This window comes from Letharia lupina (assembly GCF_014066315.1).
Source record: "Letharia lupina isolate WasteWater1 chromosome Unknown contig_18, whole genome shotgun sequence".
NCBI lineage: Eukaryota > Fungi > Ascomycota > Lecanoromycetes > Lecanorales > Parmeliaceae > Letharia > Letharia lupina.
In genome coordinates, this window is record NW_023502987.1 from 720,842 (window position 1) to 787,984 (window position 67,143).

The window sequence follows — 67,143 nt, forward strand, 5'->3', positions numbered from 1 at the left end:
AACTTTACTAATCTTAAGTTATTTAATATTAGTATTTAATAATAATATATATATATTTTTTTTTATCTTTATATATCTATTAAATTCTAAATATAATCTTATAAGATTACTTAATTTCTTTATTATCTTTTACTTTTATTTTTATTATTTAATTTTTTATAATATAATTCTAGTATAGATTTTAATTCGCGAAGATTTAAGATTAATATTAATATCGCTAAGATCTAATAATACTTTATATTTCTATTATTCTAGCGATTTAAGTATTTAAAAGATTTATATAATAAGAAAAAATATTAATATCTTTACTTATTTTTTTAATAGAAATAATCTTATTTTAATAATAGTCTTTATTTTTAAATAGATTTTTTATTTAATATAAAATTAGTTTAGATCTTAAGATAAAAGATATTCTTAAATAATAATATACGAAATTAAGAAAGTTATTTAAATTTTAATAGTAAAGACTTAATAGATATATTAAAAAGCCTCGCTATAAATAAAGATAATAAGAATTCTAATTAAATATATTTATTTAAGAATTTTTAAATTTATAAAAGTAATCTAGATAAACTTAAAAAAAAATTAAGAATATATTATAGTAGAGTATTATAATTTTATTATTTCGAGAGTAAATCTTCTTTTACTTCGAGTTAAATATAATTAATTATTTTATTAAGATTTATAATATTTAGTTAAAAGAATTTAAATTATTTAAATACGCGTTTAATTTAGTCTTAAAGAATTAACTTTAAAATCTTAAGATTTACTATTTCTATTTTTTTAAATCTCGAATAAAATTATTAGCGCTTTACTTTTTTAGTAATAATTTTTAAATTATTAAAATTATAAAAAATCTTTTTTTAAAAAATAGAGTTATATTTAATTATAAAGTATTAAAAGAAAATATAGTAAAATAAAGAAAAAGAAATAAAAGGCTAATTAAGTTACTTTACTTTATAATTATAAATTATAAAATCTTTCGAAATTCTTAAAATTTTTAAGATTTTTAAAATTTTTAAACTTGAGCTTCTATATAATAATATATTAAAAAATATAAATTAATAAAATATTTATATTTATAATCTAGTAGCTTTATAAGTCTAAGAATTATACTTTATTTAATATCTAATTTAATAGTATATTAATAGCGTAAAAAATAATTTTCATATTGCGGACTTATATAGATATTCTAAATTTTTCTTTTTTAATACTCTCTTTATAAGCGTTTTCTATACTTTAAAATATAATTATAAATTAAATTCTTTATATTCTTTAAATTCTTTACTTTATATTATATGTTATAAATCTTTTCTTAATCTTTCTATTTTATTAAATACTTTATAATATTTTTTTTATCTTTATTTTCTTAATCTAAAGACTAATTAATATATTAATTTATTAATTTTTAAATTTTATAATAATTTTTAATTACTAGCTTTCTCTAATTAAATATAAAAATTTATTCTTTTTTATAAAATTAATAATAATTTTTTTTTTTAAATATAGATTTCAATATTATAATTAAGATAATAGAATAAATCTTTTAAATTACTAGAAGATCAAGTTTATAAATTAAATTTTTAACTTGTTTAAGAATAATAAAAGATTTAATTCTCTAATTCGAAAGTTTTATATTTTTAAATTTAAAAAGATAATATTCTTTATAGAGCTTAATAAAAGCTTTATCTTCTTTCTTTATAATTAAAACTTTATAGTTTAAATTATATCTAAATTTCATATTAATTATTACGAAAATTTAAATTTTTAACTTTTTTTATTAATATCGAGTATAACTATTTATAATATCTATCTAATTTTTTATTAAGATATTTATAATATTAGACTTATTATAAAATTTTATACTATAAATTATCTTATTAAATATCTTTTTTATAAAAGTATTTATAAAATTATTAAGATTATCTCTTAAATAGATAAAGAATTTATTCTAGAGATTATTAGAAAAGTAAAAAATATAAAATTTTAAGATAATTTTTATTATCTAATTAGTATATTTAGATTAATAATTAATCTATAAATAATAGATAATTAAGATAAGAAGATTTATTTCTAATATTTTAAAAATAGCTTTTTAAAGATTAAAAAGAATTTAGAATCTCTATTCGAAATAATTATCTTAGAAATTCTTTAATTAACTAAAGTAAGAAGTAAAGCTTCTATTTATTTAATAATATTTTATATATCTTTTCTCGATATAGATATATTTCTTTTAAAAAACTTATTAATAATAATAATTATTATATTAAATTTATTTTTTAAAAATAATAGTATTAGAATAAAATTAATAATAATTATATAAAAAATTAAGATAAAAGTTATAATAAATTTAAGATTTTTATATAAAGTATATTTTATAATCTAATTTAGCTAATACTTTAAATAATAAATAATATAGCGCTTTAAATATTAAATTAAATATCTTATATAGTAAATCTCTATAATTCTCTTATATAATTTATAAAAATTAATATAATTATAATTATTATAAGTAAGCTTAAAAAAAATTTATTTTATCTTTTTAAGAATATAAAGATATTTTTATTTATTAAATTTATTTTAATAATAAATAATTTTATTTTAAAATAGAAATTATATATTTAGAAGTTTAATATATTTTATAAATTTTTATTTATTAAAAAGTCATATCTTTTAAATAATAAGAGTATCGAGAATTTTTAATTATTTCTTATTTTTTTAATAATTAAGTATAAGTTTAATACGATTTTTTTTAGATATTTTTATAAGTATTAAGTTATATATAAGAATTTTATTAAAAATTCCTAGATCTTAAATATTAAATTTCTTTTTTTATTTATAAAGTAATCTAAATAAAGTAATCTAAATTATATTTTATTTACTAAATCTTTATCGTATATTTAAATTTAATTAAAAGATATATTATAAAATATATATAAGTTATAAATTTATTTAATTAGAGAATAAAGAAGAAAGTATAATTTAATAAATAATATCGATAATAGTAGAGTAATTAATAAAAATAATAATTTTCTTTTTTATTCTTTAACTTAATATATAGAGAATTTTCTTTAAAATTTAAATTAAAGTAGTTATTTTTAATTTTATTAATTAATAATATAACTCTATAGCGTTTAGAAACTTAAATAAAAATATAATAAATTAAATATTTATTTTAGAAAAAGAATTTTTTTAAGAATTATCTATTACGTAATATATTATAACTTTAAAATTATATTTCTTAAATCTATCGAGATTAATATAAAGTTAATAATTAATATTATAATAGTATAAATAAGTTTTTATAATTAATACTTATTATAAAATATAAAAAACTATTATAATATTAGCCCCTTCGGCTATCGCATATATATCGCGTATTATTAGAGCTAGTAATTATCAGCTACTATTAGCCATCTATTTTATATATATAAATATTTATATATTTTATAAATTAATAATTAGTCTTTTAGTTATAATTATTCTATTTCTAATATATTTAATATTCTATTTTTAATAGATTATAAGTTCGAAAGCGAGTAAGATAGTATTAAATATTCTTATACTTTCTAATATAAATATTAAACTAAGTCTTCGATAATTGTTTATAAATAAATATACCTTATAGCGACAGCCCATTTTTTTTAACTTATATTTATCGACGAGAGAGCTGTCGCTATTTAATTCCTATATAAAAAATATCGAACTAAAATTCTCATTTTATTCGAGGTCCCGAAATAATATAGGTAAAAAACTCTTATATTATACGAGGACCCGAATCAATTAAAAACTCTTATATTATTTCGAGGTCTCGAAATAATATAGACAAAACGTCAAAACTCTTATTTCATTCGAGGTCCCGAAGCAATACGGGTAAAATAATTATTTCGAGATCTCGAAATAATACAGATAAAATGTCAAAACCCTTATTTCATTTAAGGTCCTAAAACGAGTATCTAAAGCCCCGGCACTCTTCCTATTTTTCCTATCAAGGTTTTTTATAGATTTAATAAGATCGAGTAAATAATTAATCTCGAATTTTAAGCGTGAATATAAAAACTAATATAAAATATAATATACTGAGATCTAGAGAATTAGCTTCTAAGGCTATCGAAGAGTATTATAATATCAGCCCCTTTAACTATCGCATATATATCGCGTATTATTAGAGCTAGTAATTATCAGCTACTATTAGTTATCTATTTTATATATATAAATATTCGTATATTTTATAAATTAATAATTAGTCTTTTAATTAATCTAATATATCTAATATTCTACTTTTAATAGGTTATAAGCCCGAAAGCGGGTAAAATAGTATTAAAATATTCTTATACTTTCTAAAAGATATTAAACTAAGTCTTCGATAATTGTTTATAAATAAATACACCTTATAGCGATAGTCTATTTTTTTAATTTATACTTATTAACGAGAGAGCTATCGCTATTTAATTTCTATATAAAAAATATTAAATTAAAATCCTTATTTTATCCGAGGTCTTAAAACGAGTAAACTATTAAAACTTTTAGATTATTTTAAGATCTCGAAATAATATAAATAAATTATTAAAATCTTTAGATTATTTCGAGATCTCGAAATAATATAGATAAAATATTAAAACTCTTAGATTATTTCGAGGTTCTAAAATAATATAGATAAAATATTAAAAATTCTTATATTATTTCGAGGTTTTAAAACGAGTATTTAAAAGCCCCGACACTCTTTCTATTTTCTCTATCGAGGTTTTTTATAGATTTAATAAAATTAAATAAATAATTAATCTCGAATATAAAGTGTAAATTTAGAAACTAATATATATAAGATATAATATATTAAGATTTAGAAAATCTAGCTTTTAAGATTATCGAGGAGTATTATAATATTAGCTTCTTCGATTATTATATATATATCGCATATTACTAAGACTAGTAATTATTAGCTATTATTAATTATCTATTTTATATATATAAATATTCGTATATTCTATAAATTAATAATTAGTCCTTTAGTTATAATTATTCTATTTCTAATATATCTAATATTCTACTTTTAATAAAAACTTCTACTTTTTTTCCCGATAGAGATAATCTTTATAGTTTTTGAGAAATTTTTATAAAGACGATTATTCGAGGCTAAAGATCGCTTTAAGAGTTTTATTTTTAATCGTTATAGTAATTTAGAAATCTATATAAAGTATCTAATATTTCTTTATAGCTAGTTCGCTATTTTTATATAAATTTTAAAAGTTTTTAAAATAATAGAAAATTATATTTTTTTAATTATTATAATTCTTTTCTTAATAATAATAAGATTAAATTTATTTATCTTTTATTCTAGAAGTATAATTAATAGATATCTAAAATAGAATTTCTTAAGTTTAAAAGTAATTTTAAATTTCGCGAAGAGATAAAAGATCGTTCTTAAGTGTTTAAAATAATTTTTTATATTTTAAAAAAAGATAATAATATTATTTATATAGTATCTAATAAAATAATAATATAAATAAAGAAAATTATTTATTTTCCTTCAAATATAAAATATTAAGTTCTTAAAATCTATTATTATTACGTTAAAATACTTTAATTCTTAATAAGATATTATAGTAAATTATTATTAATAATCTTTTTTTATTAAGAAAAGATAAAATTATTTATTATAATTAATTATATTAATAAAAATATATTCTTAAATTATTATAATTATATTATTCTATAAAAAAAAGAGAATAATTATTAAAAATTATAATCTTATTAAGATCTCTAATATTAATAATAACTCTTCTCTTTTATTTAGATATTTTTTTAGATTTAATATAAATTATTTTATAAATTATAAAAATAGAGAAAGTAAAAAAAGTTAATTTTTTAGATTAGTATATATAAAAGAATAAGGTAGAGCTAAGCTTGAAAACCTTGAATTTGTATATGCATCCAATTATTAATTTAGGGTTACTACGCTCTTTAGTTAGACCGGCTAAGTTATCGCGGGTAAATAAATTAGCATTCGCAACTATCAAAATCTCGCCCTCTCGCGTTTTCTTATCAAAAATTTGTATATAGAAGTCTTATACTTTGAGGTACTCAGCTTGCGATAGATATAGTTACTTCATAATTTCTTAAATTATAAAGCTCGCTTTACGCTTTCTAACGCTGTAAAAATAATAAAGTTTAATCTACTATTAATGAATTAAATTAATATTTAAATATTATAGTTATATCAAACGCGTTCGAGATCGAATAATAATCCTTCCATCTATTTATGTAATTATTATTCTTTTACTACTCTATTAATCTACTAATTTCACTAATATAAACATAATTATTCTCGATACCCCTCGCGGAAACGTTACTAAACGCTTTAGGTATATATATTTCTTTTACCCGCCTCTTAGAGCCTCTACTAACGCCTCTAGACCACCCCTTAGCGAATTCGCTACTATTGATAATCGAGGCCGTAAGCGAGCTTAATAGCTATCTACTACTACTTATAAACGCGCTAAAAGGCCCTTTAAAAGAGCTTAAACGGATACGTCTTTCTCTATATACTCCTTCTAAGTTAGCGATAGTATCTTCTAATCTAGCGATATTACCTTCTAAAACGCGTCTTTCTTTCAAAATGCGTTTTCCTCCTCTATCTATTCTTTATCACCCTATTTTAAAGCCTCTTAATAGAGCTCGAATGAATTTATAGCTATCGTTCTCTTCTATATACTTCTCTTAAGCTAGCGATACTCGAGTAGCCGCTTAATTAATACTATCTATTCTATTAGCTTAGTAATTTACTTAATTAGCTATTTAGCTAGCCACTTAGTCTAATACTCTATAAAAGAAGAAGTAAGAGAAGGAATTATAATAGGTAAATGCGGAGAACACTGCGGAGAATACTACGGAGAACACTACGGAGAATATTACGGAGAAATCAAGCGGCAACAAGGCCACCATCGTCAAGAACACGGCTCAGCTCTCCAAGATCCCACGTCATATGCTCTCCACGATTCTATATCAAATTATCACTTAGTAAGCGAAGAACACCACTATAACTTAGTCTATTATCCCTACTATATTAAGGAATAAGAGAAGAAATTATAATAGATAAATGCGGAGAATACTGCGGAGAACACTACGGAGAATACTGCGGAGAAACCAAGCGGTAATAAAGTCACCCTCGTCAAGAACACGGCTTAGCTCTTCAAGATCCCACGTTATATGCTCTCCACGATTCTATATCAAATTATTACTCAGTAAGCGAAGAACACTACTACAACTTAGCCTATTATCCCCACTGCATTAAGGAATAAGAGGAGAATCTATTACGACGATCACAGCTAATTAGGCCTCTACAGAAGGAACATCAAACGATATATATTTGGATGAATTGAAATCGTTCGATGTCTACAGCTATTTCATTATTCGAAAAATTTCACTGCGATAGGAGATATTGTGGGATTCACACCACTAATTGACACGTTGTCTCTATTTCTTTCCAATATTTCGATACTTCTTGCCATAAGGACATGGCCTTTCTCTATTTTTTGTGGGCAATTATTACGGATTAATCCTCTACACTTAATACACCTTTCTAATTAGGCCTTAGCGCGCCTCTCTCCGCATATATGTGCCTATATACCATATAGATTAAATTAATTTTATAGTGGTAGAAGTAGGTCAAAAACGCACAGCAAGCGATCAGAGTTCGATTTGACTTAGGGCTAGGGCTAAAATTCCATTTCACTTAGAAAAATCCAACTCCATGAATTTAATTCATGGGCCTTTACTTGTTAGCTTATCTTATCTTATATATATATCTTATTAAACTTTTTATTAATAAATTTATAACCTTTTAAAATTAGAGAATAAATTTTATTAAAATTCGAATTATATAACTTTTAGTGTCTTAGCGATTATATAATTACGTTATGTAATATATCTTAACGCGTTTATATTAAGTCGCTCTTTTCTTTTATAGAACTCTATAATTAATATAATTAAATATTCTATTATTATATTTTAATAGATTATAAATTTAAATTATATTTAATAACTATTTTAATAATAATATAATTTATTACTATAATTACGATTATCTTTAGATATTTATATTTATTATAATAAAAGTAATTATAATTATAAAAGACTTTATTAACCTTCTTAATATAAAAATTTTCTATTTTAAAATAATTATTCTAGATTTAAATAATTATAATTTATTTATAATTTAAAGATTAAGAGTTATTACTTAAGCGCTTTTATTTTCTATTTAAAATAATATAAAGCGAGTTAAAATATATTATATTTAGTTAAAATTATCGAAGTCGCTATATAATTAATTAAATTATATTATTATTAAGATCTTTAAAATATTATTAATTTTTTTATATAAGATACGCTAAATAAAGAGATAATACGCCTTTATTTATATATTATAAATATTAAAAAATTAGATAGCGAGTATTTAGACTTCGTATTTATTTAATTATAAAATATTTATAATAAAGACTAGAAATTAATTATTTTAGTTATTATTAAAAAAAGTTAAAAAGAAATAACTTTAATCTTAATATTAATTATATAATTTTTAATTATTATTAATAAAGATATATTAATTAAAAGAGTAAAAACTTTAGTCTTAAAAGTAAAAGAGAAAAAAAATCTTTATTATTATAAAGAAGTCTTAGCGCGAGTACTTGTTTAGAGATAAAATATTTTAATAATAAATAAATAATCTTATAATTAATCTTAATCTTAATTTTAAACTTTAATTAAATTAATTTTAGAGAAAATAATTAAAGTTTTTAGTTATTAAGATAATTAATATAATCTTAATAATATAATATTATATCTATATATAAGAGATAAATCTTTATTATTATAATATTTTTAAATTTTTTAATATTTTTAAAATTTATTAATTATTTAACTTCTCGATAGAATATTATTCGCTATTTTAAATATTAATAAATTATAAAACTTTATAAATAAAGATTTAAATTATATTAAGTTAATTTTAAAGTTTAATAAAATTTCTCTTATACGTTTAAATCTTTAATATATTATAAAAATATTTTAATAGCGAGAGTAAGTATATATTAAGCTCTTTTATCGATTTTAATTTAATATTAAAATAATTAATTTCTAAGTCTCTATTAGAATTAATCTCTAATAAAGATCTTTTTAATCTTTAAATACGCTTAATTTTATTAATTTTATTTATTCTAATTACTTCTTTAAATCTTATTAATATATAAATTTTATTTTTAAACTTAAATTTAAGAGTAAGTTTATTTAGTTTATTCTTTAATAAAGAGAGCTTATTAAGTCTTTAAGTACTATATCTTTTAAAAAATCTAAAATTTTAATCTTTTTAAACTATTTTAATAATATTAATAAATTTAAAAATATTTTTAATTATTAAATTTAGAAGTAATAATTTAAGAATAAATTAAAGTTATTTAGATTATAGCGCTATATTAAAAAAGACTATATAAAATTAACTATTAATATTATTATTATTAAAATTTAGATTAATAGCTAGCTATAAATATAAAATTAAATTTATATTATATTAAAATCGCGTTATAAAAAAAATTTATATTTTAAAATTAAGAATAAGAATAATATTAAAAAAGTTTAAAAGATTTTAAATAAATTTAAATTCTAAAAATTAAATATTCTTGATTTTATATTTAGAAAAATAAATAATATTACTCTTATAAAATATAATAATAATTTTTAATCTTATATTAATAAATTTATAGAGATTCTAAATAAATTTAATAATTTATTTTTAAAGTTAAAGTTTAATAAGAATTAAAAAATTTATTACTTTTATTTAAATTTAAATTTTCTATATAATTTATATTATAAATAATATAATTAAAATTATAATATTTTTAAAAATAATAATATTATAAAATTTAATCTAAATTATATAATTATTTAATTTATTAATATTATAATTAATCTTATTAATTTAATTAATATTAAAATTTATATATTAATTATATTAATTAATAAATTCTTTATATATAATCTATAAAGTATTATTATATTAATTATTATCGATAAAGCTATTAAATATAGAATTTAATAAAAAATCTATATTAATAACTTTTATATTTATATTTAAATTTATAAATATTATAATTATTATAAAAAGAATTAATATAATAATATCGAATATATTACTTTATATCTTAAATTTAAAAAATAAAATAATAATAATAATAGAGAAGATTATAATAATTATAATAATAAAGATAGCGATAAAAATAATAATAATAATAATTTCTTTAATTTAAATAATAAAGATAAAAATAAAAATATTTAAAATAATAAGTTTATTATCGATTATTAATTTAATAATATTAAGATTATTATAGCGTATATTTAGCTAATAATAGCGTATAATTTTATAATATATATTAATTTTAATTTAAAAAATACTATATATCTTATTAATAATTCTTAATTTTTATAAAATCGAGTTTATTATTTCTTTATTAAAAAGAGCTTAAAGATTATAACTTAAATTTCTTCGATATTTATAATTATTATATTATTATATCTATAATTTATTAATAATATTTATATTTAATATATTATTTATAACTTCTTAATCTTTTAAATCTTTATTTTATTTAAATTATATTATTTTATTAATAAAGTTAATAACTTAATTATAGTTATAAATTTTAAATATATTAAATTTAAATATAAAAGTTTTAAAAGTAAATAAACTTTATATATAAAAGATATTTAATATATCTTTAATAATAATTTTAATCTAATTTCTTAAACGTAATTTAAAAATTAATTTTTTTTTTAATTTATATTTAAGAATATTAAAGTAAAAGAGTATAATATTATTTTTAGACGCTAGCGTAATTATCTTTATATATTAAATATATAAATAAAAATCTTTATATACTTAGTAATTATTAATAAAGATATCTCTATTTATAATAAATTTATTATATCTATATCTATATCTAAATCTAAATCTAAATTCTTATTTTTATTTATTAATATTTTAAATTTTTAAATTAAAAAAAAAAATTTATATATATAATACGCTTATTATAATTATTTAAAGTTTTAAAATCTTAAAAAATTAGCTAAAATATATATCGAAATAAATTTATTTATTTTACTTTTTAAGAATATATATAAATTATATAATATTATTAATATAAAAATTAAATTATATAAATATTATATAATATTAAATCGCTAGAAAAATAATCTAATTTATAATAATCTCTAAAAATCTTTCTCTATTTTTTATAATAATTATAAATAAATAATAACTTTTTTAAATAATAAAACGCTTTATTTCGCTATATTCTTATTTTTTAATAAAAATAATTCTATAATTCTTATAACGTTTAAATCTTTTTTAAATTAAATTAAATATAAAAATTATATTTATATTAGATTTTATAATAATTATAATTTTAAATATAATAATTATAATATATATACTTTTCGATTTATTAAAGAAATTATTTAAAAAGATATTATATCTAATAATTTTTAAATAAATAATAAATCTAAATATTTTAATTAAATAATATAATATAAAATTAGCGCTATACTTAAAAAGAGTAGATTACTATAAAAATATTAATCGAAATTTATATAAGTTTCTAGTTATCTACGTAATTTATTAATAATATTAAAAAGAGATATTATCTCTTATAAGACCTTTATAAACTATTTATCTAATATTTTATATTTTTAAATTATTAAATAAATTAATTTCTATTAAATATATCTATTAAATATTAATTAAATTAAATATAAGAATTATATTTATAAGAGACGCTTAATTAATTATAAAGCTAATTAATTTTATTATATATTAATGTTAAATAATAAAATTTAGATTTATTTAAATATAATTTAAATTAATAATTTTTTTTTTAAATCTATTTTATTTAAGCTTAATCTCGCTAAAAAAAAGATTAATAATTAAAATCTATCTAAGAATAGAAATAAGCGTTATATAAATATATTATAAAAAATTATATATAAACTATTAATCGCCTCTTTAATATTAATTTTAAAAAAGAGAATCTTAAAAAAAATAAAATAAAAAATATTTATCGAAGTAATAATTATCTTAGCTAAAGTTATTAAAAGAGAATTTATTATTATTATATAAATTTTTATTAAAGAAATATCTTTATAGATATCTCTGCTATAGATATTATTATAAATATTACTATAGATATATTTAAAAGAAATAAAGTTAAAATTACTTAAAACTCTAAGCGAAAATATATTTATAAAATATATTTTAATAATATTAATATCTCTAATATAAACCTTAATAAAGTTTATAATTAGATTTAAAATTAATTAATAATTTTTTTTTAAAATAATTTAGATAATATAAAGTCTTTAAAACTTATTATAATCTTTTATTAAATTTACTTACTCTTTTAATTAAAGTTAATATTTTTAAACTATTTAAACTCTAAATCTATTAAAAAATAATAATAAATAAATATTAAAAATCAAAATAAAAATTTATTATATAAAAAGAAATTAACTTTTTTATAGCTAATAGTATTTAAATTATAATAAATTTACTTTTAAATATATATACTTTAAATAATAAATAAATTTATAAATTTAAATAAGATCTTATAGAGAAGATTATATAATATAAAGTTTAATAAATAATTTATAATTTTAAATAGCGCGAAGATATAAATTTTAATAAAACTTTTATATTTATAATTAAGTTTATAAATTATAAAGCGATTTTTATTTTAATAATAATTTTTAATTAAAAATTAAAGTAAATAGATATTAAAATTACTTTTCTCTATAATAATATAAAGAAAATTATCTATATAATATAATTTATAAATTTTAAAATTAATAATAAATATAAAATATATAAATTAAAGAAGATATTATATAATTTAAAATAATTTTTAAAAATCTAATATAATATACTCTTTATATATCTAAAAAAAATAAATTTTAAACTTATTATAATTAATTTCTTAATCTTTATTAATAATATTATAATTATTATAATCTATATAAATAATATTCTCTTAATTAATTTTAATAAAATAAAAATTGAAAATATTAAAGATAAATTTAATAATTATTTTAAAATAATTAATTTAAAGTTATATATCTATTATCTAGATATAACTATTATTAAAAATTATATTAATTATATTATTTAATTTAATTAAATAAAATATATTAAAAAGTTTCTTACTAAATATAATATATAGAAATTTAAAAATATATCTATTTTTATAGATATTAAAAGATATTAGATATTTAAAAAAAAAATTTAAATCTTTAAAGTCTCTTATATTAAGTATTAATTAATAATAGAATTATTAATATATATAATACTTAATATAAAATTAGATATTATATTTATAATCTTAATAATATTTTAATATAATTTAGATTTTAATAAAGTCTATTAAAAAGTAATTAAATAAATTTTTTATTATTTTAGATAAATTATTAATTATTAATTTATCTTTAAGAAGATTTAAAATCTTTAAGTAATTATATTAATATTAATTAGATTAATAATTAAAATACTTATTATTTTATTTCTAAATATATATTTAATATTAATAATAAAACTATTAATTAATTATTAAAATAATAATCTATTATAATACTCTTAATTTATAAAATTAAATATATTAATGAAATATAAATTATTAAAAAAATAATTTAATTACGCGATCTATTAAATTCGCTTAATTTTAATAATAAATAAATATAAATAATAATTATTTTTTATAATAATTAAGATATTATAATATTAGCTAAAAACTTCTAATTTTATATTTATATTAAATATATTAATATTTAATATTGTTATATATAAGAATAAGTTATTATTAAAAATATCGCTTTAAATTATATCTTTATTAATTAATAAATAATTAATAATCTTATTAAGGTCCTCTATAAAAATAAATTTAAAAATTTTTATTAATTTATTAGATTAGAATATTACTTATAATTATAATTTAATAATCTTAATATAAGAGAGTCGCTTACTCTAAAGAAATTATTTTATTAATTCTTATATTATAGATAATTATCTTAAATTATTTATCGAGTTATTATATTAGATTTAATATTTAGCGAACTTATTATTTTATATTAAAATAACTATTTTTTTAATATTATTATTATTATTATTATTAAAACTTCTAAAACTCTTTTAAAAAACTTATATCTATTTATTATTAATATTTTAGATATTATATCTTTAAATCGTCACTATTATAATTACTATTATTAAAAATTAATTATTTAAAATAATTTTTATAGAGATTTTATAGTCGGCGATATATAGCTAGAAGAATTTCTTTTAATTATTTTATTTAGCTATTTCTATATATATTCTTCAATCTTAAATTAATTAACTTTTAGTATATATTAGATAATCTAAAAATAAAATTTCTAAAAAACCGCTTTTTAATAAAAAGTAAAATTTAAGTTATATTTAAATAAGAGCTATAATTTAATATAATCGTTTTTAAATTTCAATTTTTTACTTTACCTACTCTATTTTAAATATTATAAACTTTAAATCTCGCGTTTTTAAATTTCGTTTATATAAAAAAGTAGAAATATAGAAAGTATAATTTTATATTAGTTATCTAACGCTAACTCGCTTTAACTATCTAATATTAATTTTACTTTTACTACTTAACGCTAATTACTTTATCTTATCTATTTAATTTTAATACTATTAATATTAAACTTTATAGTTATTAGATTTTATTTATAAAAGAATATATATAAAGAGAAGTATTAAAATTTAGATTATATAATTTTTAGCGTTTTAGCGATTATATAACTACGTTATATAATACGCCTTAACGCGTCTATATTAAGTCGCTCTTTCCTTTTATAGAACTCTATAATCAATATAACTAAGTGTCTTATCATTATATTTTAATAAATTTTATTCTCTAAATTTATTATAAAAGATTATTAATTTATAGTAATTAATATTTATAATTATTTCGCTTTAGAAAGATTAATAATATTATTAAAATCTTTTTAAATATAGAGATTTTCTTCTAAGATACTTTATATTATATTAATATATTTCTATTTTTTATAGATAATAATTTTATTAGATAATTATATTTTTAAAATAAAATCTATAATTATTTTTTTAATAACTAACTTTAATATAATAAAATTCTTAAAATTCTTAAATATAGATCTCTTATTTTTAAATATCTTAATTATTAAAAAATAATTCTTTATTTAAATCGAGTAATTTTCTTTAGCTTTATACTTAATTATAAAGTTAATTTTATAATAATAAAATATTATAAATAAAGTAATATTATTATTTCGAATAAAAATAAAAATAAAAATTATATCTATAAGATATATATAAATTTTATTTATCTTCAATTCGAGAAGAAAATCTCGATTAAAAAATAAGTTCTTATCTTATAAAGATATAATAATAAATTTAATAGATTTTAAAGAAATAACTTAATATTATTTCGATTTTATAATTTATCGAATTCTTATATTATTTCTAATAATAGCTTATATTAATATAGCGATATTTTTATATTTAATAAAAATTACTTTCTTTTATAAAAGATTAATTATTACTTCTTCTAAATTAAGTATATTTATTTTTATTAAAAGATTTATTTTAAGATTATTTATTATATATATATCTCGAATAAATTTAATTATAATAAACTTTTCTTTTAAAATCTTATCTTTTATAAAAAAAGAAAGAGTAATTTATTTATTAATAGAATATTAATTTAAATTAATTCTATATAAGATAATTGAAGTTATATATTTCTTAATAGAGAAAGAAAGTATTAATCTCTTTAAGAAAACTTAATTCTCTATATTTATTAGATATTCGATATTTAAATATTTTAATTTCGATAAAGCTTCTAAAGAAAGATTAAATAGTTTAATAAGATAATATTATAATTAGAAAATTATTTTATTATTTAAATTCGCGAATATTACGAATTTAATTAACTCGAGTTTTTTAGAAATAGATATCTTTTCTAATAATATTTTTTTAGAGATTTATATTAATTTCTCTAATAATAAATTAAATATAGAATTCTTCTTTTTAGAAATATTTCTAGTATTTTTTAAAGAGGCTATTTAATAATAAAATTTCTTTTTAAAATAAATATATAGCTAATTATTAAATGAAAACTTCTTTTAATATTTTTAATAAATTAATATAATAAATCTTTTATTTTATTTATAATAATATAATAAATAATTAAAATAAATTTAATATTAACTTTATTATTCTTATAATTAAATTTCTTATCTTTTAAAATATTATTTTTATATATATTATAAAAATAATTATTATTACTTATATAATATATTAAAGAATTTTATAAATATATAAAATTATAATTTTTATAATAGCTTTTAGAAATAAAGCTCTTATTCTTAAAATTATAAAAGTATATCTTCTATAAGAGTTAAGATATAGATATTCTTATAAATTCTTAATTATTATATTCTTAATTATCGCTATATTAATTAATTAAATAAAATAAATATTTATTATAATTCTAATAGTTTATTTAATTTAAATATTATAATTAATTTAGCTAAGCGTTTTTAATTATAATTATAAATAACTACTTAAAAGCTAGTAAAGCGTTTCTTAAAGCTTAATTTTTTAAAATTATAATTAAAGCTTAAGTCTAAATTAAAAGCGAAGTTTATAAAAATTATTATTTAAGCGATTATATATAAGAAGATATTTAATTATTTTAATTCTACTAGTAAGGCGTATAAGTTTAAAAAATATAAGAGAAATATATAAGAAAATTCGATTATTATTAATATTTATAATCTAAATATAATAATCTTAATTAATAAGAATAAATATTATATATTTATAAATCTATTATAAAAGGGCGAGAAGAAAGAAATAATTGCTTTTAAGCTTTTTAAGATTTATCTTATTATTCTCTAAATAAAGATCTATCTTTATTAAATCGTTATTTATAATCTTAATCTTAATCTCTCTTTTATTCTTAATCTTAAATTTTCTTTTATATATTTTTATATTATAATTTTTTTTATTAATTAAAATAATATTATAGCTTCTTTTTATTATTAAGCTTTTTTATAAATTTATAAAGTATAATTTAAAAAGTTAAAAAAGATATAATAATTTATAATTTAATTTTTAAATAATTTTATATTTAGATAATTTAAATATACTTTTTAAAGATTTCTATTTATATAATATATTTAAAAATATTTTATATATAGTTTATAAGATTATATTTATTATTAATATTATTAAAAGTATAAATTTATTTTATAAATTAATTTAGAGTTAAGAATATAAATATTTTAAAATAATCTTATAATTAAATAAATATTTTTTTTAATTTTATTTAAAATTATATTATTATATCTTTTTTATTTTAGAATAAAGTATTTAATTATTAAAATAAGATAGCTTTTTAAAAATAAATTAAGAGATTTATATATATAATACTCTCTTCTTTAATTATAATATAATTTTCTATATATTAATAAAAAAAAAATTTTTTTTAATATATAATTTCTTTATTATTAAAAATAATAATAATAATATTATATAATTTTTTAAGATTTAAATAAAAGAATCTTAGATTAAAAGTATAAAAATTATTATTAAATTCTCTTAAAGTAGCTTATCTAGAAAGTTTTAAAAGACTTTATAAATCTATTAAATTTATAATATTAAATATAAATTATAAATTTTTTAAAATTACTTATATAGTTTATAGTATAATTTATTATATTATTAAATTTAGTTTTATAAATAAAAGCGATATTTATTAAAAGCTTTCTTAATTTTATAAAAATTAATTTTTATTAAAATTAGATTTTAAAATAATATTTTTTAAATTAAAAGCTTCTAGCTAATTAAAAACTAATTTATTAAATCTATTATTAAAAAATTCTATATTTATAAAATTTTAATATTCTTTATTAATATTTCTTAATATTTTATTAAATATAACTTAATTTAATAAAAAGATAATTCTATTTATTAAATTTATCGCTATATAAAAATTTTAAAAATTTAATATATTTAATTTTTTTAGAGCTAGATTTACTTTTAATATAAAATTTAAAAATAATAAAAAAAAAGATAGAGATTAAGATCGATAAAGAGATTAAGTTTTTTATATAAATATTATAAATAATAATAAAAAAAGATTAATAAATCTTTTTTCTTTATCTTTATCGAGCTTAGAAAAAGAAATTTTATTATTAAAATAAGAAAATTAAGTTATTTTAAAAAAAGAAGAAAATAATAACTCTAGAAAGATATCTATATAATCTCTTAAATTAAGATTTAAATTTTTAGAAATAAAGATATTTTTAAATTTAAAATAAGTTATTTTAGATTATTAGATAAAAAAATAATTATTATTTATATAATAATAAACTTTTTATATAAAGATAATAACTACTTTTATTAAAATATTTATAAATTTAAAATTATAATTTTAGAAAAGAGAATAAATAAGAGGTTTCTCTAATTAAATAATCTTCGAAAAAGAGATTAAATTAATATTCTAAGATTAATTTTATTAAATATATAAATCTTAATTATATAGAACGTTAATAGATAAATTATAAATTTATATAATTAATCTAATAATCTAATAATAATTCTTATTAAGAATCTATTTATAAAGTTTAGGATTTTTTATTAAGAAAGCTTAAAATTAAAAAGTAAATAAAATCGTTAAATCTAATAGAATAGATTTTCTAACTTCGTTAATTATAAATAATTATATTTTATTATAAAAAAGATATAGAAAGAAAATAAAAAGAAAGCTTTATTAAGAAGAAAAAAAGATATTAAGAATAAGAGATAAGTTTTCTTTAAGATAAGAAAAGTTATTTAAAAAGATAAGAAGAATTAAATAGCTTTTATAGCGATCCTTTCTTCTAAAAAAAGATTCTTTCTTTAAAAAAGTAATAAATTTTATCAAAATATGAAGGTAGGATACTTAGTTATATTTTAACTATAGAGTTCTATAGAAGAAAAGAGCGACTTAATATGGGCGCGCTAAGGCGTATTATGTAACTATATTACATAATTATCAAGACGCTAAAAGTCATATAGTTCGAATTTCAACACTCTTCTTTATATATATTCTTTTATAAATAAAATCTAGTAAATATAAAGTTTAATATTAACGATATTAAAATTAAGTAGATAAAGTGAAATAACTTAATCGATTTTTATTAAGTTATTAAAGTAAGTTTAATATTAGATAGTTAAAGTAAGTTTAGCGTTAAATAGTAAATGTGAAATTAATATCGAATAGTTAAGATAAGTTAATATCGAATAACTAGCGTAAAAATATATCTTTCTTACCCCTTTATATTCTTACTCTCTATACGAATAAAATTAAAATATATAAGATTTAAAATTCGCGATATTTAAAATAGAATAGATAAAGTGAAAAGTCGAAATTTAAAGATAACTATATTAAATTATAGCCTCTATTTAAATATAATTTAAATTTCACTTTTTATTAAAAAGCGATTTTTTAGAAATTTTATTTTCAAATTATTTAATATATATTAAAAATCGATTAATTTAAAATCGAAGAATATATATAAAAATAATTAAATAAAATAATTAAAAGAAATTCTTTTAGCTATATATCGCCGACTATAAAATCTCTATAAAGATTATTTTAAATAATTAATTTTTAATAATAATAGCTATAATAGTAATAATTTAAAGATATAATACTCGAGATATTAATAATAAATAGATATAAATTTCTTAAAAGAGTTTTAAAAGTTTTAATAATAATAGCGATAATAGCGTTAAAGAAATAACTATTTTAATATAAAATAGCGAGTTTATACAATATTAAATCTAATATAGCGATTTAATAGATAATTTAAAATAATTATTTATAATACGAAAATTAATAAAATAACTTTTTTAAAATAAGTAATTTCTTTATATTAAGATTATTAAATTATAATTATAAATAATATTTTAATTTAATAAATTAATAAAAACTTTTAAATTTATTTTTATAGAGGATTTTAATAAGATTATTAGCTATTTATTAATTAATAAAAATATAATTTAAAATAATATTCTTAGCGATAATTTATTTTTATATATAATAATATTAAATATTAATATATTTAATATAAATATAAAATTAAGAGTTTTTAGCTAATATTATAATATCTTAATTATTATAAAAAATAATATTTATTTATATTTATTTATTATTAAAATTAAACTAATCTAATAAACCGCGTAATTAAATTACTTTTTTAATAATTTATATTTAATTAATATATTTAATTTTATAAATCGAGAGTATTATAATAAATTATCGCTTCGATAATTAATTAATAATCTTATTATTAATATTAAATATATATTTAAAAATAAAGTAATAAATATCTTAATTATTAATTTAATTAATATTAATATAATTACTTAAAGATTTTAAATCTCTTTTAAAAATAAATTAATAATTAATAATTTATTTAAAATAGTAAAAGATTCGCTTAATCGCTTTCTAATAAGCTTTATTAAAATTAAAATTATATTAAAATATTATTAAGATTATAAATATAATATCTAATTTTGTATTAAATATATTATATATTAATAATTTTATTATTAATTAATACTCGATATAAGAAACTTTAAAGATTTAATATCTTTTAATATCTATAAAAATAAATATACTTTTAAATTCTTATATATTATATTTAATAAGAAACTTTTTAATATATTTTATTTAATTAAATTAAATAATATAATTAATATAATCTGTAATAATAATTATATCTAGATAATAGATATATAATTCTTAATTAATTATTTTAAAATAATTATTAAATTTATCTTTAATACTCTAAATTTCTATTTTATTAAAATTAATTAAAAGAATATTATTTATATAGATTATAATAATTATAATATTATTAATAAAAATTAAAAAATTAATTATAATAAATTTAAAGTTTAATTTCTTTAAATATATAAAGAGAGTATTATATTAAATTTTTAAAAATTATTTTAAATTATATAGCGTTTTCTTTAACTTATATATTTTATATTTATTATTAATTTTAAAGTTTATAAATTATATTATATAGATAATTTTCTTTATATTATTATAAAGAAAAATAATTTTAATATTTATTTACTTTAATTTTTAATTAAAAATTATTATTAAAATAAAAATTATTTTATAGTTTATAAATTTAATTATAAAAGCGAAAGTCTTATTAAAATTTATATCTTCGCGTTATTTAAAATTATAAATTATTTATTAAGCTTTATATTATATAATCTTCTCTATAAAATCTCGCTTAAATTTATAAATCTATTTATTATTTAAAATATATATATTTAAAAGTAGATTTATTAAAATTTAAATATTATTAATTATAAAAAAACTAACTTCTTTTTATATAATAAATTTTTATTCTATTTTTTAATATTTATTCGCTATTATCTTTTAATAGATTTAAAATTTAAATAATTTAAAAGTAATAGCTTTAATTAAAAGAGTAAGTAAATCTAATAAAAGATTATAATAAATTTTAAGAATTTTATATTATCTAAATTACTCTAAAAAAGATTATTAATTAATTTTAAATCTAATTATAAATCTTATTAAGACTTATATTAAAGATATTAATATTATTAAAATAAATTCCGCAAATATATTTTTACTTAAAATTTTAAATAATTTTAACTTTATTTTCTTTAAATATATTTATAGCGATATCTATAGTAATATCTATAACGGAGATATCTATAAAAATACTTCTCTAATAGAAATTTATATAATAATAATAAATTCTCTTCTAACGACTTTAATTAAAATAATTACTACTTTAATAAATATTTTTTATTTTATTCTTTTTAAGATTTTCTTTTTTAAAATTAATATTAGAAAGATAATTAATAGTTTATATATAATTTTTTATAATATATTTATATAACGCTTATTTCTATTCTTAGATAGATTTTAATTATTAATCTCTTTTTTTCTAATAAAATTAAGCTTAAATAGAATAAACTTAAAAAAAAATTATTAATCTAAATTATATTTAAATAAATCTAAATTTTATTATTTAATATTAATATATAATAAAATCGATTAGCTTTATAATTAATTAAACGCTTTTTATAAATATAATTTTTATATTTAATTTAATTTAAAAAAAATTTAAATATTATAAAAATTATAAAATTATTTTTATTAGAAAATAAAAATATAGCGAAATAAAGCGTTTTATTATTTAGAAAAATTATTATTTATTTATAATTATTATAAGAAATAAAAAAAACTTTTAAAGATTATTATAAATTAGATAATTTTCTTAATAATTTAATATTATATAATACTTATATAATTTAATTTTTATATTAATAATATTATATAATTTATATATATCTCTAAAAAGTAAAATAAATTAATTAATTTTAATATATATTTTAATTAATTTTCTAAAATTTTAAAATTTTATATAGTTATAACGAGCGTATTATATATATAAGATTTTTTTATTAATTTAAGAATCTAGAGTATTAGCGAATAAAAATAAGAATTTAAATTTAGATTTAGATATAGATATAGATATAATAAACTTATTATAGATAAAGATATTTTTATTAATAATTATTAAATATATAAGAGTCTTTATTTATATATTTAATATATAAAAATAATTATATTAATATCTAAAAATAATACTATACTTCTTTATTTTAATACTTTTAAATATAAATTAAAAAGAATAATTTTAATCTTTAAATTATCTTTAAGAAATTAGATTAAAATTATTATTAGAGATATATTAGATATCTTTTATATATAGAGTTTATTTATTTTTAAGATCTTTATACTTAAGCTTAATATGTTTAAAATCTATAATTATAATTAAACTATTAACTTTATTAATTAAATAATATAATAATTATAAATATTAAAAAAGTTTAAATTATAATCTTTAAATTCTTTTTAATAAAAAAATAATAAACTTAATTTTATAAAAATTAAGAATTAATAATAAGATATATAATATTTTTTAAATTAAGATTAATATATATTATAAAATTATATATTATTATTAATTAAATATATATTATAATAATTTTAATATTATTAAATTAGTAATTAATAATAAATTTATTATTTTAAATATTTTTATCTTTATCTTTATCTTTATTATCTAAATTAAAAAAATTATTATTATTATTATTTTTAACGCTATTTTTATTATTATAATTATTATAATCTTTTCTATTATTATTATTATTTTATATTTTAAATTTTAAATATAGAATAATATATTTAATATTATTATATTAATTCTTTTTATAATAATTATAATATTTATAAATTTAAATTTAAATATAAAAGTTATTAATATAAGTTTTTTATTAAATTTTATATTTAATAATTTTATTAATAATAATTAATATAATAACGTTTTATAAATTATATATAAAAAATTTATTAATTAATATAATTAATATATAGATTTTAATATTAATTAAATTAATAAAATTAATTATAATATTAATAAATTAAGTAATTATATAATTTAAATTAAATTTTATAATATCGTTATTTTTAAAAATATTATAATTTTAATTATATTATTTATAATATAAATTATATAAAAAATTTAAATCTAAATAAAAATAATAAATTTCTTAATTCTTATTAAACTTTAATTTTAAAAATAAATTATTAAATTTATTTAGAATCTTTATAAATTTATTAATATAGAATTAAAGATTATTATTATACTCTATAAGAGTAATATTATTTATTTTTCTAAATATAAAATTAAAAATATTTAAATTCTAAAATTTAAATTTATTTAAAGTCTTTTAAATTTTTTTAATATTAAACTTTTTTTTAATTTTAGAATATAAATTTTTTTTATAATATAATTTTAATATAATATAGATTTAATTTTATATTTATAATTAATTATTAATTTAAATTTTAATAATAATAATATTAATAATTAATTTTATATAATCTTTTTTAATATAGCGCTATAATCTAAATAATTTTAATTTATTTTTAAATTATTACTTTTAAATTTAATAATTAAAAATATTTTTAAATTTATTAATATTATTAAAATAATTTAGAGAGATTAAAATTTAAAATTTTTTAAAAAATTTAATTTTTAAAAATTTAATAAACTCTCTTTATTAGAGAATAAATTAAATAAATTTACTTTTAAATTTAAATTTAAAAATAAAATTTATATATTAATAAAATTTAAAAAAGTAATTAAAATAGATAATATTAGCGAAATTAAACGCGCTTAAAAATTAAAAAAATCTTTATTAAAAATTAATTTTAATAAAAATTTAGAGAATAATTATTTTAATATTAAATTAAAATCGATAAGAGAGTTTAATATATACTTACTCTCGCTATTAAAATATTTTTTATGATATATTAAAAATCTAAATATATAAGAGAAATCTTATTAAGCTTTAAAATTAACTCGATATAATTTAAATCTTTATTTATAAAAATCTATTATTTATTAATATTCAAAATAATAAATAATATTTTATTAAAAAATTAAATAATTAATAAATATTAAAAATATTAAAATAATTTAAAAATGTTATAATAATAAAGATTTTTTTTTATATAAATATAATATTAAATTATTAAAATTATTTTAATTATTTTAATAATTAAAAGCTTTAATTATCTTCTTTAAAATTAATTTAATTAAAATTTAAAATCGAGATTAATTATAAGATTATTTATTTATTATTAGAGTATTTTATTTCTAAAGCGAGTACTCGCGCTAAGATTTCTTTATAATAATAAAAATTTCTTTTCTCTTTTAATTTTAAAATTAAAATTCTTATTTTTTTAATTAATATATCTCTATTAATAATAATTAAAAACTATATAATTAATATCGAAGCTAAGATTTTTTTTTAAATTATATTTCTTCTAATAATAATTAAAATAATTAATAATTAATTTTTATTATATATATTTTATAATTAAATAAATATAAAATCTAAATATTTATTATCTAATTCTTTAATATTTATAATATATAAATAATAATATATTATTTTTTAATTTAATATATTTTATATAGAGAAGTTAATAATATTTTAGAGATCTTAATAATAATATAATTTAATTAATTATATAATAATTTTAATAATTTTAATTAGATATAATATATCTTAATTTATTTTATATTATTTTAAATAGAAAATAAAAGCGTTTAAATAGTAATTCTTAGCTTTTAAATTATAAATAAATTATAATTATTTAAATTTAAAAAAATTATTTTAGAATAAAAAAATTTTATATTAAAAAGATTAATAAAGCTTTTTATAATTATAATTATCTTTATTATAATAAATATAAATATCTAAAAATAATTATAGCTATAGCGATAAGTTATATTATTATTAAAATAATTATTAAGTATAGCTTAAGCTTATAATCTATTAAAATATAAAAATAAAATACTTAATTATATTTTAATTATAGAGTTCTATAAAAGAAAAGAGCGACTTAATATAAACGCGTTAAGGTATATTATATAATTATATTATATGATTATTAAGACGCTAAGAGTTATATGATCCGAATTTCAATAAATTTAAATTAATTTTAAAAGTAAATAAGCTGGCTTAGGCCCTTATGCCGCCGCCGCAGTGCAGCCATCTCCACCTCCGAAATTTGTCTGCAGGGACTGCGTGTATCTTGCCTTCCCTAACTGGCCGTCCGGTGCGCCAAATAACGCTGTCGCACGTAAGAAAAGAAGCTGAAGGACCCATGCAGTGGACCGCCAGACCTCTTATTATAATTAAACAAGAATATAGTAAGAATAAAATTAAGTATTAAGATATAGAGTAGGGACTGCGTATATCTTACCTTTTCTAACTGGTCGTTCGGTGCGCCAAATAACGTCAATAGTATTAAAAATCTAATACTTTATATAAAACTTAAGAAAGATTCTAGAATATAAGAGCTTTAGATTTAAAGTCTTTATATACTTTTATAAAAAAAAGAAAAATAAATAATTTTAAAGAAATAAGTTTTATAAAGAAAGAAGTTTCTTCGAGTAAGAAGTAGATAAATAATAAGTTATTATAAATATATAATAATAACTTTTCTATAACGAAGAAATAGATTTTCTCTAAAAAAGTAAATTCTTTAATTTAAAAAAAAGACGTCTTTTAATATAGAAAGTATTATTCTAATAAAAGAAAACTTTTTAATATAAAAATAGTCTCTAGTATAAAATAATAAGAATAGTAAATAAATATAGAAAAGTCTATATTGCTATTAATTATTAAGATTACAGATATATAATATATATATATACTTCGAAAAAGAAGTTTTACGAAGAAGAAAGGTATTTCTTAATATAATTTTAATTGATTAATTGATAAGAAGCTATAAAGAAACGAAGAAAGTAGTTACACGCTAAGTTACGCTAGGCTAAGCTACGTTAAGTTATAGAAACGTAATAGTTATAATATAATAGTAACGAAAGTTCTAAAAGCAAAGCTACTTTTCTAATAACCACTTTCTTAGAAAGCAAAGTTAGTTTTCCAGCAACCACTTTCTCAGAAATTAGTAAGGAAATTACCGCAAGTCATTATTTAGGCTAAAGAATCGACTAAATCTCGTTCTAGTGCTATCGTCCAGGCTAAAGAATCGATCGGATCTCGTTCCAATGCTGTCGCCGGACTTACTTCGAGGATTCGAGATTCAGGTTTTAAAGAATCAACAGGATCTCATTTCAGTGCTATCGCCGGACCTCGCCAACTCGCGATCATATCACTATCCGCTACGGTAGCACCGAGGAGGAGCGAAAGGATCGCCGGATTATGAGAAACGTTTTTCTGCGAAAGACCGTGTGGGGAGGAAAGTTCTTGAAGGAAGGGAAGTCCGTGCTTTGCTTGAAAGGCCTTTCCGGCTGCAGCGAGGGCGCTGCCTTTCTTTTTTTCCTGGCATCTGATATGGAATTCAGCCTTGCAAGGCTTGGCAGGCGGGTGCTTCTATACCTCAGTCAATGCTAAATAAAATACCGTTAGCATAGTTTCAGAGTGGCTACGCTATATTTATATAGGCGCTATATCAAAATAAGGCGCGATATCGCTAAGACATCGTTATCGTCGTTAGCGATCTCGTTATTACTTGCAATAAAGCGAGGAAGGCTTTTAGACTAGCCATCGCAATCCGCCTATATTACTATCTATTAAGACGGAATTTATATAGAGGATTACGCGGGTAGCAAAAAACCCCGTATACTCTAACCCGCAACTGGCTAGGAGAAGCGAGGCCCTCCCGTATACTTTTCACACACAAATTTATTATTCTTCTCTCATTATTAAGTATAATGTCGTCGCCCGAAAGACTTTAGACTATAATAGACGGTAATGATCAAATAAGTAGCTATTAGATAGAGAATCATTTAATAATATAGATAATTTTACTAAGAAGAAGATAATAGTCTTTATTTACTTAGTTTTATAAGAAAACGTATAATATTAGAAAATGCGGAATTTTTAAATTCGATAAATTCGATATAGCTAACTATTACTATTATAGCTATTATTATTACTTATTTAAATAGCTATTATATCTTCTACGTTAGACTTACTAAGATTACTATTATTCGCTTTATTAAAGACTTCGTCGTAGTCTTTATTTACTATAGTATCTTCGCAGTAATATATCTAGTAAGATAAAAGAAATACGATTTTACGCGTTAATAGATCGATAAGATCTAAAAAATTTAAATTTAAATTTCTCGATATAGAAGCCTTAATAGTAAGAAAGAACTAGAGTTATTAATTCTTATTATACGAAGTTATTATAGAATTTTAATAAGAAGTAGATATTTAAGTATTAAATCGAACTTATTAAATTTAAGATTTCGCATTTTCTAGTATTATACGTTTTCTTATAAAACTAAGTAGTTAGAGTGTGTGAGCTTTTTTACTACTCGCGTGAGAATATAGCGAAGTTAGCGATCTACTATAAAGATATTACGTTTCCAGCATAGCGTGAGAAACCTAACTAGCGTGACTTGGCGTGTCGCTTTCTTTCTTCGATTTCGTTCATAGCTTTAGCTTAATTAATCAATCATAATTAAAATTAAGAAACACCTTTCGCTTCTTCGTAAAACTCCTTTTTAGAAATATATATATACTTTTTATATAATAACCCTAATAATTAATAGCAATATAGACTTTCCTATATTCTTTAATTATTATCCTTACTATTTTTATATTAAAGACACTATTCTTATATTAAGAAGTTTTTTCTTCTATTACTTTTTTAAAGAAAAAATCTTTTTCTAAAAGAAAGAATCGCTATAAGAGCTACTTAATTCCTCTTATCTTTTTAAATAACTTTTCTTCTCTTAAAGAAAACTTATCTCTTATCTTTAATACTTTTCTTTCTTCTTAATAAATCTTTCTTTTTATTTTCTCTCTATATCTTTTTATAATAGAGTATAATTATTTATAATTAATAAAGTTAGAAAATCTATTCTATTAAATTTAATAATTTTATTTACTTTTTAATTTTAAGCTTTCTTAATAAAAAATTCTAAGTTTTATAAATAAGTTCTTAATAAGAATTATTATTAAATTATTAAATCGATTATATAGACTTATAATCTATCTATCGATATTCTATATAATTAAAATTTATATATTTAATAAGATTAATCTTAGAGTATTAACTCGATTTCTTCTTTAAAAATTACTTAATTAAAGAAATCTCTTATCTACTCTCTTTTCTAGAATTATAATTTTAAATTTATAAGTATTTTAATAAGAGTAGTTATTATCTTTATATAAGAAGTTTATTATTATATAAATAATAATTATTTTCTTATTTAATAAGTTAGAATAATTCGTTTTAAATCTAAAAATATCTTTATTCTCGAGAATTTAAATCTTAATTCGAGAGATTATATAGACGCTTTTTTAGAGTCGTTATCTTCTTCTTTTCTTAAGATAATTTAATTTTTTTATCTTAATAATAGAATTTCTCTTTTTAAGCTCGATAAAGATAAAAAAAGAAGATTTATTAATCTTTTTTTATTATTATTTATAATACTTATATAAAGAATTTAATCTCTTTATTAATCTTAATTTCTATCTTTTTTATTATTATTTTTAAATTCTATATTAAAAGTAAATCTAGCTTTAAGAAAATTAAGTATATTAAATTTTTAGAATTTTTATATAATTATAAATTTAATAAATAAAATCCTCTTTTTATTAGATTAAGCTATATTTAATAAAATATTAAATAATAATAATAAAAAATATCGAAATTTTATAAATATAGAATTTTTTAATAATAAATTTAATAGATTAATTTTTAATTAATTAGAAGCTTTTAATTTAGAAAATATTATTTTAAAATTTAATTTTAATAGAAATTAGCTTTTATAAAATTAAGAGAGTCTTTAATAAATATCGCTTTTATTTATAAAAGTAGATTTAATAATATAATAGATTATATTATAAGCTATATAAATAATTATAAAAAATTTATAATCTATATTTAGTATTATAGATTTAATAGATTTATAAAGTTTTTTAAAATCTTCTAAATAAGCTATTTCGAGGGAATTTAATAATAATTTCTATATTTTCGATCTAGAATTCTTTTATTTAGATTTTAAAGAATTATATAATATTAATAATATTATTTTTAATAATAAAGAAATTATATATTAAGAAGTATATTTTTTTTATTAATATATAAAAGATTACGCTATAATTAAAGAAGAGAATATTATATATATAAATCTCTTAATTTATTTTTAAAAAGCTATCTTATTCTAATAATTAAATACTTTATTTTAAAATAAAAAAAATATAATAATATAACTTTAAATAGAATTAAGAAGAATAATTATTTAACTATAGAATTATTTTAAAATATTTATATTCTTAATTTTAAATTAATTTATAAGATAAATTTATACTCTTAATAATATTAATAATAGATATAATCTTATAAACTATATATAAAATATCTCTAAATATATTATATAAATAAAAATCTTTAAGAAATATATTTAAATTATTTAAATATAAAATTATTTAAAAGTTAAGTTATAAACTATTATATCTTCTTTAACTTTTTAAATTACGCTTTATAAATTTATAAAAAAACTTAATAATAAAAAAAAGTTATAATATTATTTTAATTAGTAAAAAAAATTATAATATAAAAATATATAAAAGAAAGTTTAAAATTAAGATTAAGAGAGAGATTAAGATTAAGATTATAAATAATAATTTAATAAAGATAAATTTTTATCTAGAGAATAATAAGATAAATTTTAAAAAGCTTAAAAGTAATTATTTTTTTCTTCTCGCCCTTTTATAATAGATTTATAAATATATAATACTTATTCTTATTAGCTAAAATCGTTATATCTAAATTATAAATATTAATAATAATCGAATTTTTCTATATATCCCTCTTATACTTCTTAAGCTTATATATCTTATTAATAAAATTAAGATAATTAAGTATTTTCTTATATATAGTTACTCAAATAGTAATTTCTATAGACTTTATCTTAGACTTAGATTTAGACTTAGACTTCGACTATAGCTTTAAAAAATTAAGCTTTAAAAAACGCTTTATTAATTTTTAAATAATTATTTATAATTATAATTAAAAACGTCTAATTAAATTAATTATAATATTTAAATTAAATAAATTATTAGAATTATAATAGATATTTATTTTATTTAGCTAGATAATATAGCGATAATTAGAGATATAATAATTAAAGATTTATGGAAATATTTATATCTTAATTTCTATAGAAAATATATTTTTATAATTTTAGAAATAAGAGTTTTATTTTTAAAAGCTATTATAAAGATTATAATTTTATATATTTATAGAATTCTTCGATATATTATATAAGTAATAATAATTATTTTTATAATATATATAAGAATAAGATTTTAGAAGATAAGAAATTTAATTATAAGAATAAGAAAGTCGATATTAAATTTATCTTAATTATTTACTATATTATTATAAATAAAATAAAAAATTTACTAATTTATTAAAAATATTAAAAAAAGTTTTTATCTAATAATTAATTATATATTTATTTTAAAAAGAAATCTTATTATTAAATAATCTCTTTAAAGAATATTAAGAAGATTTTTAGAGAGAAGAATTTTATATTTAATTTATTATTAGAGAAATTAATATAAATCTCTAAGAAAATACTATTAGAAAAAATATTTATTTTTTAAAAAACTCGAGTTAATTGAGTTTATAATACTCGTAAATCTAAATAATAAAATAATCTTTTAATTATAATATTATTTTATTAGACTATTTAATTTTTCTTTAAAAGCTTTATTAAAATTAGAATATCTAGATATCAAATATTTAATAAATATAGAAAATCGAGTTTTCTTAAAAAGATTAATACTTTTTTTCTCTATTAAGAAGTATATAGCTTTAATTATCTTATATAAAATTAACTTAAATCGATATTTTATTAATAAATAAATTACTCTTTCTTTCTTTATAAAAAATAAAAATTTAAAAAAAAAAGTTTATTATAATTAAGTTTATTTAAGATATATATATTATAAATAATTTTAAAATAAATTTTCTAATAGAGATAAATATACTTAATCTAAAAGGAGTAATAATTAATCTTTTATAAAAGAAAGTAATTCTTATTAAGTATAGAAATATCGCTATATTAATATAAGCTATTATTAAAGATAATATAAGAATTCAATAAATTATAAAATTAAAATAATATTAAGTTATTCTTTTAAAATCTATTAAATCTATTACTATATCTTTATAAGATAAAAATTTACTTTCTAATTAGAACTTTCTTTTTAAATTAAAAATAAATAAAATTTATATATATCTTATAAATATAAATTTTAATTTTATTTCTATTCGAAATAATAGCGTTATTTTATTTATAATATTTTATTATTATAAAATTAACTTCGTAATTAAATATAAAGCTAAAGAAGATTACTTAATTTAAATAAAGAATTATTTTTTAATAGTTAAAATATTTAAAGATAAAGAATCTATATTTAAAGAATTTATTAATTTTATTATATTAAAATTAGTTATTAAAAAGATAATTATAAATCTTATTTTAAAAATATAATTATCTAATAAAATTACTATTTATAAAGAATAGAAATATATTAATATAATATAAAATATTTTAAAAAAAACTTTTATATTTAAAAAGATTTTAATAATATTATTAATCTTTTTAAAATAAAATAATTATAAATACTAATTATTATAAACTAATAATCTTTTTTAATAAAATTAAAAAATAAAATTTATTCTCTAACTTTAAAAGATTATAAGTTTATTAATAAAAAATTTAATAAGATATATATATAAGATAAGATAAGCTAATCTAAGAAATTAACTTCTTTTATTTTCTCTATTTTTATAATCTATAAGATAATCTATATTAGATCTAAAAAAATATCTAAATAAAAAAAAAGAATTATTATTAATATTAGAGATCTTAATAAAATTATAATTTTTAATAATTATTCTCTTTCTTTATAAAATAATATAGTTATAATAATTTAAAAATATACTTTTATTAATATAATTAATTATAATAAATAATTTTATCTTTTTTTAATAAAAAAAGATTATTAATAACGATTTACTATAATATTTTATTAAGAATTAAAATATTTTAATATAATAATAATAGATTTTAAGAATTTAATACTTTATATTTAGAGGAAAATAAATAATTTTCTTTATTTATATTATTATTTTATTAGATACTATATAAATAATATTATTATCTTTTTTTAAAATATAAAAGATTATTTTAAATATTTAAAAACGATCTTTTATCTCTTCGCGAAATTTAAAATTACTTTTAAATCTAAAAAATTCTATTTTAGATATTTATTAGTTATACTTCTAGAATAGAAGATAAATAAATTTAATTTTATTATTATTAAGAAAAGAATTATAATAATTAAAGAAATATAATTTTCTATTATTTTAAAAATATTTAAAATTTATATAGAAATAGCGAACTAATTATAAAGAAATATTAGATATTTTATATAGATTTCTAAATTATTATAACGCTTAAAGATAAAACTTTTAAAGCGATTTTTAGTCTTAGATAATTATCTTTATAGAAATTTCTCAAAGATTATAAAGATTATCTCTATTAAAGAAGAACTAAAGACTTTTTATATTCTATAATAAATATTAATTATAGAAATTTACTTATACTATTATAATGCTAATTATTAACTTTATATTAATCTCAATAGATTTAAAAAATATAATTTCGAAGTTATAATATATTACATAATAGATAATTCTTAAAAAAATTCTTTTTTTAAAATAAATATTTAATTTATTATATTTTTATTTAAGCTTTTAAACGTTATAGAATTATATTATTAATTAATAAAATTAAAAGTAATTATCTTAATTTAGATTTTAAAGAAGATTTTTTATATATTAAGTTAAAGAATAGAAAAGAAGATTATTATTTTTATTAATTACTTTACTATTATCGATATTACTTATTAGATTATACTTTCTTCTTTATTCTCTAATTAAATAAATTTATAATTTATATATATTTTATAATATATCTTTTAATTTAATTTAAATATTTAATAAAGATTTAATAAGTAAAATATAATTTTTAATATTTTATTTAGATTACTTTATAAGTAAAAAAAAAAATTTAATATTTAAAATTTAGAAATTCTTAATAAGATTTTTATATATAACTTAATATTTATAGAAATATCTAAAAAATTTTATATAAAACTTATATTTAATTATTAAGAAGATAAGAAATAATTAAAAAAATTTAATACTCTTATTACTTAAAAGATATAGCTTCTTAAGAAATAAGAATCTATAAAATATATTAAACTCTTAAATATATAATTTCTATTTTAAAATAAAATTATCTACTATTAAGATAAATTTAATAAATAAAAATAATTTTATATTCTAAAGAAGGCGGAGTAAAAGATTTTTAAATTTATTTATAATAATTATAATTATATTAATTTTTATAAATTATATAAAAGAATTATAGAGATTTACTATATAAGATATTTAACTTAACGCTTAAAGCGCTATATTATTTATTATTTAAAATATTAATTAAATTAGATTATAAGATATATCTTATATAAAAATCTTAAATCTATTATAATTTCTTTTTTAATTTTCTATATAATTATTATTAATTTTATTTTAATATTATTATTTTTAAAAAATAAATTTAATATAATAATAATTATTATTAATAAGTTTTTTAAAAGAAATATATTTATATTAAGAAAAGATATATAAAATACTATTAAATAGATAGAAGCTTTACTTCTTACTCTTATTAATTAAAAAATTTTTAAAATTATTATTTTAGATAAAGATTTAAAATTCTTTTTAAATCTCTAAAAAGTTATTTTTAGAACTTTAGAAATAGAGCTTCTTATTTTTATTATTTATTATTTATAAATTAATAATTAATCTAAATAAATTAATTAGATAATAGAGATTACTTTAAAATTTTATATTTTTTATATTTCTAATAATTTTTAAAATAAATTCTTTATATATTTAAGAGATAGTTTTAATAATTTTATAAATATATTAATAAAAAAAACTTTTAATAAGATTATCTATAGTATAAAATTTAATAATAAATTTAATATAATAAATATTTTAATAAAGAATTAGATAGATATTATAAATAATTATATTTAATATTAATAAAAAGCTTTAAATACTTTAGCTTTCGCGATAATTAATATAAAATTTAAATATAATTTAAAGTATAAAGTTTTAATTATAAAGAAAGAGAATAAAGCTTTTATTAAGTTTTATAAAAAATATTATTTTTTTAAATTTAAAAATATAAAACTTTTAAATTAAAGGATTAAATCTTTTATTATTTTTAAATAAATCGAAAACTTAATTTATAAACTTAATCTTTTAATTATTTAAAAGATTTATTTTATTATTTTAATTATAATATTTAAATCTATATTTAAAAAAGAAGATTTTTATTATCGATTTTATAAGAAAAAATAAATTTTTATATTTAATTAAAAGAAGCTAGTAATTAAAAATCGCTATAAAATTTAAAGATTAATAAATTAATATATTAGTTAGTTTTTAGATTAAAAAAGTAAAAATAAAAAAGATATTATAAAATATCTAGTAAAATAAAAAGATTAAAAAAAGATTTATAATATATAATATAAGATAAAAAAATTTAAAGAATATAAAGGATTTAATCTATAATTATAATTTAAAATATAAAAAACGCTTATAAAAAGAGTATTAAAAGAGAAAATCTTAAAACTCTATATAAGTTTATAGTGTAAAAATTATTTTTTATATTATTAATATACTATTAAGCTAAATATTAAATAAAATATAATTTTTAGACTTTATTAAACTATTAGATTATAAATATAATTTACTTTATTAACTTATATTTTTTAATATATTATTATATAGAAACTTAAATTCGAAAATTTCGAGAATCTCGAAAATTTCGAGAATTTTAAAAGACTTTATAATTTATAATCGCGAAGTAAAATAACTTAATTAGCTTCTTATTTCTTTTCTTTATCTTATTATATTTTTTTTTAATACTTTATAATCGAATATAACTTTATTTCTTAAAAAAAGATTTTTTATAATTTTAATAATTTAAAAGTTATCGCTAAAAAAGTAAAGCGTTAATAATTTTATTTAAGATTTAAAAAAATAGAAATAGCGAATTTTAAGATCTTAAAGTTAATTCTCTAAGATTAAATTAAATATATATTTAAATAATTTAAATTCTTTTAATCGAGTATTATAGATCTCGATAAAATAATTAATTATATTCGACTTAAAGTAAAAGAAGATTTACTCTTAAAATAGTAGAATTATAATATTCTACTATAATATATTTTTAATTATTCTTTCTAAATTTATCTAGATTACTTTTATAAACTTAAAAATTCTTAAATAAATATATTTAATTAAAATTCTTATTATTTTTATATATAGCGAAGTCTTTTAATATATCTATTAAGTCTTTATTATTAAAATTTAAATAACTTTCTTAATTTTATATATCGTTATTTAAGAATATCTTCTATTTTAAGATTTAAATTAATCTTATATTAGATAAAGAATTTTTTTAAAAATAAAGATTATTATTAAAATAAAGCTATTTTTATTAAGAAAGTAAATAAAAATATTAATTCTTCTTTTTATTATATAGATCTTTTAAATATTTAAATCGTTAAAATAATAGAAATATAAAGTTTTATTAAAATCTAGCGATATTAATATTAGTCTTAAATCTTTATAAATAAATATCTATATTAGAATTATATTATAAAAGATTAATTAGCGAAGATAAATATAAAAGATAATAATAAAATTAAGTAATATTATAAGATTATATTTAAGATTTAATAATTATATAAAGATAAAGAGAAAGAATATAATTACTCTCGAGATATTAGCGTTTATATTAACGTTATAAAATATAATAATTATAATCTCTATTAAGAATATTTCTACTTTATTTAAAATTTTAAATATAATTTTAAAAAGATAAAGAAAGTCGCTATAAAGAAGATAGATTTTTTAAAAAAGACTAAGAATACTTTAATAGAGATTAAGAAATAAATAATATCGTCGTTAAACGCTAATATAAAATAACTTAAGAAGAATAGAGTTTTAATTTATAAGATAAGATCTAGAATAGAGAATATTATAATCGAAGCTAAATTCTTAAGAAAGACTATTAAGAAGTTAAAAGTTAAGAATTTAAGTAATAAGATAATAATTAAGAAGAAATCGATTTATTAATTATTTATCTTTAAGAATTTAAATTTAAAGTTAGAAGTTAAGAAAGTAGATATTTATAATAATTATATATATATAAAGAAGAAGATTAATTTATTAAAGAATACTCTTTTAAGAATATAAGAAAAGCTAATAACACTTTTAACGATAATAAAAAGAATTTATAAAATAATTACTTTATTCTTAGCTTAGTATAAAAGCGTAATAAAATTTATTAAAGATATTAGAAATTTTTATCTTTTTTAAATTAAGATAATAAATAAATTAAAGATAGAAAGATCGATATTAAGAGTATTAAAAAATATTAAAATATTAGTAAACTATTATTAGGTAGAATTCTTAATATCTTAAATAATATATAAGAAATCTTCGCTAAGAAATATCTAGATCTAATAATTTTTATATTCGTTTATAATAACGATAGAAAGTCTTTTATAGAATTTAAAGAGTAAAAGAAAGAATTTTTCGTTTTTAAGGCTATAACTAAGAAGAGCGTTTAAATATAAAATCTAATAATCCGATTAAATCTTATCGCGATATTTTTATATCTCTTAAAAAAAGTATATATCTTTCTTTCTCTATCTTAGATCTAATTAAATCTTATCAAAATATTTTCTTCTCTTTTTAATTCGATTTCTTTTATATTTAAATCTTTATATCTACTCTTTTCTCTTATTTTATAAAGAGTAAAATCTATATATCTTCTTTTCTATACTTTTATATCTAAATCTTTATAAGATATCTTAATTTCGTCTAGAAAGAAATACCTTCTTTTCTATCTTATATATCTTTATATTTAAATTTTTATAATATAAGAAAAAGCTTAAAAATAATATAACTTTTTATAAGAAAGAGTAATTATTATATTTCTAATATAGCGTGAAAAATCTAACTAGCGTAACTTAGCGTATTACTTTCTTTCTTCGATTTCATTTATAGTTTTAGCTTAATTAATTAATCATAATTAGAACTAAGAAATATCTTTCGCTTCTTCGTGAAACTTCTTTTTAGGAGTATATGTATGCTTCTTACACAGTAACTCTAATAAAAGATTTTAAAAGATATCGCTATTGTATCTTATAAGATAAAGAAGACTTCTAGATAACTATCGAGGCTCGTAAGCCTTACTACCGCTTAAGACGAAATTTATATAAAGAATATAGCGGAATTAACAGTCTACTATAAGGGATTTAGAGAGATATCGCTATCGCTATAGAGAGGTTTTATTAAAAGTTTTATTAGAGAACTATCTATCTCGTATTCTCTATATAATATTATTTCAAAGATATCTCTAGATCTTATTAATAATTTTCTCTTTATATAAATAATACTATTAATAGAATATCTAAGTATCTTTATAATCGCGTTATTAAACTTATTATATATTTAGAAATTATCTATTAAAGATTAATATATATTGAATTTTTTAGCTATCTAGTAAATAGATAAGTCTAATAAGAAAGTAGCTTAATATATCTTTAGAGTATAAGAGAATAGCTTTAATATTATTAATATTAGCTTCGAGAATATTACTAAAGTAAGCTTACTACGCTTATTATCCTTTTAGAAATATTTTTTCTATTTATTTAAAGAGATAGACGCCTTATATTTATAAGAGAAGAGAGAAATAGAGAGCTTCGAAGGGGGTAATAATAATCTAAACGCGTTAAAATAGATTTTTCTTAGGTGGTAAAATTTCGTCTAAGTACTCTACTTTCGGAGTGCGATCTCGATTAATATTCTCGAAGTTACTATCATATTAATCGAGCTTCTTCTAGATATTTTTAAAGCCCTTATATTATAGAGGCTAGCGCACGAGGTAAAGATATAATATTAAGATTATTAGAAATAGTATACGCGAAGATTTAACGATAGCGAGATATGAGAGAGGTGAGAGGGTAGAGGGTGGCGATAGCGAGGTATAAGGAAGACGATAAGATCAGCCAGGACGTGTTTTCTATTTACTACTGCAATCTCTTACTAATTAGGGGAATGTGGCTGGGTCGGCCTAATGGCTCTCCGGTACTGTACACTAGCGTTGGCTAAGGTTTAGAAGCACTCTAACAGGCGAGTATATTAGCAAGCAGATCCCCTTAGCTAGATAATCAATTAATCCACCTATACACACAGCTTTCATAGTATACTTTCATATCAATAAACCTCTTAGAAATATAATAAATAAAATATATTCTATTATTATCGAAAGCGAAGATGCTAAAAGAATCTTTATATATTAATAAATAATAACGATAAAATATTTTAAGATAGTAAAGATTAAGAGGATAGCGATTAATTATAGATTAAATATAGGCTAAAAGTTATAGTATTAAGTATTTTTTCTTAGATTAAATAAGTTATCTCTAATTTAAATAATTAATATAAAGAATTAGAATAGATTATTATAGTAATATCTAAATTTATAAATAAATCGCTTTATTTATTATATATCTATATAGCTATATATTAGTATAAAAATCGAGGAGTAGTATTGAAAGTCGATATTTATGTAGGGTTCATACCATATTAGGCTTAGTGCCCGAGGGTGTGACTTACTACCTCACGAGGTGATACGGCATTCTCGATACCACGTTCTATCAGCTCGGATAATTAGGTACCACCTCTACAAATCAATCATCTGAAGACGAAATCCAAGTACATTCTTCCCCTCCTAGCCTTCGCTATCGCGCCGACTCTTTCCCAATCTCACAATGCCGCAATCGGCAACACGCTCGCACCGACCTTAATTTCCAGAGCCGACGCCGTCCCTTTCGCCTGCACCAAAGCAGACACGATCATCCAATCCCAGCTCGCCGAGATATCTCGCAGTCGAGCCATCTCCCCGTTCCCCCTGACGTGGCCGGCCGCTTCTACTCTGTGGTATACGGGCGCAAGCTGCTCGAACGCCCCTCGACGCCCCTCTCAGCGCGCATTCGAAACGTAGTGGGGTCCTTGACGATCACCCTGAAGTACGCGGAGGCCCTTGCAAAACGTTACGCGTACTGTACGAAGAAGTCATCGATCCGATTCACGTTTTAAAGAATATCAATCTCCCAGTCCCGGCATATCTGGCGGGTCTTTGGTTATCGGTCGTGGATGGAGAGAAGTCGTTGAGTTGTTGCTTTTCATTTTCTACCATGATCGATGGCAATGCCACGGCGTCGTCGGTGGGGTCAGACTAGGTTTCGACTTCTCGGCGGACTGAGGACGTGGGCAGCAATGTTTGCTTTGATGCCGTGAACTGTAGGAGAGGGGCTTGGTAGTGTGAATCGATGTTTTATGTAGAGTAGGAGCTGAGGCAACCTAATAGCCGGCAAATTGATGTTGACGGTTTTCCTAGACAGCGAATAATGACAAGATTTCGGCGCTGCCTCATCTCTTCGAAAGTGACGTTCTTGAACGAGAAGAACATGCAAGACGTTGTGAGTCAGTGACATTACCAGCAAGGGTTTGGGGCCTGAAAGAGGCTGTTCTAAGCAGCCGCATTGCATAAGGCATCTTTTCCAATAAAGACAGCATAAAGATAGCATTGAGATGAACTGGCTTAAATTCCACATTGTGGTCTTTTACACGCAAAACGACCTGTGCATTACTGACTCGGACTGACATAACCACAAAGGAAGAACCGTTGGAGAAAGACTATACGGCATCCGATCGCTGGATTTCGCGAACAAAGCACACATGATTCCACGCTCAGTGTGACATACCTTCCAAAGTCCTTTGTCAATGAAGATTCGCGCCTGCATAGCCCCTTCATGTTTTCTAGAGTAGAGAGCTGTCAGGATCACCCAAAAAGGTACCGTGAAATCTGAATACATCACGCAGCCGGTGCAGCCGTATCCTTGCATTAGTACTCGTACCAGAACATATTCCAGTGCCATCAGAGTATCCCACTCATCAATGAGTAAGGTTCTGTGGCAAAGATTGCAAATTCCAGTGGGTCGTGCTGCAATGCTTAGTTGGGCATTATCGTATACACCCAGATGATGAACCAGCAGGTAGATAAGTGGGCATTGTCCTACTTGGATGGCCGTCGGAATTAAAAAATAACACTGTATGTACTGATCGTTCTTTGCTTTAATTCTTATTTTCCCGCGGTAGCTTCGCTGGTACCTTTCTCCGCGCGTGCACGCTCATCTCATAAAGTGCGTCCTTGAAGGCAAACAAAAATGCAGCCGTGATAACACTCTGGGTGACTTTCGGTACAATGCCCTTGTAAAGTCCACTCCAACCCTCTTGTCTCACAACTCGCGTGAGACTCTGAATCACGCCGTCCCGAGGAGTCTCGCCACTTGCCACATGCATCCTGCTCTTCACCGTGATATATGGGTAAGTGATGCTAGTCGCCAGTAGCTTGCCAATGGCCCCGAGAAAGAAAGCGTCGCGTGAAGTAACTCTCCTCCGCTTCTCGAGGACATCTTTCAGCTGTTCAAAGATCGTGTATTGCAATATCGGATTTACCACCAAAACAAGCGCAGGCAATACCCCTGCGAAAAGAGCAGTGGGACCCTCTCTTCTAATCAATCTCATCACAGTTGCAAAGCTCGATGGTTTTCGTGCCGGCCTGTCGGACGTTGTGGAAGATGTGGGAAGGTTCGAACAAGAGGATTCGGATAGGGGGGCTGTCATTCTCGTATTGATAACCCATATTGGATTTGTGATGAGGACAGTGGCGCTACCGGCGATAGCTCCGGCGATCATAGACTCGATAGTTGTGAGCTTCTTAGATGCGCGCGAGCTGCGGATTGCTGCACGTTCGAAGAAGGCACGGGTCCACTCGTACCCTGGGCAAAGACATTGTTAGCTGGCGATGCTGAGGCCGAGTGAGCCGGCCCGTGGCCCGTATAGATAGAGACAAATAACTACAGTAGTAATAGACAAAATTGGTAACGCTTATGCCAAAAAGGGCGCTATCCAGGCCCGAGTAAAGACCTGTCACGCCCTCTCGGTGGACGATGCGACGAATGGCATCATAGGTTGACGATTGAGCGCGCTTGGATTCAACTTGTGCACGGGTGGAAAGCGTGATGAGTGGGTATCTGTGAGGTCGCTTAGCATTGCAACACTGGTGGGGCTGGAGAAGGAATGGCTTGCGTCAAGGTCATAGAGAGGAGACCCCCACCAGCACCTGCGAGGGCATGGGCAATGTTATCGCCATGCTGGGCAGCTGATGTAGCTGGAGCCATTGCTTCTTTGTGGGGAGTAGATATTTTAGACATAGTGTGTTTCATGCGTTTGAATTGAACTGGTGGTAAGAAGTTCAGCAAGACCGGAAGTTGATTGTCGTAGATCCTCTACACTAGCGTGCCGAGGTCTGCGGAATGTGGGGAAGGCTTAGCCAAATAAAGTGCAGACTGCATAATAAGCGCAGTCCCCAGCACTTATTCTGCTTCTGCTTATCAAGTAACTGCCATCTAATAATACCTCCTTTCATCATCAACCTCTGTTGCTTGTTACAGAATTTGGACAGTTTGGGTGGGTCTTCTAAACCAACGCCGGCCTATTTAGCTACTGTTCAAAGATTGGATAAATTATCTAGACGATTATGACTGCACTGTCAAATCTTCCTAGGATTAAAGAATCGAAACCCGTGAAGTACCTTTAATGTAAGCCGTGGAAGTATTGAGCCCCGCCATTATCCTTAAAACGCTAGCCATTGATGTCTTCATTCTACATCCTTTGTTGAAATTGCACCCCTGCACGCTGCTCCACCATCACGTTGTGATCTCCTAGTTGAACCTTCGAGATTTTTGCACATCTGGTTTGTTTAAATTTCACAATTTCAAGGCAGCCTGACGGCATGCTCCAACGCTGGACTCAAACATAACATCAACTGCCTAATCGTTTGACAAGAGGACATTCTTTTTCACTCTTATGTGTAATGTCTTTATTGATGACACTCACTCATGAAAATATTATTCATTCAAAAAGGGTCTGAACGCCATCGAGATACTGAAGGCGTGAGCCTACGCCCGGCGTCTTCCCGAGGCGTGACAGCTCACCGTCGCATTACGCACATTTCCCAACAATACACATGGAGCGGGCGACTCCATATGTAGCGCGGCAGATAGAAGACTGGGAGCATCAAGGAATGGACAGCGGATTGAAGATTACTTGGGAGAGATCGGCTACAGAAACCTTTCTAGAAGAGCTTTCGGAACGAGAGCAGAGCCTCCCTCAGCTTGACAAGGACTCAACGCCAATGCTCCCAATTGTCCGACTAGTCCGTCCACAGGCCTACTAGTCCCAAATAAAGCTATTTACGCAGTCCACAGTCCGTCCAAATGCTTGATGTTATGTCACAAGCATAAGCACAAGGTTTTGATAATAAAAGTCATAATCATTCTTCTAAGGAAAGCTACTACTAAGATATCGAGTGTTAAGCTATACTAAGCGCTAAACTATATTAAGCCGTACTAAGCTATAATATCTTTTTCTCTTAAGAGAAAGCTTATTTTAAGCGTTAAAGTAAATAAAAAGTATTAATAAATTTAAGATAGATACTTAATAATAGTGCTAAGAATTTTATTAATTTAAATATAATCTTTTAAATTTATCTATTCGTCGAGTGTTAGAGAGATTTTAAAATTTTAATTCTTATATTAAGTAATTAGAGATTTTATATTTAAAAACTTCACCGCGAGAGTCTTAATAGCGTTATCACTTTTTTATAAAACGATATTAATATTTTATTCGATCTATTCTTTATCTATTATAATCGTTATTACTTTAAATATTAAAAATTTATTCGCTAAAATTACTATCGCGTTATTCTAATATAAGTCGAAGATAATTAAAGTTTAAATCTTTTAATTAGTAAAAGCGATAATAATAAATAGCTTAACAACTTATTTAAATAATTTAATCTCTATACTTCTTAACTTTATTAATATCTTATTCTTTAAATATCTAATTTTTAAAAAGTTTATTATTAATAATATCGAAATAGAGCTTAAAAGTAAAACTAGCTATATAATTAAAAATAAGATATTAATTAATAAAGTTTTTAATAGAGCTTATCTAAAAGAGCTTAATATTAAAATTATAATTAATATTTAATTAAGATATAAAGTTAAAAAAGATTATAACTTTTTAAGTCTCTATTATTTATTTAATAAAAGACTCTCTAAAATATTTTAATCTTTTAAGATTCTATAATTATTCGAATAAATATTTTCTAGATAATAATATTATATTATTTTTTCTTTAATATTTTTTATTAATTTATTAGAGTATATTTTATTTTTTATATTCTTTTAAGCGCTAGTAGAGAGCTTATATATAAGTTCTATACACTCTTTAAGATTCTTATATAATTAATATATATTTTATATAATAAAGCGTTTAATATTATCCTTATCTTTTTATATAACTAATATACTATAAGATATAAAGTTTTAAATTAACTATTCTTTTAAATTAAAGTTAAGCTTTTAAAACTTAAATCTATTTTTAATATATAATCTTATTATATAAAATTTTTAAAAATTAAGTAAGATTATAAAAGTTCTATAATAGAGAAGAAATTTCTTTTTAATAATATTATTAATAATATTAATAATAATATAAATAGAAAATCTATTAATAATAAGCTACTTCGATTTCTCGATATAGCTAGCTTAAAATTATAATATAATATTCTTAAACTTTTCTTCGCTATTTAAATTACTAAAAATCTAGCGATTTATTAATCTATCTAAATCTTAATAAATAATAAAAATATTCTCTTTCTTTACGTCGATAATTAAAATTTTAAATTTTTTTAAAATAATAAATATTATATTAAATAAGTAATTTAGATTTTTTAACGCTTAAAGTATTAATATAGTTAACTCTAGAATTAGTAAGAAATATAGTAAAAAATTACTCTAATTTTAACTTTAGTCTATATTTAATAACTTTTCTAAATTATTATAAATATATTAAAAAGCTTTATTCGTATTCTCGAAAATAGTTTATTAAAAATTCTAAAGATTAATATAATTAAAAGCGATTCTCGAAATAATATTAATAACTTCTTTAGAGTAATTTAAAATCTAATCTATTCTTAAAACTACGACTAATAATACTTTATAGCGAATTTATAAATAATTATTAAGATTAAAAAATAAGAAATCTTTATTCTTATCTTATAGTCTAATATCTCTCTAGCGATCTTATAAATAATAAATATAAAAAGCTTCTAAGATTTTTAATTATTTTAATATCTTTATATAGATCTTAGTTTAAATCGATTAAAAAGTATTAAATAGAGAGTAATTATCGTAATTAAAAGTATAAAAAAATAAAAAAATAAAAGAATAACGACTAATATCTTTCTTTATCTAATAAAGATTTTTATTAAAATTTAAAAGTTTAGCGATATTATTAATAACTAATTAGAGAACTTCGTTTATAATATAATAAAGTACTTTTTAAATTAATAGTTATAGAGTATTCTAGATTAAGAAGTAGAGATATTAATTATTTAGAATTATAAGAGTTATATTATAAAGCTTAAAAAGATTCTCGAATTTAAATTTAACGAGATAATAAAGAAGTATAATATTATTATATTATAAAATCGATATTAAATAATCTCTAAAGTTATTTATATAAGAAATACGAGTTATAATATTTTTTTAGATCTTTAAAAGTATAAAAATATTAGAAAAATATTTTTAGATTTTTTTCTAAATAAGCCTTAAATAGTAAGAGCTTATACTCGAAAAACGCTAGATATAATTATTATTTACTTTAATTCGCAACTAATTAATTAGATAAGAATTAATCTTCTTTTTAAAAATATTCTTATATCTATACTCGAGCTTTCGATAAATTATATTAGCGAAAAAACGCGAAAGTATTACTACTTTCGCGATAATATCTATATATATAATATTTATATATTAATAAATATAAAATATAGCTAAAGTAGAATACTATTAAACTAAAATAAAATATAAATATATTTATATAAATAAAGATAGAAGTATAATAATAAAAAGATTTAAATTTATTTTAATCTATTTTTACTTTATAAGTATAGAGAAAAAAGCGAGAATCTATAATCTTATTTTCGTATTCTTAACTTCTCGAATTTCTTAACTATTTCTAATATATCCTCTCAAAATATACTAATAGATTTCTAAATAGTTTTAAAATACCCTTTTCAGCATACACGATATTTATTCTTCTTCCCTTATTTCTCTTAATATATAATCTTCTCTATTATATACTTCTCTTATTTCTTAATAACTATAAATATAAATAGAGATATTTCTTTATTAAAAGAGTTTAACTTAGTTTACTTTAAATAAATAATTAAAATAATCAAATAAATCTTAAATATATTAGATAAAAGTTTTAACTTATAAATTAAAGTATTAATCTTTTTAAGAATTCTATATAAATCAACTTTTTTAATAAATAACGAGAAATCTTTAAGAATATAGTAATCTATATCTTTAGTTTTAGTTAATTTAAAATATATATTTCTAATTAAATTAGAGATTCTATATTTAATATTATATTTAATAATTATCTTAATCTATACTAGCTTAATTATATTAGAAATATTATTATAAATTATCTCTTAAGCTTTAATAAAGTCTATAAATATTAAATCTTTATCTAAGATTATACTTATTAGAAAATCTCTAGATTTAACTTTATAAAGTACTTTAAAAGAAATAATAAAAGTTAAGATATTCTCTATAATATTTAGAGAATACTTAATTTTCGCTAATAGAATATTCTAATTCTCTTTATATTTATTAATAAATAGATATTATAGAGCTATCTCTATTATTTAATTTATATATTCTATTTATCTATTCGCTAAAAAGTAATAAACTACTATTATTTTTAATATTATCTTATATTTTAAAAATAGCGTTCTTTAAAATATATTAATAAATTTAAGATCTCAATCGAAGATTAATTTATAGAGAATTCTCTAAAATCTATAGATCTAATCGAAATATCTTACCGCCTAAACCTCTATTATATCTTTCTTATTCCTTAATATTAATTAAATAAATTTAAAGAATTTATCGATAATTATTAAGATATAATTATATCTATTAAAAATTAAGAATAATTTAATTATAAAGTCTATAAATAGTTCTTTTAACGATTATTAGAAACTTCTTACTAATTAAAGTTATTCATATAATAATCGTTAAAAAAGTTTTAATAATTAATATATTAAATAATTATCGATATACTTCTAAATTATCTTTTATATTTTTAAAAAATATATCGAGCTATAAAGTCGATTATATATTCGATATATATCTCTATAAGTATAATAATTATAATTATACTTTAAGACTCTATAGATTAATTTTTCGAGAATATATAAGCGATTTAATTTCTTATTTAGTATATAAAATAATTCCGAGTTAATATTATTGAAATTCGAATCACGTGACTCTTGACGTCTTAACGATCACATGATATAATTACGTGATACGCCTTAGTGTATTTATATCTAATCGCTCTTTTCTTTTATAGAACTCTCTAGTTAATATAACTAAATATTCTACCTTATATTTTAATAGATTATAAACCTAAACTCTATTCGATAACTATTTTAATTATTTTATAATTTATCTATTATCTATTATAATTATAACTACTTTTAATATATTTATTATATTAATATTTATTAAATAGTAGCAATTATAACCGCGGAGAATCTCTTTTATTAATCTTTATAATATAGATATTTTTTATTTTAAAATAATTATTCTAGCTAAATAATATATATCGAATATACTTTTAATAAAAAAGATAAGGGTTATAAGTAAAGGGGGCTATATCGAAATTATTAATATACTAATATATTATATTAATAATTTATTATATAAACTTTTATATCGCTTTTAATATAAGATAATTTCGAGCGAGTTAAATAATATTATATTTAATCGTATAATATTAAAGCTATTATACGTTATAATAAGATATTATATATCTATACCTTTTCGTTATATAATCGCTATAATCGCTAAAATATATTAATTTCTCTATATTAAATAAAATACGCTAAAGATAAAAGATAATATATTCTTATTCTTATATTTCGCTATATTAAAAATTAATAATAAGCGATTAGACTCTAATATCTTATTATATAATTTTTATAATAAGAATTAAAATCTAATTTAAAATAACGGCGTAACGCTAAAAGAGAAAATAATTTATATCTCATATATCCAGTATATTAATATATATAAAGAAATTACTCTCTATTATAGCGATTAAAGAATAATTACTCTTTATACTTATAAAAATAAAGCAATCTCGCGAAGAAGCTTTAGTTAAATTTAATAAGCGAGCGAAGCGAAATTATAAGTAATTTTATACTCGATCTTAATTAATTTCTTTAATAAAAGAGTTAATTAATAGATAATATTATATTATAAATATAATAGAGAGCGATTAAGATAATCGCGATAATAGTATAAAGAATAAAATTTAATTAAACTCTCTCTTAAGTATAAAGAAAGATAATATTTTATTAAATTATTATATACTTATATTATATTTTCCTCTAATATCTATAAATTAAAGTTTATTTTTTTAAGATATTATTAACTACGTTATAGATCGTAATATAAGATTTCTTTTTAAATAACGCTTTAAATTATATCGAGCTAATTTTAAAACTTAATAAGACTTTCTCTATACGCTTTAAATAATTATAAATATTTTAAATATAAATAATATTAATAGCGAGTATACTTTAATTTCTTACGCTAATTCTATTATTATATCAAATTAATTTATCTCTAAATTACTATTAGAGTTAATTTTAAATAAAAAACTCTTCGAGTTTAAAGTAAAGCTAATTTTATTAGCGCTATTTATTTTATCTATTTTATTAAACTCTATTATATTATAAATCTTATTCTTAAATTTAAACTCTTATTAAAGCTTTATTTTATTAAATTCTAAAAATTAAATTTATTTTTTATAAATAGTATTATATCTAAATATATCGATATTAAGCTTTTAATTAATTTAAATTAATTTTATTAAATTTTTATATTTAAGAGTACTTCTAATTATTATAAATAAAAGCGAAATATATAAGATTTCTTTATTCTATTAAACCTTTAATACTATATTAAAATCGATATAATTTAATTAATCTCTTATTTAATAGTTATTATAAAAATCGTAATCGAATAATAATTTAAAAGAAATATCTTTAAGATTATTATTAATATAAATATTATAATATAAATTAAAGTATATTATAAACTCTATATTATAATAAAGACTCGCTATAAAAATAACTTATATAATCTTATTAAGAGTTATACTAATATTATAATTATTTAAAAGAATTTAAAAAAATATAAATCTCGCGAATTAGATATTTTTAGCTTTATTATTTAGAGACTAAAATCTCTTATCTTTATTATTTATAAAAATAAGTTATAAATCTATATTAATTAATTTATTAATCTATTATATAAAATTAATAACTTATTTAAAAAATTTCCCTTTATTATTAATAAGAATTAAAAGATTTATTATTTTTATAAGAGCTTAGATAATTAGTATATTTAGTATTATAAGATCTATAATTAAAATTATAACTCTTATAATAAAAATAAATCTTTTAAATTTATACTAATTTACGCTAGAATATAATAACTTAATATTATCTCTAATTCTACTATTTTTATTAAGTTCTTTAATACTTATATAATAACTATCTATATCGAAATAGATATTTATATTCTTATTTCTATAGCGCTTATATTAATTAAATATTATATTTAAAATAATATTAATTCTATTAACTCTTATATCTAAATATAAATTTATAAATTCTATATTCTTTATAATAAGAACTTTTATTTTATTAAAAAATATCTCGAATAACTAAAGCGTAAACGCGCTTATAAAGAATTTTAAATCTTTAAAAATAGAGATCGCGAAGGTTATAGCGATTAAGATAAAAAAGATAATTAAAAAAATAATAATATTAATACTAAATTTAAATTTAAAAAGTCTAAAAAAAAGAAGAATTAATCTTTTAATATTAAAGTAGCTATTATAATTATCTAATTTATAATAATACGCTACTTTATTACTTATATCGCTATTATATTTATTATTAACTTCTAAATCTTAAATAATAAAATCTATAAATCTTTTAAAATTAAATTTTTAAATAGAGTTTTTACTATTATACTTTCTATTATAGTAATAATAATATCTCTTTAACTTTATAATTATATTTATACTTAATATATTATTTATAATTTCTTAATTTTTAAAAATTTCTTTAGATTTTAAAAATTTTATTTTATTAATAAACTCGTCGACGATAGCTATATAACTATCGACTTTAATAATATTAATTTTAAATATAAAATAAAAAGTATTAAGCGTATTTAAACTCTTAATAATATTTAATATATATTTAAATATAATTTTAATTTAATTTTTAAAAGATAATTAAAGAAGTAATAATACTCGCTTTCTTTTATTTCTAACGATCTTTCTATAAAAAAATAGTAATTTTTCTTTAAACGTATTTAGAGTCGCCTTTATACGCTTAATACTTAAAAAAATATCTTTTTAATCTTAATTATTATTAATAAAGAAATTTTCGCTTATAATAAATCTCTTATTAAATCTATAAAGCCCTCTAATAAATAAAAATCTTAAATTAATAAAAATATTCTATATATATAATATACTTATATAAATTATTTAAACACTTAGAACGTTAAGAAGATAACTAAAATATATATCGAAATAAATCTTTTTAAATCTTCTCTTAACGATATTTATAAGCTATATTTTATAATTAATCTTAAAATAAAGCTTTATAAATACTATAATATTCTTAAAAGATAGAAAAATAACTTATTTTATATTAATCTCTAAAAATTATTTAATATTTCTTATAACGACTATATATTTATAATTATCTTTCTAAATAATTTTACTTTACACTTCGATATTTATCTTCTATTAAATAAATTTAACGAGTTTATTTTTATTATATTTAAGCTCTTTCTTAATAATATAGAATATAATAATTATTATTATACTCGCCTTCGCTTTAATTATAATATAAAATATTAGAATTATAAAATAAAAGTTTTTTATTTATTTAAAGAAATTATCTAAAAAGATATTATATTAAAAAACTTTTAAATAAATAATAAATTTAAATAATTAAATATTATTATTTAGTATAAAACTAGTATAATATTTAAAAAAAGCGATTTACTATAGAAGTATTAAATCGAGTTTATTTATATTAAAAATTATTTATATAATTATTAACTTATAATTAGATAAGATATTACTTCTTTTAAAATTTATATTAATTTCTCTTCTAATATTTCTTATCTATATATTATTAAATAAATAAATTTCTATTAAATTATATTTAAAGCTATTAATTAGAAAAAATATTAAGATTATATAATTAAAGAATAATTTATAAACTATTAAAATTATTTTTATTATATACTTTTAAATAGCGAAGAAATCGCTATTATCTTAAATATTAAGTAATTTAATAATATCTCTTTTAAGCTTATATTCTTTATTTTAGAGAAGAATATATATAATAATATTAAAATAATAGTTTATCGTAATAATCGACGATTTACTAAAATTATTAATTATCTTAAAAATTATCTTTTCTCTTTATTTATAATTTTAGAGAAAAATCGCTAAAAGAGATAAATAATTTTCGTTAAAGATAAAGCTAATAATTTATTTAATTTTATTTAAATTTTTAAAAGAGCTTAACTAGTAGTCTTAATTAATTTAAAGCCTTTAGAAGAGTAATTACTTAATATATTTAATAATAAAACTCTCTCTATAGCCTCTATAACGGCGTTTTTTAAATTTATTATTTATTTTATAAATAATTATAATCTAATCTTAGCGATAAATTATTTATTTAATATCTTAAGAGTATATAAGAAATTCTTTTTAAATCCTCTAGCGCTATTAATAAAAGCCTTTTCTTCTAAATTTTATAAATCTCGAATTTATAAAAAAGCTATATCGAACTCTTATCGTAAGATATATTAAAAAATTATTATAAAAAAAGAAGTTAACTCGCTTATTACTAATAAAACTTAAACTCTAATAAATCTCTTATTAAATATATATATTTTAAGAGATTAATAAATTTATAAATTTAAGCGTAATCTTATAGAGGAGATTATATAATATAAAGCTCGCTAAATTATTTATAACTTTAAATAATAAAAAGAGATTAACTTTAACGAAATCTTCGTCTTTATTATTAAGTTTATAAATTATAAAATAATCTTTATATTAATAATTACTTTAAATTAAAAGCTTAAATAAATAAATATTAAAATTATCTTTCTATATAATAATATTAAGAAGATAATTTATATTACTTAACTTATTAGCTTTAAAATTAAAAATTAAAAAAATAAGATATATAAGCTTATTAAGATATTTTATAATTTAAAATAATTCTCTAAAATTTAATATAATACTCTTATAATCTATTTAAAAAAATTAGATTTTAAATTTATTATTATTAATCTCTCTATATTTATTAATAATATTATTATTATCGCTATTTACGTAGATAATATTCTACTTATAAATTTTAATAAAATCGAAATATAAGATATTAAGAATAAGCTTAATAAGAAATTTAAGATAATTAATTTAAGACTTTATATCTATTATCTTAATATAATAATTATTAAAAATTATATTAATCGAATTTTATATCTTAACTAAAAAGATTATATTAAGAAATTTCTAAAGAAATATAATATATTAAGCTCTATACTATCGCTTACTTCTATTAATAGCGATAAATTTTATATCGCTAAAAATAATTTTATCTCTATTAATTAATCTCGCTATATCTATTAATTAATTATAGAATTACTTATATATATAATATTAAATATTTAATTTAATTTTATATTCGCCGTCTTAGTAATCTCTAGATATATTTTAAATTCTAATAAATCTTATTAAAAGACTATTAAGCGTATTTTTCGATATCTAAATAATACTAAAAATTAATAATTAATATTTAAAGAAGATTTAAAATTACTTATTAATTATATAAATATAAATTAGATAAGTAATTAAAATACTTAATATTTTATCTCTAATTACGTTTTTAATATAAATAGTATTATTATTAATTAATTATTAAAATAATAATCTATTATAGCGCTATTCTCTTATAAAATTAAATATATTCATTAAATATAGATTATTAAGAAAATAATTTAATTATATAAACTTTTTAATTAATTTAATTTTAGCGTTAAATATATATAGACTATTATTATCTACTACGATAATTAGAATACTATAGCTTTTATTAAAAATTCTTAATTTCATATATATACTAAATATATTAATATTTAATATTATTATATATAAAAATAAATTATTACTAATATTATTATTTTTAAATATATTTCTATTAAATAATAGATAGTTAATAAACTTACTAAGATATTACTTAAGAATAAATTTAAGAAATTTTATATATTAATTAAATTAGAATATTATTTATAGTATTATCTATTTAGAGAAATTAACTTTAAATTTAAAAGAGTTATTTTATTAATTCTCGTAATTCTCGTAATTTATTTAAGCTACTTATCGAGCCTTAGACTTAATACTCTACGAACTCGCTATTTTATATTAAAATAGCTATTTCTTTAGCGCTATTATCGCTATCGCTATTAAATCTTTAAAACTCTTTTAAAGTATTTTTATCTATACTACTATTACTATTAACTAATATTATTAAAGAATTAGATATCTAAAATAATCTTATAGAAGCCTTATAGTCGATCGTAATATATAGAACGAAGAATTTCTTCTAATTATTTTATTTAGTTACCTCTATAAATATCCTTCGATTTTAAATTAATCGATTTTTGATATATATTAGATAGCCTAGAGTTAAAATATTCGAAAAACCGTTTTTTAATAAAAAGTGAAATTTGAGGTTTAATATAGTCGTTTTTAAATTTCGACTTTTTATTTTAACTATTCAGCGCTAAACTTACTTTAACTACTCGACTCTAACTTTAACTTAACTACTTAACGCTAAACTCACTTTAACTATTTAACTCTAACTTCACTTTAACTATCTAATTTAAACTTTACTTTAATTATCTAACACTAAACTCTAGCGAAAATTAACTAAGTTATTTTTATTTTATCTATCTAATTTTAATACCATTAATATTAAACTTCATATCTATTAGATTTCACATATAAAAGAATATATACGAAGGGGAATATTGAAATTCGGATTATACAACTCTTAGCGTCTTAGTAATCACGTAATATAATCACGTAATACGCCTTAGTGTATCTATATCTAGTCGCTCTTTCCTTCTATAGAACTCTCTAGTTAATATAACTAAGTGTTCTATCTCATATTTTAATAAATATTAAGATAATAAAACTAATAAATAATTTATAAGTCAAATTCTAAATCTTCGATATTCTTTATTTACTTCTAAATTTATTTATATATATAATTAAAATACAAATTATTAAATAAGATCGTAGAAATTTTATTAAGAAATTTCTTTTTGGCTTATAATACTACTATAGGAAAAATGTTAATTATATCTAAATTCTTTATTAATACTTCTTCTATAACTAAATCTTTAATAAAAAATTAAGATAATTTATTAATATTATCGTAAGTTTTTCTAGCTCTATATACGATTTTTATTCTAAATTAAAAAGTTAATAAGTATAGAGTCTATTCATTTAATCAAGCAAACTAATAATTATTAATCTTATTTTAAAAGATAGATTTTAAAGTAATATAATTAGTAATTATCGTAAAATCTTTATTATCGAAAAATTAAAAAAGCTAAATTAAAGTTTAAATTAAGACGCTAGTCTTTAGCTTTATAGTTTAATATTAAATCTCAATATCGCTAAGATCGCGCGATAGAAATAAGACTAATTATTTAATCTTATCAATATTAATTTAATATAATATCACTTTATAGCCTTTTTTCTTACTATTATTAATATATAATATAAATAATTAATTAAAATTCGAGAAGGCGAAGGTTAATACGTTATATAGTTTATTCTTTAAAATCTCTTAGATCTTATAATATTCTAAATTAATTTATGGATTTAATACTTTAATAATAAGCTTATTTAATTTAAAAGTTTTAGCTATTTTTATAAGATCTAGATTAATACTAATCGAGAGTTATTTCTTTTCTATATAATTTTATCGAGATTTACCCTTATTAAAGCTTTTCTTAAAATCTTTAATTTTAAATTTAATTAAAGACCTAGCGATAGTTATATAATATTTTATAAATTTATAATAATAGTTAAAGAAATTTAATTTAATTTTTAACTATCTAAGATTTCTCGAAAAGATTATTTTCTAAATTATTTTAATCTTTTCTTTTATAGTATTAAGATTAAGTCTAAAAATATAATATTTAAGCGCGATAATATTTAAATAAATAAAATAATACTTAAAGAGTAAGAGAGTTACTTTACTTTTTTCTAGTAAGTCTAATATCTAATTAAGATATTTAATATAATTATTAAGAAATATTAAAAAAATAATTATATTGTTAATATAGATTAAAATAAATTATTAAAAATATAAAGCGAGAAGTCGTTTTATTCGATACTAAAAAAAACTCGAGATATTTATAAGATCTATAATAGAAACCTTTAATTATTCTTATTCTCGATAAGAATTAATAAAAGTAATTTTCTATTAATTTAACGATTTAATAAGTTATTAAAAGAACTCTTTAATTAAATTAATAAATAAGAAGATTATTAATTTATCTAAAGCTTTTAGTATAGTATTCTACTTAAAAAGCGAGTAAGCGTTAAGATATAATTTAGTATTTATCTTTCTCAAATTAATAATAACTCGAGATTTATTATTTTTTTATATTATAAAAGTTGGTAAGAAGGTAATTGAAGGAATTTCTAAAGGTATCTTCTTAACGTAGTCTTATTTTATTAGCGAATCTAATATAAAATTTATAGCTCGACGATCTCGCTAAGATAAATTATAAGGATTTTATTTAAGTCTAGCGAAATTAATTTTATCTTTAAAAGATATTAATATTTTAATTTCATTATTAAAACGTCTTAAGTTAGATTAAAATAGTATTTAATATCTTTCAAGTATTTTTTTAATTTATTTCTTATATTCTAATTTCTAATATTTAAAAATATTTATTTATAATATTATAACTTTCTTCGAAAAATCTATAATATATAATATATTCGATTTCTCTTTAAACTTTTTCATAAAGACGTTAACGAAATAAAAATCTATCTCTATAAACTTAGTTAAGTCTTAAAAAATAGATAATCTTTTTAATAACTAGTTTTTATAAATCTTAATAAACTATTCTTTAAAGTTAATTATAAAAATAGTTTAAAGATTATTATTAATTACGGCTTAAATATCTAATATAAAGATTTTAAACTAAAAATTAATAATAGAAATAAATTCGAATAGATAAAGATATTTCGATATTAAAGATCGATACTTAATAAAAATATTCTAATTTATATTTAACTAAAAAACCGTAATCGATATCGCGTAGATATTAATCTTTCTACGCTTCGATATCTATAAAACTTTTACTTTTATCGATAGTATAGATATAAATAATAACTCTAGAATCTTAATCTTAATTCTTAGAATTTTTTAAGTTACTCGAATAAAAATCTTATCTTTATCTTTAATAATAATAAGATTAAATTCTTCTTATTAAATATTTATTTTATTTAATTTTAGAATATTAATATCGATAATTATATCGCAAAATAAGTTAAATATAATATAAAATTCTTTTAAGATTATTACTTCTTTCTCGATTACTATATATATATTAATAGAGAAATATATATAATTCCGCGATAGTAATATATTAGCTTCTACTCTTCTATAATAAAATTTTCTCTTATTAGATATAAGATAGACTTTATTTTAATTTAAAAATCTTAAATAATATTAATTAGACACTAAGAATACTCTAGAGCTAAAGTTTATATAAAAAGTATATATTCGTTTATCTTTATTATAATAACTATCTATAGTATTAGAAAACTCCTTAAATATTATATTATATTTCTTATTATTTTCTAATTCTATATTTATAATTAATATTAATATAAAGTCTAAATTATTAATATTTTTAAAAGATATTTATAAATATTATTAAGAGTTTAATATAGCGTTTAAAGATATTCTTATAATTAATATAATAATAGAGTTCTCTTTAATTAAATTCTAATTATTAATTAAAAGTTTTAGAAGAATTCCCCCTAGCTTTTCTCTTCTATTAGAGTTTCTAAAGCTATATAAATCTCGAGATTATATATATTAAGATCTTCCTCTTCTCTCTTATTATAATTTCTCTTATTATTATTATCTTTATTAATATTTATTTCTTTTAAATTAATCTTTATAACTTTTTAACTATTTTCTTAATAGTTATTATTCTAATAATCTCTACTATAATATCTATAAAAATAAGAAAATAACCTCTTAAATCGATATTTATTTCTTTTAATTTTAGATATCTTTAGCGATCGCTTAAATTTAATATCTAATTTAATTTTAAGTTTAAACTTCGCAATCTAAATTAATTTCTTTATTATTAAATTTTTAAAGAGTCGTTAAACTCTAGCTAATATTAGAGTTATTAATAAATTAAACTTTTAATAAAACTTATTTATCTTATAAATACGCTTCGCCGCTATCTTATTATTATAAATTTATCTATTAAAATTCTTAATTATATCTCTCTTTTTATATATAAATATAGCGAAGACTAAGTTTATATTTAGCTCTTATTAAAGATATCTAATAATTATATTCTTATTAGTAACCTCGATATTATATAAATAATTAATTTTTCTTATTAAGTATTAATTTAGCGTAATAAAAAAATTATCGAATCGAAATTTCATCTTTTTCGTCTTCTTTAGAGATTTAAAATAATTTAATCGATACTCTCGAAGAAGTTTATCTTTTTATATTATTAGACTATAATTTATCTTCTAGTAAACTCTTATAAAGAGATTATTATATTATTTTAAGATATCTTTCTTTAGATATATTAGAAGTACTTAAAAAATAAAAGCGTTATCTTTTAACTTCGCGATATATCGAAAATAACGAATAAAGAAGATCGCGAAGTATTTTTAAGAATTAAATATTATAATATTTCTTAAATAAAGCTTTAAAGTTTTTTATTAATTCGAAGATTTCTAATAACTAGAATACTTATATAATTAGAAATCATTTTAAGAATTTTTATATTTTCGAGAAAAGCGATTATTTTAAGCGTATAAATAATTATATTTCTAGAGTAAACGATTATTTTAATTCTAATAATAACTCGAGACTAATTTTAAATAACGATTTTCTCTAGAAATAAATTTAAATCTAAAATCGAGATTACGACTTCGACGAAGCTCTATATCTTATTAAATAACTCTTATTTATAAATAAGCTAATTTATTCTTAATTATAAAATAATTAAGCTTCTTTAATTATTAATAAAATTCTTAAATAAATCTTTAGAACTTCGAATTTCGACGAATTTCTAAAAGAAAATTTAGATAAATTCTTAAATCTTTCGATCTTATATTCTAGCGAGATAGAAAGATAATAATTTAAAAAGTTAATTAATATTAAGATAAGAGACTAATAGCTAAAGAGTCTATCGAACTTATAAATTTTTCGAGTATATATCTAATTAAATCTTCTTTAATTTTCTAATTATATAAATTTAAACGCTTTATCTCTCGATCTTAACGATTTTTAATAATTTCTATCTTTCAAACGCGAAGTATTAAAGTATATATTCTATTAAAAAGAGCTAGTACTTATAAAAGTAATCTTAAATATTATTATAAAAAGTCTTAGAGTTAAGAATAATTATTCGATATCGATAATAATTAATAATTAATAAATTCGTCTATAAGTTTAAGAGATAGATTAAAAGTACTCGATTCTCTCGATTCTTTTTTTATTATATTAAGTTAAGTCTAAAAATCTTCTTAGCCACTTAATATATATTAAGTTAATTCTTAATTTAGAAACTATTAATCGACTTTAGACTAATAAAACTTCTTTTTAATTTTTAATAAAAGTCGATAAATAATTTAAATAGTATCTATATTAATATTAATTAAAGATTTATATAGAAAAGATAATTTATAACCTAGCTTCTTTTTAATTAATCTATTAATAATTATTAAAATAATTATATAGTCTTATTAATAAGCATTTTTAAAGTATTATAAATTTTCTAAATTTTTTTAATTTCTAATTAACTCTTCGACTTAATTAATTATATATTCTATAATATCTAATTATATTATTAGACGTTTTTTTATAACTCTAAAAGATTCGGTAAATATAAAATCGTTAAGATTTATATTAAGACGATTTCTAAAATTAAAAAAATCGTTTCTTTCGACTTTAATAGATTCTTTTATTTTTATTAAGAATAAGATTAATATTAATAAAACTTTTAGAGTTACTCTTATAAATAAGAATAATTTTAAAAGACTCTAAATTTAATTAATATCTTACTTAAAGAAGTATAAGACGAATTAAAAATCTTTTAAATCTTTTATTTAAAATATAGACTAGCTAAGATATTAACAATCTATATATAATTAAGCGAATCTAAAATTATTTCTAATAAGATATCTAATAATATAAATATTAGCGAGATTGATAAGATTCGAGTTTTTTTAAAATAACTTCGTATTTAGGAATTCGTATAGCTAAAATAATAGTTTTAGAATCTTATTAATTATCTATATATTTAAAATTAGCTTAATTAGAGAATTAGTAAACTAATATATATCTTCTTAAGCTTTTTAATATAATATAATTATAACTAAAAGTTAATAAAAAAATAATCTTAAAAGTAGCGAAGTTTAAAGTAATAGAATAAATATAAGCGAAAGCGATTAATATACTTCGAAATCTCTTAAAAATTTTTATCGATTAGTTTACTATTAAAATAATCTCGATTTAAAATAATAGCTAAATATATTATCTTCGAATCGAATATTAATATTATTATTAATTATTATATTATAAGTATAAGTATAAGATTTTAATAATAAAAATTATAATTATTCTTCTAAGAAAAGCTATTATTAAGATATTAAGTATTAAGCTATATTAAGCGCTAAGCTATACTAAGTCGTACTAAGTCGTAATATCGATAGATATAGCTATAGCCATAACACTTAATCGTTTAAGTAGATTTAAACTAGTTTATTAATTAATCCGACTACTCTATAACTTTTAAAACATCTTCCTTTAGTATCGATAAATTAATAATAGTATATAGATTTTCCTCGTAAAGAGACTTAATTACAATTATATCTTTAGATACTTCAATAGCTCTATAATATCGGCCTTGAAACTACTACTCCTTTAATCTAAAATCGTAATTCTATTACCTCTATATTCTTAATTATTAAAAAATAAAAAAGTTTCCGCAAGCACCCCCCTTCTAATAATTGAAAAACGAAACTTCTGAAATAACTTTATAACGATAAATTATAATTTTCTAAAAACTTTATAACTATTAGAAAATATAATAAAGACTATAACGTTTAATTTTTAGAATATTCTAATTATCTACTATATAGTAAAATGAAAATCTATTAAATTCTTAAGATTTTTCGATAAGTCTTAGCGATTATAGAATAGCCGAGGTAACTTTTCAACGTTAAGCGTATATTCTTAATTTATACTATATCTTACGATATCTAAATTAAAACCTTCTAAAATTCTTAAAATTAATTATTTAGTATTATAGTCTATCTAGGCTATAACGATATATCGTTTTATAAAGATAGTATCGTTATAACTAAATTATCGTTAAGTCTACAGAGGTCTGCACCGATAGTCCTGCACCCGCACTAGTGCAGCCCTAACCCTACTTTCGGAAAGCGGCCCTGTAGAGGGGAAGCCTAAAAATATCTTCTCACAGCGCATGATGGGACTTAAGGTACTTCTTTTAGCCTTGATAGGGGCAGTAAGCCCCGAAACCTGGCTAGGGCTAGGTGCGATTCCGAAGAACTCCAGACGCATTGTCCAGGTAACCCTTTAGGTGGGGCGTTATCCGAAGTCTGAGCGCAAGAGTCTTGGCGGGTGCAGGACTTTCGGTGCAGACCTCTGTAGATTTATACTAATTACTACTGAAATACGTCTAAATCGATGCCTGCTTTTGCGTAGAAGCCTTACGAGCCCTAATCTCTCTCTTATATCGATTTAGACGTGTGATTAGTATATTATCGCCGTCGTTTTATTATTTCTTATATAATTGTAGACGTTTCAGTAGCTTTAGGGCCTCTGAATCCTTCTTCAAGAATCAGGCCTGAAGCGTCTATATCTTACGCTTACTATCTGATCTAGTCGCATTATATAGACGTATATCTCATCGTTCGGCGTCAATAACTACTCGGCGTCGTTTTCGAGTAAGATTAGGCGATGGGGGGGAGATAGATGCCCTAAGATTACTGGAATCCTGTTTTAATAGCGGCGACGATGGCGAGGATATATTGTTTAGGGCCATTGGATATAACGATATTATTGAATTTATTGGGTAAATGCTAACGATATCGTAGTAGACAAGTTATCGTTATTCTACATCAAAAATAATCATTGCATGACTGTGCAATCGTTACAACCAGAATATCGTTATGTGGCGAATCGTTATAGCCCAGGTAGACTGTATGAGAAAAGATTATAAAGATTATAGATTATGAAGACTGGTGGTTGTAAAGATATTCAAGAATTTTCAATTTTTGGTTTTCGAGGGGGGGGTGCTTGCGGGAACTTTTTTGTTTCCCAATGATTAAGAATATAGGGGTACTACTAAATATACGCCCATCATACCCAGATATACACCACCAAAACCACTTACACAAATTCATATCTAGACTAATAGTGGGACTAGTCCGTCCAGACATCTAGACTGGTTCATATATAGTCCATCCATCCATGGACCAGTCCCACTAATAGTCCAGAAATTGGGGGCGGACTACTGGGAGCATTGCTCAACGCTGGCGAACAGTATCTGACCAGTTGCATACTGGCCAATCATACAGGCTTTCGAAGAACCCCTAAATAGCTTGAGCAGCCGGATCAGTGCGAGTGATGGCAGCCAGCGTTGACAAAAGAAGTGAAGGCTGGCAGATTGAACAGATGCTGCAGGCGTTGGCCGGGTGTTGTTGGCTATGTATTCTATTCGTAAGGTTCATTTCGATCCACCAGGCCCATCGTTCTCCTTTCCATAATCTAGACACACTTTTATTTCTTAGATTCAGCTGAAAACTGAAGGTTTGTAAGTTTCCTAACTTTCCTTGCCGTCTATCTGCGCATTCTCAAGCGTCACGGAACTCAGAAGTCCCTCAGACAAGCAACTAAATCATCTAACCTAGATACTTCCCCCCAGATCCTCTCATCCATCTCCCTCCATACGTTCAACGCTTCGAGTTCCTGCACGCCGAGGAATTTTTCTTCTTTACCAATAACATCGCTCCTGCTGGCCTTCTCTACCGTTCCCTTAACTTTCTCCCCTTCCACTCTCGCCCTTCCTAAACATCGCGCCATAGTCTTGTAAGTTTCCTCCAACATTTTCGCCTTGCATCTCTCCGGATCGAAGAACCAAAGGAAGTTTGTGCGTTGAGGATTGCGGCTATTGTCTCGGGGCACTTCTTGTAATCCGATCATACCGGCTTTGTGGAGTGGGAGAAGGTAGCTGCGCATAGTCTTCTGAGCGAGGAGCGAGGTAGAACACAATACTTTCTCATCCGTTTTCCCCTTGTCGAAGAGGATGCGGGTAAGGCGTGCGGCGGGTAGGCCATGGCGAGATGTAATGATCTCGAGAAGGGTGTGGTGGATAACGTTCTTCATTAGTGTGGGGAAGTCGATCGTCCATCGTTCGGGAAGAATGGATGTCTTTGGGAGATGTTGAAGAAAGCTTAAAGGGTGCATAGCGAGGACGAGAAGATGATTGCGGATGGCATCGCGGTGTGGATTATGAGAGAAACTGGGCATGGCGTTAGGGTCAAACTCTGCTTCGCCATTGACCTCATCGAGATCCGAAGAGACGTCTGAGATGTTGTCTTCATCGTTAGAATCAGAAGCATCCTCTTCTTCATCTAGACTGGCTTCACCATCAACCACTGACCCGTTGTCGCTAATCACTTGTTTCTTCCGCCGTTTCTTGGGGTGATCAAATTGTGCCATGTCGAGTCTTCCATCGTCTGATTTACCCAAGGCATTGAACAGCTCGGAAGAGTCTTTGATTGCACCTACTAGCTCGTCTGTGGAAACTTGGGGTAAGGAGCCCAGATCAGCTTCTGCGTCTATTTTGTTCAAGTCCTCTGGCTCTTCCCGACATTCTTGTACTTTTGGTTCCAACGCACGAAGTACTTGAGCATAGACTCTGGCAGTGCTCGTGCTTATTATTCGATCTGCTAGGTCGACGAGGTGGTCATTCCTCATCAAGACGACGAACTTGGCATGATTGACCCGAAGGATGAGATTGCTCTACTAAGAGTCAGTTGTCCGGCCCTTTCTCGAAGAATTTCCAATTTTCGTACATCCAAGTAGTCAGTCTCCCCCAGCATTGGCAGATAGACTTCTCCCGGTATGCCAACGACTTCTTGAATCAAGGGTGAGTAGAGCCGTTGGCGCTTCTGATCTGGTCGCCGGGGTTCACTGTCTTGATGTAGCCTCTTCTTTCCTTTCCTGAGATCCTCGACCTCACCCTCTTCTCCGTCGGCACAATATTTCCACTCCTTGAGCTTTCGTTTGACCGCCGCTTCATGTTGAGCATCCTGCTCCCTCTTACTCTTTGCTTTGTATTCTTCTGGCTTTGGAACCAATTTTTCTGCCTCGCTTCGATTGTCGGCGTCTGAGCGGAAATGAGATAGATGGACCCGTGATACAGACTCAGTTCGCAGGAGGTCACAAAGTGTCCCATATATTGACTCAAGCGTAACACTTTGTTCTTCATTTCGACCTTCGGATAGACCCGACAAAGGGTTGCTAGGTGGTCCGCGAGTGGCAGCTAGACGATCATGGGTACTCCTGGATTGGCCCACTCCATAAGCTTGCACTAGATCACCGACTCGAGCGTGTCCTAGAAGCAAGAGATCAGATATAACTTTGCCAGCAAATTCACCGGCTTGAGCTTCTGCAATCTTAATATATTTGCCGGATCGCACAAGGGAATATGCAACTGTGGTATTGGCTTCATATAGGGTCAGGTGATCGTCCGAAGAGGTGTACCAAAGGACTAAGTGTTGCTGAACGAGGACGGATAAGCCATGTTTGACCAAGCGATACGAGAGGTGTGTGTGATGTTGTAGTGCGGGGAGAGACAGGCGTCCATAACAGAGTAGAACTTCGAAGATACGCTTTTGTGTTCAGCCTTTTTCTTCCCACGGAGCTGCGCCCTATTTTCCTTTCTACAACCGACAAGAATGGACGATCGAAATCTGCTCACCGAAGTCAACTCCCCATATGTGTCATCGACAAGGAGGGTGCATAATTCGTAGGCATGCTGTGAAAATGGGTGTCAGCTTGTAGACACAAAGATCTCGAGGCAAAAGCCCGAGAGAGACTCGAACGCGCACTTACTCGAGACATATCTAAACATTCTTGAGACTATGCCAAATCGTCTAGATTTGCCACGAGTATTACCACCGGCGCTCAAGAGGTGTGCTAAAGTGATATAAATTTATGGCTTCTTGTACCTTTCTTCCACTCTGTGGGGCGCCGCAATCATTGAATATCGGGTGAAGTCCGGCGGATTCACGCCAATGCTACCGCCGGCCAATATATTGGCCGGCACCCGTGTGACTGCCATCGACACCAAGATCTCTCAAGCTCTTCGCTAGCAACCATTGATAACTGTGGGGCCTTTTTCCTCTATTGTTCGCCCGCCAATATGATACCCAGAGCGGCTCTAGCCCGCAATGGGCAGCGCGCTCTTCAATGGCAGATGAGATCGAACAACTGGCGTTGCCTTGCGACTGCGGCATCAGGGAGCTTCTCATATGAAATTGGAGATGCTGGAGGGGTGAAGGTTGCAAGTAGAGATCTTCCAGGGCCTACGACACATCTTGCAGTCGTCGCAAAGGCAGGAACCCGATACCAACCATTGCCGGGGTTCTCGGAGGGTCTCGAAAAGTTCTCATTCAAGGTCTGTTTTTCACTGCATTGACGGCCCAATTGACGTTAAGGCACACACGTCTACATATGGAAGAACAGTCGCGCTGATTGCTTTTCGGCGTATTTGTAGAACACCTGGAAGCGGTCTGCTCTGAGGATTACAAGAGAGACTGAACTGTTGGGAGGAGAGTACAGCTCTTACCATTCAAGGGAAAACCTCGTCGTTGGCGCAAAATTCCTCAGAGATGACTTGCCTTACTTCGCCGAGCTAATAGGAGAGGTCATATCCCAAACCAAGTACACCGGTGTGTTGCTGTCCTTTTCCTTTGTCCAAAGTCTCTCAAGGACTGACAGCTTCGCAAGCCCACGAGCTTCACGAAGAGGTCGAGCCAAACATGAACTTTTCAAGAAAGGAGCTGCTGGGTAATCCTCTCGAGTTTGCCATGAACTCAGCTCACGGTGTCGCGTTTCATCGTGGCCTTGGGAACTCTCTCCACCCGTCTTCGTCCACGCCGATGACCAAATACCTCAATGAAAACCGTCTCCAGCAGTACAGCCGTGTCGCGTATGCAAAGTCAAACTTCGCCGTTGTCGCCAATGGTGCCGACCACCAAGAGCTATCGAAATGGATTAATGAGTTCTTTACCGAATTAGATCAATCACCGCCGCAGGACTTTCCGTCAACTGGCACAGAATCTACCAAATACTACGGCGGTGAGGAGCGTATAGCTCATGACTCTGGAAATACTATGGTCATCGCTTTCCCTGGGTCAGGATCGGCAACAGGAAGTTCGTACAAACCAGAGAGTCAGGTCCTGGCAGCGCTACTTGGAGGCCAATCAAATATCAAATGGACGCCAGGCTTTTCCCTGCTGTCCAAGGCCACTGCCGCTTATCCACAAGCACACACTGCCACCGCACATCATACATACTCCGACGCAGGGCTACTTACCGTTTCAATGTACGGCAATGCTGATCAGATAAGGCAAGCTAGTCAAGAAGTTGTCAAGGCTATCAAAAGCGTGGCCGCTGGCAACGTCGGCAGGGAAGAAATCAAAAAGGCTGTTGCGGCAGCAAAGTTCAAAGCGCTGGAATCGGGCCAAAATATGAATACAGGCATTGAGCTGACAGGTGCTGGACTCGTACAAGGCGGCAAAGCCTTCCAGATTGATGAGCTTGGGAAGTCTATTGATACCGTTACCGAAGATCAAGTCAAGACGGTAGGCTTCGTCCCAAATTCCGATATACGCCTTTGCTGACGAGGATTGCTCTTGAAAGGTTGCGAAATCTCTGCTGGACGGAAGAGCAACGGTCTCAACCGTCGGTGACTTGTTTATACTACCCTTTGCGGAGGAGATAGGCCTGAATGTGTGAGTGGGCTGATCTGGCGCTGTCTCTGTCACATCAGCTACAAGTACAGAATGGAAACATTGACAATGCGCCTTGGAGTGTTCGCTGTTAATTAACACCAGTGGAGCTACCATGATTTTGGTAGCTTGGTCCAGTCTTCATTCCGAGCCTTCCATCGGAAATGATTCCTACCTTACTCTTACTTTTAGTATCTCCGTGGATGGTTAACATGTGCACAAAGCTTGGGAATTCTTGGGTCAGAAAAAACACACTTACACATTATAAACTAAGGTACCTTTTAACTCTATTGTAAAGTCAATATCTCGTGCTTGCAGAAAAGATGTTTTGCTTAACATGAAAGATGTTCGGTTTTATCTACTCTACAACTTACCCCAAAATCCAGAGCCTCCGGTTTCCGGATATTCTATAATTATTCTAGGGCGTGATAAAGCATCTAGAGATAGCTTGCTCTTAACGCCTTCCAAGAATTTCAACTTTAGGAGTAAGTTGTAGAGTACATTGAATCGAGTATCTTGCACATAGGGATCCCGTTGTTGA

General features: G+C 20.3%; 3 protein-coding genes across 3 annotated transcripts; 1 reads left to right on the plus strand and 2 right to left on the minus strand.

Moving 5' to 3' along the window:
• Positions 1 to 41,075: 41,075 nt before the first annotated feature.
• HO133_003680 (uncharacterized protein) lies at positions 41,076 to 42,184 on the minus strand (the record flags this gene model as incomplete). The annotated part of the gene is made up of 3 exons (XM_037294602.1): positions 41,076 to 41,782; positions 41,865 to 42,037; positions 42,093 to 42,184. The coding sequence occupies 3 exons, from the start codon at positions 42,182 to 42,184 to the stop codon at positions 41,076 to 41,078; spliced, it is 972 nt and encodes a 323-aa protein (XP_037149290.1).
• Positions 42,185 to 62,451: 20,267 nt separating this feature from the next.
• HO133_003681 (uncharacterized protein) lies at positions 62,452 to 64,710 on the minus strand (the record flags this gene model as incomplete). Its single annotated transcript, XM_037294603.1, has 4 exons — positions 62,452 to 63,606; positions 63,660 to 64,478; positions 64,568 to 64,624; positions 64,702 to 64,710. The coding sequence occupies 4 exons, from the start codon at positions 64,708 to 64,710 to the stop codon at positions 62,452 to 62,454; spliced, it is 2,040 nt and encodes a 679-aa protein (XP_037149291.1).
• A 301-nt stretch (positions 64,711 to 65,011) lies between these two features.
• Positions 65,012 to 66,609, plus strand: HO133_003682 (uncharacterized protein; the record flags this gene model as incomplete). The annotated part of the gene is made up of 4 exons (XM_037294604.1): positions 65,012 to 65,266; positions 65,366 to 65,540; positions 65,599 to 66,455; positions 66,514 to 66,609. The coding sequence occupies 4 exons, from the start codon at positions 65,012 to 65,014 to the stop codon at positions 66,607 to 66,609; spliced, it is 1,383 nt and encodes a 460-aa protein (XP_037149292.1).
• Positions 66,610 to 67,143: the final 534 nt, after the last annotated feature.